This window comes from Ursus americanus, chromosome 5 (genome assembly GCF_024610735.1).
Source record: "Ursus americanus isolate L20-20 chromosome 5, mUrsAme1.1.p, whole genome shotgun sequence".
In the NCBI taxonomy this organism is placed as follows: Eukaryota; Metazoa; Chordata; class Mammalia; order Carnivora; family Ursidae; genus Ursus; species Ursus americanus.
In genome coordinates, this window is record NC_142131.1 from 88,080,767 (window position 1) to 88,152,855 (window position 72,089).

A 72,089-nucleotide genomic window follows, 5' to 3' on the forward strand; every position below is an offset into this window, starting at 1 on the left:
AACTGAGGCCATGCAGAACTCTCTGGTGGGGAGATGTGGTGTGGGCAAGGGTTTGTGTTGGTCTTATGGGGGAAGGGTTCTGCTGCACTGGGACTGAGGCAAGCTTGACTGACAAGGGCAGTCCCATCAAAGCACAGGGATGTGGGGTTTTGTGTGGGCAGGTTAGGCAGCCAGTGTCCCTAGTGCCCTGCTTCCTGCAGGTACTCTGTATTTATGCTGAGGGGCAGGGGAGGGAAATGGCTCCAGCATGCTCCTTAGTTCCTGGAGAGGATTCTCTAATAATGCAGCCCCTCAGGGAAGCACTTGGAGAAGAGGGAATAATCTGCCCCCCGTATGCCCCAGGTGCTCTTCAGATCTCTGTTTTCACCCTGTCTGCCCCTGGTTGTTTACCTGTCTTCACTCCAGCAGCAAGCCAATGCCCTCCAGGCTCTATCGCAGCCAAACCCACTGGCCTTTAAGCCCTGCGGGTTTCAGGAACTCAGGAAATTCAGCCCTTCTTGTTTTCTAAGCCAATGTCTTCAGGGAAACAGTCTCTCGGTGTGTGTGTTCCCACCTGTGCTCCCCCACCTCTCTTGCCTCTCTCTGGGATCACAGCTCCCTCCTCTCCACAGCACCCATGATCTGTTTCTCTCCCAAACCACATCTCCGCACACCCTACTTTCTTTGACGTGGCCTCTTCTCTCCCTTTAGTTGTGGAGTTTGTTCTGCCAGTCTTCCGGTCAATTTCTGGGGTATTTCAGATAATTCGATAATTCTCTTGCTGTGTTCATGGGACAAGGTGAGCCTAGGGTCCTCCTACTTGCCACCATCTTCCTGGTGCCTTCCCATTCTTTCATTTTTAACTTGTGTCCTTGGATCTAAAGCAAGCATCTTCTGGATAGCATATACATGGATCACAGTTTTGTTTTGCTTTGTTGTATGCATTCTGCCAATCTCTGTCTTTTAATAGAAAGTTTAATCAGTTTACATTTAAAATAATTACCAACAAGGAAGGATTTACATCTGCCATTTGTCACTTGTTTTCTATATTCCCGCTGTCTTCTTTGTTTCTCATTTCTTCCTTCTGGCTTCTTTTTTTGGTTGAGTTTTCCTAGCAAACCATCTTGATTCCCTTCTCATTTCCATTTCTCCTTATTTTTCAGTTATTTTCTTAATTGTTACTTTGAGGAATTAACATCTTTAACTTGTAACACTGTGATGTTAACTAATGCTGACTCAGCTTCAGTGTCTACAGAATTCCACTCCTATATGGCTCCATCCTTCTTTACATTGTCATTGTCACAAATGACAGCTTTATACCTTCTGTGCCCATTAACTTAGGTTTATAATTATTGTTTTATGCATTTATCATTTAAATCATACCAGGAAAGGAGAGGAGATACAAAACAACAATGCAATTCAATGGGCCCTGATGCTTACCATGTAGGTACTTGCATCACTGCTGCTTCTCCATACAGCTACAAGCTGCTCTCCAGCATTTCATTCATCCTGAAGGATGCCATTAGCACTTCTTGTAGGGCAGGTTTTGACATTTCCTTATTTCCTATTTCCTTTTTTTTTTCAGTCTAAACTATTTTCTAATATCCTCTTTGATTCAAAGTTTATTTAGAAGTGCATTTCTTAAATTTTAAGCACATGGGGATTTTCTGATATACCAGAAGAAAATCTAGAAAGCCTCCATGTGTTTAAAAATTAAGATTTTATCTCTTCACCAATGTATCTATTCTCTGTCCATAGTTGCTATTAGAAGCATGTCGTAGCTTCTGCTATGTCCTCCATATCTATTAACCTTTATTTTATATTTTCTCTTTAACCCATTGTTCTGCCTGCTGATGCCAGTAAATTAACTAGCCTGTCAGCAAAGCCCATTCTGCTCTTTAGCTCTGAAACAGACCCCTCCAGACCACTTACATCCTCTTGGGCTCTTTTCACGTCCATTTGTTGGACCATGGTGTGTTTGAACTCTGATCATCTACACCTGTGAGCAAGGTGACCTTGTCTTCTGGAGTCACTATGCCTGTAGAGAGTGAGAAGTTTCTGGAAGTCTGTGCCCCTTAGGGTGGACCACAGCCATTGAAGCCCAGATGCCTTTTCTCAGGTTGGGACAACCTGGAGGCATAAATGGCATCAGGTCTTCCTCTTCCCTGTCTGGCTCCTCCATTACCTGCAGGGATTCTCCTGGGAATATTTCCTCAACAAATTGCCTTACATCAAACTCCATCTCAGGGTCTGTTTCTGGGAACCTGACCCAGGACAGGTCCTTCTGTTGAATTTATTTTTACTGAGGTAGAATTCACATAACATAAAATCAATTATTAACCATTAAAAATTGTACAATCTAGTAGCATTTAGTACATTCACATAAATCATGTCTATATACACTTTGTGTCATTGTCAGATTCATAAATATTGTTTTATGCATTTGTCTTTCAAATCATATAGGAAAATAAGGAGAATTGCAAACTCAAAACAGCAATACTGGTCTTCACATTTATCTGTGTGGTTACCACAACCAGTGTTCTTTGACTCATACAGTGGAAACTACCATCCAGTATCCTTCCACTGGGTCAGAAGGCTGATCTGGGAATATCTTCATTCCTCCTTCATTGTGCAGGACAGTTTTGCTGGTCTAGAACGCTTGATTGACACTCTAGATTTTTAACTTTCAGTAATGATACATTTTTAATTTCCAAAATTAATATTTTCAGCCATCAGTGTTTATTTTAGAACATCTTGTCCTTGTATGCTGAGTGCTATTTCATCTTCTACCTCTTTGAATATATTAAATATACATACATCTCTCTCTCTCTACACACACACACACACACACACACACACACACACACACACACACACTAAGTTGGAGCTGAGTTGCTCTGTCCATTAGACTTACATTCTTTCATCTTATTTCCTTCCTGACTTTTGGCTGTGTGTGTATCTTTTTCAGACTTTTGTGTCCTGACTGCTGAGCTATGCCAAGGTCCCATTGTGGGAAGTTATTGGCTCTGGCCCATCCTGAATAGAGAGTGCCACATCCTCTTCATGTATATGGCATAGCTTGGGCCCTGCTTTTGAGTGGGTGATACCATTGTGGAGAAGGTAGATAACGTCACTCTCTCACCCCAACTTGCTCCTCTCTGCCCCACATGGGTCCTGAGACCCTGGCCTTGGTCAGCTACCCAGCTTACCACCGATGATGCCCACCTGTTCATTCATCTTGGGATCCTTTTCTATTTCGGGTCTGGTCACTTATTACTTTTCTTTTTTTAATAATATTTTTTATTATGTTATGTTAGTCACCATCCTTAGTTTTTGATGTAGTGTTCCATGAATCATTGTTTGCTTATGACCCCCAGTCTTCCATGCAATACGTGCCCTCCTTACTACCCATCACCAGCCTATTCCAATCCCCATCTTCCTCCCCTCTTAAGCCCTCAGTTTGTTTCCCAGAGTCCATAGTCTCTCGTGGTTCATTCCCACTTCTGTTTACCCCCTTCATTCTTCCCTTCCTTCTCCTACAGATCTTCCTGCTATTTCGTATGTCCCATAAATGAGTGAAACCATATGATAATTGTTTTTCTCTGCTTGACTTATTTCACTTAGCATAATCTCCTCCAGTCCCATCCATGTTGCTGCAAATGTTGGATAATCGTTCTTTCTCATTGCTGAGTAATATTCCATTGCACATATGGACCACACCTTCTTAATCCATTCGTCTGCTGAAGGGCATCTCAGCTCCTTACACAATTTAGCTACTGTGAACAAAGCTGCTGTGAACATTGGGGTGCTTTGGCCCTTCTCTTCAATACACCTGTATCTTTGGGGTAAATACCCAGTGGTGCAAATGCTGGATCATACGGGAGCTCATATTTTTAACTTTTTAAGGGACCTCCACACTGTTTTCCAGAGTGGCTATACCAACTTGCATTCCCACCAATAATGTAGGAGGGATCCCCTTTCTCCACATCCTCTCCAACAATTGTTGCTTCCTGCCTTTTCAATTTTTGCCATTCTAAATGCCATGAGGTGGTATGTCAGTGTGGTTTTGATTTGAATTTCCCTGATGGCTAATGATTTTGAACATTTTTTCATGTGTCGGCTAGCCATTCGTATGTCTTCATTGGAAAAGTGTCTGTTCATATCTTCTACCCATTTTTTTATTTGTTTATTTCTTTCTCATGTATTGAGTTTGAGAAGTTCTTTGTAGATCTTGGATACCAGTCTTTTATCTGTAGTGTCATTTGCAAATATCTTTTCCCATTCCGTGGGTTGCCTCTTAGTTTTTTTGACTGTTTCCTTGGCTGTGCAGAAGCTTTTTATCTTGATGAAGTCCCACAAGTTCATTTTTTCTTTTGTTTCTCTTGCCTTTGGAGATGTGTCATGAAAAAGGTTGCTTTGGCCAATGTCGTAGAGGTTGCCACCTATGCTCTCCTCTAGGATTTTGATGGATTCCTGTCTCACATTGAGGTCTTTCATCCATTTAGAGTTTATCTTTGTGTATGGTGTGAGAGAGTGGTCAAGTTTCATGCTTTTGCATGTAGCTGTCCAATTTTCCCAGCACCATTTATTGAAGAGACTGTCTTTTTTTCCACTGGATGTTTTTTCCTGCTTTATCGAATATTAGTTGCCCAAAGAGCCGAGGGTCCATTTCTGGGCTCTCTATTCTGTTCCATTGGTCTATGTGTCTGTTTTTGTGCCAGTACCATGCTGTCTTTGTGATCACAGCTTTGTAGTACAGCTTGAAATCCGGCATTGTGATGCCCCCAGCTTTGTTTTTCCTTTTCAACAATTCCTTGGCGATTCGGGGCCTTTTCTGGTTCACACAAATTTAAGGGCTGTTTGTTCCCGTTCTTTGAAAAATGTCATTGGTATTTTGATTGGGATAGCACTGAACGTGTAGATTGCTCTGGGTAGCATGGACATTTTAACTATGTTAATTCTTCCAATCCATGAGCATGGAATATTTTTCCATGTTTTTGTGTCTTCTTCAATGTCTTTCAAGACTGATTTGTAGTTTCTAGAATATAGATCCTTTACATCTCCAGTTAATTCCAAGGTAACGTATGATTTTTGGTGCTATTGCAAATGGGATGGATTCCCTAATTTCTCTTTCTTCAGTCTCATTTTTCGTGTATAGAAATGCAACTGATTTCTGAGCATTGATTTTGTATCCTGCCACATTACTGAATTGCTCTATAACTTCTAATAGTTTGGGAGTGGATTCTTTTGGGTTTTCCATATAGAGTATCATGTCATCTGTGAAGAGAGACAGTTTGACTTCTTTTTTGCCTATTTGGATACCTTTTATCCCTTTTTGTTGTCTGATTGCTGTTGCAAGGAATTCTAGTACTAAGTTGAATAATAGTGGCGAGAGTGGGCATCCTTGTCATGTTCCTGATCTTCAGGGAAAGGCTTCCAGCTTTTCCCCATTGAGAATGATGTTTGCTGTAGGCTTTTCATAGATGGTTTTTATGAGATTGAGGAATGTACCCTCTATCCCTACACTCTGAAGGGTTTTAATCAGGAAAGGATGCTATATTTTGTCAAATGCTTTTTCTGCATCTATTGAGAGAATCATTTGATTTTTGAAATTTTCTTTCTGGATAAAATCTAAGACACTGATAGATTTGCAAATGTTGAACCACCCTTGCATCCCAGGGATGAATCCCACTTGGTCATGATGGATAATCCTTTTAATGTACTGTTGGATTCTATTAGCCAGGATCTTGTTGAGGATTTTGGCGTCCATATTCATTAGGGAAATCAGTCTGTAATTCTCCTTTTTGATGAGGCCTTTGCCTGGTTTGGGGATCAAGGTAATATTGGCCTCATAGAATGAGTTTGGTAGCTTTCCTTCTGTTTCTATTTTTTGAAATAGCTTTAGGAGAATAGGTATTATTTCTTGTTTGAATGTTTGGTCGAATTCCCCAGGAAAACCATCCGGTCCTGGCGTTTTGTTTTTTGGAAGGTTTTTAATCACTGTTTCAATCTCTTCATAATTAATTGGTCTGTTTAAAAAATCAATTTCTTCCTGTTTCAATCTTGGTAGTTTATAGGTTTCCAGGAAGGCCTCCATCTCTTCCAGATTGCTTAATTTATTGGTATTAAGCTGTTGATAAAAGTTTCTAATAATCCTTCCTATTTCATTGGTGTTGGTTGTGACCTCTCCCTTTTCATTCATAATTTTATTAATCTGGGTCCTTTCTCTATTGTTTTGGATAAGTCTTGCCAGTGGCTTGTCAATTTTATTTATTCTTTCAAAGAACCAGCTTCTAGTTCTGTTGATCTGCTCTACTGTGCTCCTGGTTTTTTCTTTTTTTAATTTTTATTTATTTATTTATTTTGAAGTAAAGTTCGATGATTCATTAGTTGCGTATAACACCCAGTGCACCATACAATACGTGCCATCTTTACTACCCATCACCAGCCTATCCCATTCCCCCACCCTCCTCCCCTCTGAAGCCCTGAGTTTGATTCTCAGAGTCCATAGTCCCTTGTGCTTCATTCCCCCTTCTGATTACCCCCCTTTCTTTATCCCTTCCTTCTCCTACCAATCTTCCTAGTTCTTACCTTCCATAGATGAGAGAAATCATATGATAATTGTCTTTCTCTGCTTGACTTATTTCACTTAGCATTATCTCCTCCAGTGCCGTCCATGTTGCAGCAAATGTTGAGACATCATTCTTTTTCATTGATCTCTGCTCTAATCTTTTTTTTTTAAGATTTTATTAATTCAACAGAGATAGAGACAGCCAGTGAGAGAGGGAACACAAGCAGGGGGAGTGGGAGAGGAAGAAGCAGGCTCATAGCGGAAGAGCCTGATGTGGGGCTCGATCCCACAACACTGGGATCACGCCCTGAGCCGAAGGCAGACGCTCAACCGCTGTGCCACCCAGGTGCCCCCTCTGCTCTAATCTTGATCAACTGCTTTCTCCTGTTTGGATTAGGCCTGTTCCTCTGTTGCTGTTTCAGCTTCTTGAGGTGAGAATATAAAAACTGCATTTTAGATTTTTCTATTCTTTTAAGTGAGGCTTGGATGGCACTGTATTATTCTTAAAGGAAGTATTCAACAAGTGGATATGACAATTATAAATATATATGCCCCAACTGGGGAGCAGCTGAAGAAAGATCCCCTACTCTGCCATTTTTTCCCTCCCTGGATTTTCTCTGTTAACCAATTAATGTGTTTTCTGCTTCAGTAAATGGTTAAGTAGCTCCCATCAGACCAACCTTCCTGCATAACAATGTAATTTCAGACAAAACATAGCAACTAGCATTTCAAGACTTGAAAAAGGGAACAGACTTCAAAGTGCCCACCATACATGTAAATGATACTTTTTATCATACATTAGCTTCTATTTAGTTAATTTCTAATTAATTACCTTTTTTTGTTTTAGGTATGTCTCCTGTAACAGCCATGGTTTTTGTGGCTGTTTGATCTGTTTATTTTTACCTGCCTGACCAGCTTGATGTTAATTGGAATATCTGGTGCATTTACATTTAATGTAGCTGCCAATGTGTCTGGCTGTAAATATATTATCTTATTTCCTGCGGTCCATTTTCTTTCTCTTTATTTTGCTCATTTGCTCTCCTTTCCTGCTTTTTTTGGATTGACTGATTTTTTTTTAAGTTCTCCACTTCCAACTTTATTATTTAGAATTATACATTCTGTTTCTATTCTTTTCATTTTTATTCTTGAAATTGTAGTTTATGATCTTAACTAAATAAAGAATTAAGTTAACCAGAACTGTTAGTCATCCTGTCCTGGACGTCACTTCTTCCATTCCTAACTATATACTTTGTTATGTAGTACTTTAATTCCATCTTTTCTTAAACACCGCCAAATGCTATTAATATCATTGTTACCATCAGTGTTCATCTGTATTTGTAAAGTGAATCCTCATAAGGAGTAGCCTGATGGAGCTGTACATATGGATGCCTTCTTGTAACAACCATCCAGGGTAAACCCAGAACCTTCTCAGAGGCTGGAAGCTCTCCTGCTCCTTCCCAGCTCATACTTGGGGGCACCCACTTGCCTCTCCACTCTATGGAGAGAGGCCCTGCATGTGAGGGTCCCAGATATGAGCACTAGGCTGCAAAAAGGACATGGGGGAACCTTGAAAAGTGGATGAATGGGTAAAGAAGATGTGGTCTACATGCTTAGGGAAATATTGCAGCATAAGAAAAGAAAATCCTGCCACTTGCAACAACATGGATAGACCTGAAGGGCATTATGTAGAGTGAGATGTCACAAAGGCTAACTACTGTGCAATCTCATCTGAAAGTGGAATTGAAATACCCCAAGCCCATGAAAACAGGGACCAGAACAGTGGTACCAGAGGCAGGGGCAACAGTGGGAAAATGGGGAGATGTTCACCAAAGGGGACAAGCTTGTAGTTAGAAGAAAATAAATTAAGAAAGGGATTAAAGGATCAAGGAATTTTGACAAATATTAAAGGTACACAAAGCAGTTAAAAATTAAAAACAACAGGAATCCCTAACAAGAAAAGAAGACAAAAAATTAAAACAAGCAGGGGCGCCTGGGAGTCTCAGTTGCTAAGCGTCTGCCTTCGGCTCCGGGTGTGATCCCAGGGTCCTGGGATCGAGCCCCACATCGGGCTCCCTGCTCTGCTAGGAGCCTGCTTCTTCCTCTCCCACTCCCCCTGCTTGTGTTCCCTCTCTCGCTAGCTGTCTCTCTCTATCTGTCAAATAAATAAATAAAATATTTTTTTAAAAGAATTAAAACAATCATTTATTAATAAAATTTTCCTAAATTAAGAAAAGTTTCAATTTTCATGTAAAAATAACACCATATATCTACTCAGCCATGTCAACATACCAGCAAAAGACTGATGCATAAGGAGAAAAAAATCAGTTCTTACCAGACATCAAAGGCTTGGGCTATGAGAAAAAGAAGGACAGTAGGTGATATAGTCAGATGGGGGGGAAAAAAAAGCAAAGGACTTAGCCCAAAACAATGTTCTCTATACAAATATATATAGAGAGAGGATGTCTAAACAGGACACAGAGATTTGGGGGGGGGGAATAGTTTAAGAAAAACAAGTTGTGGGTATTAAGTCACTTACTTGTCAAACCAACCAGGAGAAATAACAAGACAGAATTTGGATGGTCTGGGCTTCAACCCAGTGAGAGGTAAAAGGATAGAACTTGGAGGATCTCTGTTCTAACCATATGAGTGAGAGATAAGAGCACAGAACGTGGAGGTTCTATGCCTTAACCACATGAATGCAGGTACAAATACTTTAAGATGTGATGAAGCTGATAGAGCTACCAAACCATTGGCAGTAAACATACTGAGTGGGATAATGAGTTATTTTATTTTCATAATGTTGTTTGTGTTCATGACAATGCTCTAAAATCCTTATGGGTAATCACTTTTCTTGTCCTTGAGAAATAACATTCTCAGTTTTCATTAATTATAGAGATTAAAATAAAGAGAAGGGAATGCAAAACTTTGCACCCTGATCTGAACTGGAATTTCATCCTGGCTACAGCCAATTTCTTATCCCTGGCTCTCAGGTTCTGGTCTTGAAATACAACTTTTGAGTAGGGAAACCAGGCCTTCAGGATAAATCCTGATTCCAGGTCATGGGCAGGAAGTGTATGATGAGCCTAAACTCATGCTCTGCCATATAAAAGGAAGCTAGCCAAGAGCTAGTGTGTGTTCAGGATACCAGGACCACCTGTAGTAGCAACCATGACACAAATATGTGTGATTGTGAACTTCAGTGATGATCATAAATTCAATGGAGTGAAGTTTATTAAATATGTTTAAAGCAATGGCTTAAAAGTAATATTTTAAAACTACTTGGCTCTTATTGGATGGTGAGAGGGAACCATCTCATTATCCCAAAACTTCTACAGAAATACAGCAAACATTGTCTTTTCTGTGTTAGAGCATTGCACAGGCAGGCAGATAATAGATGAGGGGTCTGACCCTTTAAAATGAATTTTAGTGACTCTGGTTTCTGGTTCAGCACATAAAGAGTTGGATGTCATCACTGCATCCTTAGAGCAAGAAAGAGATGAACAAACTGAAAATCAACAGCTTTTCCTAGGTCTTCAGAGACCTGAGGTCACAGGGAACACTGCTGCCCCAACCCTGAACTTGAGGTGAACCCAGAGACCTGGCTCCCTGCATTGGAAGACACACTGGGGCCAGCCCCACTAGCTGACATTCTGCTGGCCACTGGGCAAGTCTAATGTGGTAGATGAAGCTGTCAAGAGCCTGTGTTTACTTCTGGGAGTTCACCACGATTTCAGGGTGAAGATTAGAGAAGAGATTCCAATCCTTGTGGCAGAGCAAGGGGAAGGAGCCCATCTATGATGCAACTTAGGTTAGACTCTGACCTGATCGCCAGTCAAATAACCCCAAATCTTACACTAAAGGCCAACTGACCTCAGCTCAGCTTTGTTGATATATCATGTTCAGCTTTCAACAAAAATTACAAGGAACACTAAAGGCTAAAAACACAGTCTAAAAGATAAAACAAACATGAGAACAGACTCAGATATGGGAGAGATTTTGGAATAAAAGGACCAATGTAAAAAAAATATGATTGGGGGAAGGGTAAGATGGCAGTGAGTAGTAGGACCCCATGAACACAACTAGAAAACTATCAAATCATCCAAAATACCCTAGAAATTGACCTGAAGACTGGCCAAACAAACTCTACAACAAAAGGGAGAGAAGAGGCCATATTGAAGAAGGTAAGAATTGTGGAGATAGGGTTTGGGAGAGATATGATCATGGCTACTGTGGTGGAGAGGGAGCCATGGTCATGGAGAAGGGTGAGAGGCAGACTAACACACAAGAACAGATGGGGAAATTGAATCCCCATAGCAACTGGCTTGGAAAGACAGGGCCCAAATTTTGTGTTTTTTCAATAGTGGGGCTTAAAGCCTAGAGGTTTAAAGGTCAGTAGGCTTGGCTGAAATGGAGGCTGGAGGGCATTGCCCTGCTTCTGGAGAGAAGGCAGGCAAACAACCCAGGGGCAGACAGTGTGGAACCAGTGATCTGAAGAGCATATGGGGCACTAAGTGGGGAGGTTATTTTCTTATCCTGGAGCATGTCTCAGAGAGACAGTGTTTACAGAAAGACCCTTCCAGGAACAAAGGAACTGGTCAGTGCCACCCCCTTCACCCCCAGCATAAGCATAAGGCCACCTGTAGGAATGAGTACAGCACTGACACATACTACCTACATTGCTTACACCAAGCTCCAGCTCCCAGCACTCTGGTGGAACCCCCATACCCAATCTCCCTTGCCTCAGTCCCAGCATGCAGCCACTACCCCCAGAAGACCAGCCCAAACCCCTGCTCACACCACATCTAACCTGGCAAGTTTTGCAGAGCCTTAATTGAATGGTGGTGTTGACAGGTCTCATTTCACAAACAGACCAGAGTACGCCTAGTTTAAACACACCACATTCAGGCCAGGGATGAAACACTGCCCACAACAGGCAAAGACAGCCTCTACTGATGACTGAAATGAAGTATAAAGCAGCCAAGACAAAACAGAGCACACACAGCACACACTGGAGACACTCCTAGAAGTGCCAGGCCCTGGGAAATGGGACACTACACAGCAGGGCACTACAGGACTTCTTCTTCATGAGGCCATTACCTTCAAGAACAGGAGACATGGGTGACTTGTATAACACAGAGAAACAGGCACAGAGACTTAGACAAAATGAGAAGACAGGAATTTATCCCAATGAAAGAACAGAACAAGACCATTGCCAGAGATCTAAGAGAACCAGATATAAATAACATGCCTGACAGAAAATTTAAAGTAGTGATCACACAGATGCTTGCTGGACTTGAGAAAAGAGTGGAAGACATCCGTGAGACCCTTAACACAAGCAAGAAGTAGCATAGTAGAGATAAAGGGCTCTATAAATAAAATGAGAAACATGCTTGATGGAATGAACAGCAGGCTGGAAAATGCAGAGGAAGAAATTAGAGACCTAGAAGACAGAATAATGGAAAGTCATCAAGCTGAACAAAAGAGAGCAAAAGAATTATGTAAAATGAGGAAAACTTAGGGAATTCAGTGACTCCATCAAACATAGTAACATTTGTATTATAGCAGTCCCAGAAGAAGAAGAGAGAAAAGGGGGAAGAAATTTTATTTGAAGAAATAACAGCTGAAAACTTCCCTAATCTGAGGAGGGAAACAGAGGTCCTGACCTAGGAGGCATAGAGAACCCATAGCAAAATCACCAAAAGCAGACCCACACCAAGACATATTGTAATTAAATTAGCAAAATATAGTGATAAAAAAAGTAACAAGACAAAGGAAGACAGTTACATACAAGGGAAAACCCATAAGACTATCAGGCAATTTCTCAACAGAAACTTGACAAGTCAGAATGGAGTGGTATTATCTATTCAACATGCTGAATGGTAAAAATCTGAAGCCAAGGATATTCTGTCCAGCAAGGCTATCATTCAGAATACAAGGAGAGATAAAGAGTTTCACAAAAAACTAAAAGAATTCATTCCCATGAAACAGCCCTGCAATAAATATTAAAGAGTATTCTTTGAGTGGAAAGGAGAGACCAAAAGTGACAATATAAAGGCAGGAAACACAAAAGCAGTAAAAATATATATTTCTGTAAGTCAATCAAGGAACTCACAAAAAAGGATATAAAATATAATAACATATAACTAAAACATGGGGAGTGGAGGAGTAAAGAATGGGTTCAAACATAAATGACTGTCAACTTAATATAGACTGCTATATGCAGATGTTATACACAAACCTAATGATAACCATAATTAAAAAACCACTAATAAATATGTGAAGAATAAAGAGAAAGAAATCCAAATATATTTCTAAAGAAAACCAGCAAATTGTGAAAGAGGAAGACAAGATTAGGGAAAATCTTCAGAAACGATCACAAAACAAGAAATAAAATAGTAATAAATACATATTTATGAATAAGTACTTGGAATGTAAATGGACTAAATGCTCTAATCAAAAGACACAGGATATCAGAATGGATAAAAGAAACATGACCTATCTATATGCTGCCTACAAGAGACTCATTTGAGACCTAAAGAGACCTGCAGATTGAAAGTGAGGGGATGGAGAAACACTCATCATGCAAATGAATGTTAAAAGAAAACTGGGGTAACAATACTTATATTGGACAAAATAAAGACAGCAACAAAAGACAAAGAAGGACATTATATAATAATAAAGGGGACCATACAACAAGAATATCTAACAATTGTAAATATTTATGCTCCCAACTTGGAACCACCCACATATATAAAACAATAACAAACATAAAGGAACTCATTGATAAAAATATAAAAACAGTAGGGGACATTAACATCCCACTCACAGCAATGGATAGATCATTTAAACAGAAGATCAAAAGGAAAAAAGGGCTTTGAATGATACACAGGACCAGATGGACTCCATGGTTATATTCAGAACATTCCATCCTAAAGCAGCAGAATACACATTCTTTTCAAGTGCACATGGAATATTCTCCAGAGTAGATCATAAACTGGGTCACCAGTCAGGCCTCAACAAATACAAAAAGATTGAGATCATACCATGCATATCTTCAGACCATAACACAATGAAACTTGAAGTCAACCACAAGAAAAAATCTGGAAAGGCCACAAGTACATGGAGATTAAACAACATGCTACTAAACAATGAATGGGCTAACCAGAAATAATAATAAAAAAGAAATTAAAAAAACCACATGGAAACAAAGAACATGAAAACACAGTGGTCCAATACCTTTGGGATGCAGCAAAAGCAGTCCTAAGAGGGATATATATATCAATACAGGCTTACCTCAAGAATTGAGAAAAATCTCAAACAACCTAACTTGACACCTAAAGGAGCTGGAGAAAGAACAACAAACAAAGCCTAACGCAAGCAGAAGGAGGGAAATAATAAAGATGAGAGCAGAAATAAATGGTACAGAAACTAAAAACAAGAGCAATCGAACAGATCAATGAAACCAGAAGATGGTTCTTTGAAAAAAATCGATAGTATTAATAAACCTCTAGCCAGACACATCAAAAAGAAAAGAGAAAAGACCTAATAAGAGAGAAGAGATCACAACCAACACTACAGAAACATGATTATCAGAGAATATTATGAAAAATTATATGCCAAGGATTTGGACAATCTGGAAGAAATGGATAAATTCCTAGAAACATATATATTACCAAAACTGAAACAAGAAGAAACAGAAAATTTGAACAGACCAATAACTGGTAAAGAAATTGAATTGGTAATCAAAAAATCCCAACAAACAAAAGTCCAGGGCCAGATGGCTTCACAAGCGAATTCTACCAGACATTTAAAGAAGAGTTAATACCTAGTCTCCTCAAACTAATCCAAAACATAGAAAAGGAAGGAAAACTTCCAAATTCATTCTGAGGCCAGCATTATCCTGATACCAAAATCAGACAGACTCCAATAAATAAAGAGAACTACCAGCCAATATCCCTGATGAACACAGATACAAAAGTTCTTCATAAAATATTAACAAACCAAATCCAACAGTACATCAAAAGAATCATTCACCATGATCAAGTGAGATCTATTCCTGGGTCATAAAGGTGGCTCAACCTGTGCAAATCAATCAACAAGATACATCATATTAACAAAAGAAAGGATAAGAGCCACATGATCCTTTCAACAGATGAAGAAAAAGCATTTGACAAAGTACAACATTCACTCATGATAAAACCTCCCACAAAGTAGGGTTAGAGGGGACATACCTCAACATAATAAAGGCCATCTATGAAAAACCTAGAGCTAATATTATCTTAAATGGGCAAAAACTGAGAGCTTTCCCTCTATAGTCAGGAATGAGACAGGAATGTCCGCTCTCACCATTTATGTAACATAGTACTGGAACTTCTAGCCACAGCAGACTACAAAAAAGAAATAAAACTCATCCAAATCAACAAGTAAGAAGTAAAACTTTCACTATTTGCAAATGACATGATACTATATATAGAAAACCCAAACACTCCACCAAAAAACTGCTAGAACTGACAAATGAATTCAGTGAAGTCACAGGATACAAAATCAATCTGTAGCATTTCTATACACCAATAATGAAGCAGCAGAAAGAGAAATTAAGGACTCAATCCCATTTGCAATTACACAACACCATAAGATAGCTAGGAATAAACCTAACCAAAGAGGTAAAAGATCTGTACTCTGAGAACTATAAAACACTGATGAAAGAAATTGAAAAGGACACAAAGAAATGGAAAGACATTCCATGCTCATAGATTGGAAGAACAAATATTGTTAAAATGTCTATACTACCCAAAGTAATCTACATGTTTAATGCAATCCTTATCAAAATTCCAACAGCATTTTTCACAGAAATAGAACAAACAATCCTAAAATTTGCGTGAAACCACGAAAGAACCTGAACAGCCAAAGCAATCTTGAAAAAGAAAAGCAAAGCTGGAGGTATCGTAATTCCAGACATCAAATTGTATTTCAAAGCTGTAATGATCAAAACAGTATGGTACTAGTAAAAATATAGGCACATAGATCAATGCAACACAATAGAAAACCCAGAAATGAACCCACAACTCTATAGTCAACTAATCTTTGGCAAAGCAGGAAAGAATATCCAGTGGAAAAAAGACAGTATCTTCAAAAAATGGTGCTGGGAAAATTGGACAGCTACATGCAAAGAATGAAACTGGACCTCATTTTTACACCACACTCAAAAATAAATTCAAAAGGGACTAAAGACCTAGATGTGAGACCTGAAACCATGAAAATCCTAGTAGAGAACTCAGGCAGTAACCTCTTTGACATTGGCCATAGCAACTTCTTTCTAGATATGTGTCCTGAGGCAGCGGAAACAAAAGCAAAAATAAGCTATTGGGACTTCATCAAAGTAAAATGCTTCTGCACAGTGAAGGAAACAGTCAGCCAAACTAAAAAGCCTATGGAATGGGAGATGATATTTGCAAATGACATTTCTGATAAAGGGCTGCTATCCAAGATCTACAAAGAACTTAACAAACTCAACATCCAAAGAATGAATAATCCAATTTAAAAATGGGCAGAAAACATCAATAGACATATTTCAAATAAGACACACAGATGGCCAACAGACACATGAAAAGATGCTCAACATCACTTGGCATCAGGGAAATACAAATCAAAACTACAATGAGATACCATCTCACACCAGTCAGAATGGCTAAAATTAATAACACAGGAGACAACCATTGGTGAGCATGTGGACTGTTACACTGTTGGTGGGAATGCACCTGGTGCAGCCACTCTGGAAAACAGTATGGAGGTTCTTCAAGAGGTTAAAAACAGAACTATCCTACCATCCAGCCACTACACTACTAGGTATTTACCCAAATGATACAAAAACATGAATTCAAAGGGATACATGAACCCTGATGTTTATAGCAGAATTATCTACAAGAGCCAAATTATGGAAACAGACTGTGTCCACTGACGGATGAATGGATAAAAAAGATGTGGTACATAAGTATACAAACACTTGCATCTTTTTTTATGTTTAAATTTTAATTCCTGTTAATTAACATACAATGTACTATTAGTTTCAGGTGTGCAATATAGTGATTTAACACTGGGTACTCATCAAAACAAGTGCACTCCTTAATTCCCATCTCCTATTTAACCCATCCCTCCACCATCTCCCCTCTGGTAACCATCAGTTTGTTCTCTAGAGTTAAGAGTCTGTTTCTTGGTTTGTTTCTCTCTCTCTCTTTTCCTCCTATACTGATTTTTTGTGTTCCTTAAATTCCACATACGAGTGAAATCATATGGTGTTTGTCTTTCTCTGACAGACCTTTTTTGCTTAGCATAATCCTCTCTAGCTCCATCCACATCATTACAAAAGGCAAGATTTCATTCTTTTTTACGACTGAGTAATATTCCATTAAAGCGATGAAATAAAAAGAATTCACCAACCTGGAATTTTGCTTGCAGCAAAATTATCCTTTTAAATAAGGGATCAATAAGGACTTTCTCATATAAACAATAATTGAAGTAACCATTGCCATCACACCCACCTTGCAAGAAGTTTATAAGTTCTTCAGAGAGAAGGAAAATTATATAGGTCAGCAACTCAGATATACATAAATAAAGGAAGAACATTAGAGGAAAAATAGATGAAGGTAAAATAAGATCTTTTATTTCTCTTGTTCTAAATTGATCTAAGAGATAAAAGTTTGTTCACAATAATAGCAAAAATGTACTGGGTGATTATAGCTTATGGATGAATTAAATGGAGAGCCAAAATGTAATAAGTTTGATGGGAGAAAGGAATTGAGAATCTTCTGTTGTAAGAGATCTGTACTACCTGTGAAGAAGATTGTGTTATTTGAAAGTGTACTTAGATTAGCTGTAAAGGTGTATAGCAAACTCTAGCACAACTACTTTAAAAATCATTTAAAAAATCCTGTACTTGATATAGTAAGAGAGGAGGAAAAATGGCACCATATAAAATGCTTGTTTAAAACCAGAGAAGGCAGAAGAGTGGAGGACAAGTAGAAAACAAACAAAATGTAAAGAACAGGGCAATGAATAGAAAACAGTTACAAATATGATAGATATTAATCAAACTATATGAATAATCACCTTAAATGTGTATGGTCCAAATATACCATTTAAGACACAGGGACTATTGGATTGGATTAGAAACCAGGACCCAATTATAGACTGCCTATGGGATGTTCTCTTTCAATATAAAGACACAGATGGAAAGGATAGATTGATAGAGATAGACAGATAGATATAATATATAAAGGATAGATCAATGATAGATGATATATAGATGATAGATAGATGATAGATAGATAGATAGATGATAGATAGATAGATAGATAGATAGATAGATAGATAGATAGATACATATGAATAATAGACAGTAAAGGAATAGAAGAGACCAATTACTAGTAAGGAAATTAAATCAGTAATCAAAAACCTTGCAACACAGAAAACCCAGGACCAGATGGCTTAACTGGAGAATTCTACCAAACAATTAAAGAAGAACCAACACCAATCCTCCTCAAACTCTTCCCAAAAATTGAAGAGGAGGGAACACTCCCAAATCATTCTTGAGGCCAGCATCACCCTGATTCCAGTCCCAAAGTTTTTTTCCCCCTCAAAACTACAGAATAATACCCCCATGAACAAAATAGTAGCAAACTGAATTCAATAGCATATTAAAAGGGTTATATAACATGACCAAGAGGAATTTATTCATGGAATGCAAAAATAGTTCAGCATACAAAAATAAATCAAAGTAATAATGACATTAACAGAATGTTGGACAAAAGCCACATGATTATCTCAATTGGCGTGGAAAAGCTAGGAATAGAAGGGAACTGCATCAATAAAGGCCATGTCATAAACCCAAACAAACATCATACTTAATGGTGAAAGACTGAAAGCTGTTCATCTAAGATCAGGAACAAGAGAAAGATATCCACTTTTGCCACTTCTCTTCTAACCTTGTGCTGGAAGCCCTAGGGAAATTAGACTGGAAAGATTCCACAAAAAAACTTGTTAGAACTAATAAGTGAATCAGGAAAGTTGCAAGAGACTAAACCAACATACAAAAGCCATTCATGCTTATATACACTAATAATGAATAATCAAAAAGGAAGTTAACAAAACAATTCCATTTACAGTAGCATCAACAAGAATAAAATACTTCTTAGACTGGTGGTTGGGCCCTGTTTTAGCTATTGTTCAAATATATGTATGTATATTCTGGTGATTAATTAGAAATTAAAGGATACATGGGCACGGCTAAAAAAAGACCACCTCAAATTAACTGATACAAGGGGTGAAAAACTTGTACACTGAGAAGCACATAACATTGATGGCAGAAATTAAGTACCAATAAATGAAAAGGCATCCCATGCTCATGCACTGGATGACATAATAGGGTTAATTTGCCAATATGACCCAAAGCAATCTGCTGACTCAATGCAATCCCTATAAAAATCCCAATGATGTTTGTTACAGAAATTAAAAATTCATCCCCCAATTCATATTGAATCTCAAGTGACCGTGAAAAGCCAAAAACAATCCTGAAAAACAATAATAAAGATGGAGGTCTCACACTTCCTAAGTTCAAGACATATTATAAAGCTACAATAATCAAAAGGGTTTGGTACTACTGCAAAGATAGACAAATAGACCAATGGAATAAAATAGAGTCCAGAAACTAACACTTGTGTATTTGGTCAAGTAGTCTTCAAAAAGGGAGCCAAAACCCCTCAATGGGGAAAGGATAGTCTCTTCAACAAATGGTGCTGGGAGAATTGCATATCTGCATGCAGAAGAAGGAAGGTAGACCATTATCTTACACCATATGTAAAAATTAACTCAAAATGGAATAAAGACCTAAACATAAGACCTAAAATTATTAAAGTCCTGGAGGAACACATAGGAGAAAATCTGCTGTGATATTGCATTTGGCAATGCTTTCTTGGATATTACACTAAAAGTACATGTAACAAAAGCAAAAATAGACAAGGAGGGTCTACACCAAACTTAAAAACTGCATCAAAGGACATAATCAACAGAGTTAGCAACAAGGACATGGAAAAACACTCGACATCATTAGTTATTAGAGAAACACAGATTAAAGACAATGAGATGTCACCTCACACCCATTAGAACAGCTACTATCAAAAAACAGAAAATAATAAATGTTGGCCGTGATGTGGAGAAACTGAAACTCTCATGCACTGTTGGTGGGAATGTAAAATGGTGCAGCTGCTGTGGAGAACAGTATAGAGGCTCCTCAAAAAATCAGAAGTAGAACTACCTGAAGATCCAGTAATTCCACTTCAGTGTATATACTCCCCCCCCCAATTGAAAGCAGAGTCCTGAGGCGATGTCAGCACACTCACATTTGTAGCAGCAATATCCACAGTATTGGAGAGGTGGAAGCAACACGAATGTCCATCAGTGGATGAATGAACAGAGTGCAGTATAACCATTCAATGGAATGGTATTCAGCCTTGAAAAGGAAGGAAATCCTGACACACACTACAACATGGATGAATCTTGAGGACACTATGCTCAGTGAAAGAAGCTTGCCACAAAAGGACAAATACTGTAGGATTCCACTTAAACGAACACAGAGCAGTCATATTCATAGGAACGAACAATAGAATGGGTATTTCTAGTTGGGGAAGACGGGAATGAGGAATTACTGTTTAATTGGCACAGAGTTTCAGTTTTGCAAGATGAAAAGAGTTCTGGAGGTGGATGGAGGTGATGGCTGCATAAGAGTGTGAATATACTTAATGCCACTGAAATAAATGTACACTAAACATGGTTAAAATGTTAAGTTTTATGTTATATGTATTTTTCCACAGCAAAAAGAATAATAAAAAAGATAGGCTACAGAATGGGAAAAAATGTTTGAAAATTACATGTCTTACAATGGATTAATATCCAGAATACATAATAAACTCCTTCAACTCTACACCAAAAACTAAGTGACCAAATAAAAAATGGGCATGGGGCTTGAGTAGACATTTTCCCAAAGACATGGCCGTTAAGCACATGAAAAGATGTCAACATCACTAATCATCAGAGAAATGCAAAACATGAGATACCACTACACACATTAGAGCGGTTTTATAAAATAATCAGAAAAACAAGTTCCAGCAAGTGTGTGGAGAAATTGGACCCTTTGGGTACTGTTGCTGAGAATGTGAAATGGTCCAGCTGCCCGGGAAAACAGTTTGGTGGTTCCCCCCAAAATTAAATACAGAATTATCATGTGACCCAGTAATTGTTCTTGTGGCCGTATACACAAAAGAACCAAAAGCAGGACTCAGACAGGTATCTGAACATGAATGTGAACAGCAGCAGGACCCATAGTAGCCACATTTGGCAACAAACCAAATCCATCAGCAGATGAACAGACAAATGAGGTGTGGCATGTATGTATCCTGGAATATTATTTGCTCTTGAAAAGGAATTAGATTCTGACAGACATTACATCCATGAACCTTGGACACATTCTGCTGGGTGAAATCAGCCTGACACAAAAGGACAGACACAGAATCATCTGACTTAGAGGAGGTGGGTAGGACAGGCCCATTCATGGACACAGGACTGGAGTAGTGGTTGCCAGGGGCTGGGGGAGCACCCAACATGAGTCCTTGTTTAGTGGATAAGGGTTTCAGTGTGGGAAGGGGAAACCACCCTGGACATGAACAGCACAAAAATGTAAATGTACTTAATGCCACTGAACTAACCATGTGCTTAGAGAGGGTTAAAATGGTAAAGGTTATGTAATGTATATTTACCATGACAAAAAAAAAACACAAAACAGTTTAAGACAAAACAGTAAGTGAAAACATTAATCTTTGCTGAATGGCTACATGAGTTTTAGCAATTTTGGGGTGGAGTCTTTAGGGCTTTCCACATAAAGTATCGTGTCATCTGTGAAGACAGAGAGTTTGACTTCTTCTTTGTCAATTTGAATGCCTTTTATCCCTTTTTTGTCGTCTGATTGCTGTTGCAAGGACTTCTAGTACTATGTTGAACAATAATGGTGAGAGCGGGCATCCTTGTCGTGATCCTGATCTTAAGGGAAAGGCTCTCAGCTTTTCCCCATTGAGAATGATATTCACTGTAGGCTTTTCATAGATGGCTTTTATGATACTGAGGTATGTTCCCTCTATCCCTACAGTCTGAAGGGTTTTAATCAATAAAGGATTCTGTATTTTGTCAAATGCTTTTTCTGCATCCAGTGAGAAGATTATATGGTTCTTGTTCTTTTACTAATGTGCTCTATTGATTTGTGAATGTTGAACCATCCTTGCATCCCAGGAATAAATCCTACCTGGTCATGGCGAATAATCCTTTTAATGTACTGTTGGATCCTATTGGCCCAGAGCAATCCACACATTCAATGCTATCCCTATCAAAATACCGTCAACATTTTTCACAGAGCTGGAACAAACAATCCTAAAATTTGTATGGAACCAGAAAAGACCCCAAATTGCCAGGGTAATGCTGAAAAAAAAAAAAACAACAACAATCAAAGCAGGGCATCACAATGCCTGACTTCAAGCTATATTACAGAGCAGTGATCAGATAGCATGGTACTGCACAAAAACAAACACATAGACCAATGGAACAGAATAAAGACCCCAGAAACGGACCCTCAACTGTATGGTCCACTACTCTTCAACAAAGCAGGAAAGGATATCCAATGGAAAAAAGATAGTCTCCTCAATAAATGGTGCTGGGAAAATTAGACAGCCACGTGCAGAAGAATGAAACTGGACCATTCTCTTACATGACACACAAAGATAAACTCAAAATGGATGAAAGACCTCAATGTGAGACAGGAATCCATCAAAATCCTAGAGGAGAATACAGACAGCAACCTCTTTGACCTTGGACACAGCAACTTCTTGCAAGACATGTCTCTAAAGACAAACAGAGGGTAACAGAAGCAAAGGGGGTGGGGGGATGGCATAATTGGGTGATAGATATTAAGGAGAGCATGTGTTGTGATGAGCACTGGGTGTTATACGCCACTAATGAATTGTTGAACACTACATCAAAAACTAATGATAATAATATGTTGACTAACTGAACATAATAAAAAAAGATAAAAAATAAATTCAATAAATAAATAAAAGTCAAGGGAAACAAAAGAAAAATGAACTATTGGGACTTCACCAAAATATAAAGCGTCTGCACAACAAGGGAAACAATCAACAAAACGAAAAGGCAACCTACAGAATTGAAGATATCTGCAAATGACACTTCAGATAAAGGGCTGGTATCCAAGATCTATAAAGAACTTCTCAAACTCAACACCCAAAAAATCAAATAATCCAGTCAAGAAATGGGCAGAAGACATGAGCAGACACTTCTCCAAATGGCTAACAGACACATGAAAAAATGCTCCACATCACTAGTCATCAGGGACATGCAAATCAAAACCACAATGACATACCACCTTACACCAGTTAGAATGGCTAAAGTTAACAAAACAGGAAACAACAAATGTTGGTGCAGTTGTGGGGAAAGGGGAACCCTCTTACACTGTTGGTGGGAATGCAAGCTGGTACAGCCACTTTGGAAAACAGTATGGAGGTTCTTCAGGAAGTTAAAAAAAAAAGAGCTACTCTATGACCCAGCAATTGCAATACTAGGTATGTACCCTGAAGATACAGATGTAGTGAAAAGAATGTACCCCATATGCACCCCAATGTTCATAGCAGCATTGTCCACAATAGCTAAATTGTGGAAGGAGCCAAGATGCCCTTCAACGGATGACTGGATTAAGAAGACGTGGTCCATATATACAATGGAATATTACTCAGCCATCAGAAAGGATGAATACCCACCATTTGCATCAACATGGATGGAACTGGAGGGGATTATGTTAAGTGAAAAAAGTCAAGCAGAGAAAGATGATTATCATATGGTTTCACTCATATGTGGAACATAAGGAATAGCACAGAGAACCACAGGGGAAGGAAGGGAAAACTGAATGAGAAGAAATCAGAGAGGGAGACAAACCATGAGAGACCATGGACTCTGGGAAACAAACTGAAGGTTGCAGAAGGGAGGGAGGTGGGGAAAGATGGGGTAACTGGGTGATGGGCGTTAAGGAGGGCACGTGATGTGATGAGCACTGGGTGTTATACGTAACTAACGAATCTTGGAACATTACATCAAAAACTTATGATGTACTGTATGCTAGCTAATGGAACATAATAATAATTTTTTAAAAAGCTGGGCCACTGAAAATTCTTTTAAGTGCTGGCTGGAGAAGCTACTCCGTGTGTGTTCTGTTGGATTCTCCAAGGATGTGACTGGATGGTGCCTGGAAGACAGGTGCCCCGGCACAGGGGAGGGGCCCTGCTGCGGCCACCCTGCTGACCCATAGTCACCTCCACTCTCAGTCTTCCACCCTTGACTGGAGAATCTCGCCAGCCGCTGGGCTCTTCTGTTGTCACTTCCATCTCTCCCAATTGCTCCTGATTTCCACCGTCACAGTGTTTCGTTTCCATTGTGATGTCACCTGAAGTTTAGTCTTTTTGAAGACTTTTTGTATTTTTTTCCAGTTTGCATTTTTGGCTTGTTTTTTCTTGGTGGTTGTTTTGACTAGGTTACTCCCTGTGCATCATTATTTGAATTTTAGTGGGATCAGGAATACAGGGAAAATGCACAGATTAACCTGAAAACAAGGCATTGAGGTTGGACTCTCCTGTGTGGTGCTCTCTGACTTACTCTGTGAGGTCTGGGTGTGGGAGCTGTGTCCCTGGCTCACTCAATTCCCCAGGCAGCGTGGCTGCACCAAGCGGGAACCAGTGGCTTCACCAAGACTGGGGAGATGAGGAGCTGAGGTGGGAAGGCTGACTGACACCCTGTTCCAGACTTTGAGTCTTCTGCCCAATTAACACAGGCACTCGGGTGAGGTTGTTTTATGCAATTCTGTCTAAATGGGGACAGGTGTGTGCATGGTGTGTTCATGGCATATACACTGCAACATCAGGTGCATTCCAGGCCGCGGGGAGCGCCCACCTTGACCTAAACCCCGCTCTTGCAGCCTGGCTTCTGGCCGGCGCCTCCGAGCACCGTGCAGGCCCCAGTTGCCCAGATGGCTAGCCTGTAGCTCTTTGCAAGGGGTCGAGGGCATGTGAAAGGGCGTAGTGCGGGAGCAGGGTGGGAATGGGGCACAGCGATGCTCTGGCCCGTCTGCAGTCCCATCTCGCCAGAACGTGGCACCACTGGTGGCAGACTACTTTGCTTCCTCTTGTCACTCCTGCGCCCTAGCAAGGCTGGGGATGCAGTGGCATGCAGCAAACATTTCTCGCATGCTATGTGGGATGAATGAGATTATGTTTTGAACCAGTGAAGGAATTCTAGCGTTCAGTCATTCTTAAGTCCCTGGGATGAAGTCTACTTGGTCTGGGTGTGTACTGCATCCATGACAAACTCGATTTGGCCATGCTGAATTCATGCACACGTGCACACACACATGCATCACACACATGCACACTCAGGGACACATGCACACACGCACGAGCACACACTTGGGTTGATCTGCCCAAGAAATAGACTATGTTAACATTCGTTCAAATCTACTTTTTCTTTTTTTCCCCCAGGAGCATTTTAAAGGTTTCTTGATATGGATTTTCACATTTCTAGTTAAGGCCATAGGCATCTTCTCTCCTTTGCTGCTATCATAATAGGTGTCTTCTCTTCTGCTATATGCCTTCTAGCAGGAATATGCTCTGCTTTTGTCATGTTTTGTCAAGTGGCTTTGCTGGATGTTCTTACCACTTCTGGGAGTTTCTCACTGTTGTCTTGTTTTCCAAGATGGCTTCGAGGGCTCTGTCCTGCTTCCCTGGGTGGTTCTTTTGTGCGGCTGGGACAGCTACTTTTCTGACAGCTGTGACACAGGAACTATGTCCGGCGACCCAGCCTTAGCAGGAATGCTCTCTGCGCCTCCTCACAAGGACAGGGTGGCGTTTAGGCTGAGGCAGGAGTGTATCTTACTCTCCAGTGATTGCTATCTTTTCTCTTTTTTTTTTTGAAAGTGTGTTTTGAATTTGTTAAAAGCCTCTTCATTAATATTACTCTCCTTAGTGAATTAACTACTGTGTGAATTGTATCCATGGGTTTCCTCACGTTACTGGAATAGTGCCTACTTGCTTACGGCGTGCCATCCTAAAACAGAGTTGGATTCTGTCTGCTAGTCCTTCACCAGGGTTTCTGAGCTATAAGCTGCTTGTGTGTGGTCAGATGTGTTCCTGCACACGGCACTAGTGTGAGTCTGGAAGGCCCTCCCTCGGCTGCGTGTGGGCTGCATGGGAAGCACAGGGATGGCCCTGCAGCTGAAGGTTTGACGGGTTCCCAGGGAAACCATCTGAACCGAGGGCTTCTACTGGGAGGGGAGGTTCTTTCTGAAAAATCTCCATTTCTCCTCTGGACTCTGGCCTATATACACCTTCCATCTCTATGCGGGTTAGCTTTGATAAGTTACTGTTTTCCTAAAAAGTGCAACTTCTCATTTTACATTTATTTACATAGGATTATACAATATCTCTTATGATTTCTGAAATTGCCTGTGTTTAATAAATATTTTTCCCTTGCCATCTCTTGTTTTGTGTGTTTTTGGTCTCATCTTATATCTTTATTAGGTTAGTGATTTCTTAGTTTCTAATTAAAAAAAAAAAACCAGACTTTTAGAATGTTAGTCTCTTCCTGTGTTTGGCCCACTGATTTCTGCTTTTATATTTTTGCTCCTTCTGTGTGCCTACTCTCAGCTCACATCTTCCAATTTTCATACTGGAATTTTAGGTATTTAAAAACTCTGATATTGACGGGTCTGAGCATGTAAATCAATGACCCTCCCTCTGCCTGGCTTTGGTTGCACCTGGACCCTGATGCTTGTGTGGCTGTCCTTTCTAGATGGCTGGGTCTGTGCTTCTCACCCTGCCGCCCGTCACCCTGACAAGGCCACTGAGCACCAGCTAGTGGACACACTCCGTCTTCGTGAGGGAGCCTGTGCTCTGGGTGGACAGATGACGCAGGACTTCTGGGATGCTCACTTGGTAAACATTTAATATCTTACCAAATCTCAGCCCAGAGCACTGAGCCAAGGTGGTCTGCACTTCTGTGGTGAGACTTGGCCCCACATCTGGGCCTGGCTGGTGGCCCTCACCTTGCTCAGATATGAGGAGACCTGAGGGGCTGAGGCAGACAGGGACAGACGCATGCAGCATGAGGAGGCCAAGATGGGGGCCTCAGCCCTCACCACATTGACAGGACAGCCAGTATGGTCACAGGGATGCTGATGGTGGCCCCCAGCACGAGGGAGAGGGCAGGGAGCGGCTGAGAAGGCAGAGGTGTGTGCTCTATGTAATAATGGATCCATTTTGAGAAATAGGAGACCCGTGCATAAACTGCAGGATACAAAGGGTATGTGCAACCACGGCCCCAGCTCACTACTCCAACCTGCAACCAGGTATGGTTGAATTCACAGACGAGCGGACCCCCAGAGTCACCCTGGAAGAGAAGAGGGGTTTCCCATGAGTGGGGAGTTCAGAGCCTCAGCCTCCTGCACAAGAGGGGCCCTGGGCACCGCCTCACATCCGGCCCCACCTCGCCAGTGCTGAGGCTCTGCACCCGGTGGGTGGCACAGGGTGACAGCAGCAGGCAAGGCCCTCGGGCAGACGTGGAATCCTGGGCTGTTCCAGCAGCACTGGGGCCCATGGTGCTCTGGGCATGGACTGTGGTCGCATAAGCCACCCCAGGCTCTCCCACCCAGCTGAAGGCCACATGGTGATGTGCTTCCGAGGCCTGCAGGGGATGGCCATCCAGGACTACCACCCACCCAGAAGTGCCCCCTGGCTTAACGCAAATAAACATCTGAAAGGCCTAGGCTTGGCCACTGCCCCTCAGTGGGATGCACCTCGCACACGGTCCTCATGTTCCTGATGTCCCCGGCACACAGCATGTCCAGCATAATGTATGACAGGTGTCCGTAGAGCAGCTGGCACAGGGGTAATGAGATCAGAGGTATTTGTGCCTCCTGCAGCTTGTCTGGGATGTGGCCTGTTGGAAAGGAGTGCAGGCCCAGTGAGAGGCCCAGCAGGCTCACCCTGAGGCTCCTTCTCTTGTCCCTGCCCCCCACCTGGCTCCCTCTCCCTCTCTGCAGGGGGACCTCAGACTTTGGTCAGTGGGTGTCAGTGTGACTCTCAGCGGGTGTCAGTGTGACACATGACACGAATGTCATGTGACTCTCCCCAAAGGAGCTGGAGGAGCCATTCCCTCCCACTGCAGCAGGTCTGGGGAGAGAAGCCTCTGTGAGCCTCGTCCCTGAATGAGGGGCTGACAGTGCACGCAAGAAAGAGTCTGGGCCTGGGTTTTGCATGTCACCCCGTGTGCCCAGGTCTACCCTGATGGGCACAGTAATTGGTCCCAGAAACCTGTGCTCTCCTGGCCAGTGTGCGAGTGGTCTCATGGTTCTGGTCTTGCTTCAGCTGGAGAGGAGCTGTTTGCACCGGTTGCAGACCCACATGACCCTGGTGTCAAAGGGGTGTGGGGTGCTTGTTTGGGGAAAGGCAAGGAGTACCTGGGGAGTCAGTTTTGGAGCTAACTAATGTGTATCTGGAGGGAAGACGACAGAAAGCACAAGTTAGGTGTGTTTGTGGCTACTGCTGGCTGCACTGGCAGGGTAGTGTCCAGAGACATGCCATGCAACAGGCAGACAGTGCAGACGGAAACTCAGAGCAAAAGAGTTTACAAACCCAGGGTCTGCGGTGCTGGAAGAGGCTGCTGGGTAAAGTGCTTCAGGAAATCCTGTGGCCCACCTGCCCGGGGCCTCCACCGTGGCCACCCAGCGTAACGGAGAGTGTGCTTCCCTCCTGCCAGAAGTACTGCTGACATGGGTGCACAAGGGGCTACTGTTTTCTTACTGGGCACCAGGCAGGTGGGGCTGTGGGCCCAGGAACGCACAACACGTGACGTGAGATCTGGGGGACCCCATTCCCCCGCAGAAGCACTTCCCAGGCTGCAACAGGACGGGGCCCACAGACAACTGGAACCACAAGGTAGACACCAGAAGATGGGCATTCCAGAAAGGAGGTGGCCCAGGGGGCAGAGAGGGCCCTGAGCCATGCATGCAGAGGGTACAGGGAGCGCGGGGCTGGCAGAGGGTGGCAGCATGGACTCCGCAGCCCCCAGAGTTCACAGGGGCCTGGGATGCCGAGTTCTAGCCAGTGCTGAGTGGACAGTCCTGCCGACCACCCAGGACAATGGTGGAGTCAGAGGACAGGAGGTGTGATCTACCCATCATGCTCACATGGCCGACAGGGTCCCATGGAGCCAGGCGGACGGAGGAACAGAGTGATGAGCCTGCATCAGAGCACAAAAGACGAGGTGGAGCGTACAAGTGGGTGGGAAGAGGTCAGCCATGATTTCAAGGACTTCCTTAGGAGCGGACTGGGAAACCAGATGGAGGTTTGCATTCACGGGTAGGTCTGTCCCCTGAGTCTCGACTGGGAGCCCACGAGGCAATAGTGGAGGCAGGGCAGGGGTAGGAGAGAGAACCCCTCATTGAGGGGCTCAATGCAGGTGTTCAGTGGATGGCCAGCTGTCCCCGGAGAGCTGCAAGAACACAGCTTGCTTCCTTTCTCCCACAGAGCGTGAGCCTTCCACCAGTTGCTAGGGGCAACAGATACTCCTGCCCCAGGCACTCCTGCCCCAGAGTGGAGCGTAGCTGCCCCAGATGCAGCAGCAGAGTGCAGAGGCCCATTTCTAGTGGGGCTTACAGCATGCCCTGAGACCAAGGTTGGACCAGGGGAAGTCAGGGCTCCTGCCCCCCCAACACCAGCCTAGCAACGAGTGTCAGGGCAGGCAAGAATATGCCATGGGTGTGCAGAGATGCTGAGGGGAAAGCTGTAGCAGGAACACAGAAACACCCCAAGCCCTTCAGCCAGCAGCCCCCCACGGGGGGACCTGAGCCTCTGGTGCACAGACACAGCCACAGCAACAGCAGGGCCCACAACCCAGCTCAAGTTTTCACCAGGCTGCCTCATCCCACCTCAGGTCTATTTGGGGTGCAGAGACTTCAGTCCTAAATGTTCTCTTGTAATGTCTGGCATTCAACAAAAATGTAAAAGACACACAGGCATGCACACACTCACACCTGAACTCACACACACATGGCTAACATACAAATGGCTAACAGACACATGAAAAAATGTTCAAAATCATTAGCCATCAAGGAAATTCAAATCAAAACCACACTGAGATACCACCTTATGCCAGTTAGAATGGCAAAAATAGACAAGGCAAGAAACAACAATTGTTGGAGAGGATGTGGAGAAAGGGGATCCCTCCTACATTGTTGGTGGGAATGCAAGTTGGTACAGCCACTCTGGAAAACAGTGTGGAGGTCCCTTAAAAAGTTAAAAATTGAGCTACCCTATGATCCAGCCATTGCACTACTGGGTGTTTACCCCAAAGATACAGACGTAGTGAAGAGAAGGGCCATATGCACCCCAATGTTCATAGCAGCAATGTGCACAATAGCTAAATTGTGGAAGGAGCTGAGATGCCCTTCAACAGATGACTGGATTAAGAAGTTGTGGTCCATATATACAATGGAATATTACTCAGCTATCAGAAAGAACGAGTTCTCAACATTTGCTACAACATGGATGGCACTGGAGGAGATAATGCTAAGTGAAATAAGTCAAGCAGAGAAAGACAACTATCATATGATTTCTCTCATCTATGGAACATAAGAACTAGAATGATCAGTAGGGGAAAAAAGGGATAAAGAAAGGGGGGGTAATCAGAAGGGGAATGAAACATGAGAGACTATGGACTATGAGAAACAAACTGAGGGCTACAGAGGGGAGGGGGGTGGGGGAATGGGATAGGCTGGTGATGGGTAGTAAGGAGGGCACATATTGCATGGTGCACTGGGTGTTATACACAACTAATGAATCATCGAGCTTTACATTGAAAACCGGGGATGTACTGTATGGTGACTAACATAATATAATAAAAAATCATTAAAAAAAAAAAGACACACAGGCATGCACACACTCACACCTGAACTCACACACACATGTGTGCACACCCACCACCTACACGCATGTGCACACGTGCACACTCACTACCACCTGCCCCACACGTGTGCACACTTACCCCCACAAACATGCATGTTATACACACACATACAACACTCATGTGCACACACATATGTACATGCACACCTACCAGCCCACATGTGTGTGCACACACGTACTTGTGTACTCACACACATATGGTCACAGCCACCCCCCACCCTCCATGCGCACACACACCCATGCTCACACATGTCTTTGTGCTAGAATCACATTGTTTTGATTACTGTAACTTCACAGTATGTTTTGAAAGTGGTTAGCATGAGTCTGTCCAGCTTTGGTCTTCTTTTTTGGCTATTCCGGGTCCCTTCCAATTCCATGTAACTGGAGGGTCAGCTTTTCCATTTCTGCAGAAAGCCACTGGAACTCTGATGGAGATTGCCCTGGACATGCAGGTCACTTTGGCTGGTGTTGACCTGCTAGCATTGGTAAGTCTCCCAGCCTACAAACACGGGCTGTATGTATATTTATTTAGGTCTTTCAAAATCTGTCTCGGCAATATTTTGTAGTGTTTGGTATACAGGTCTTTCACCTCCTTGGATTAATTTACTCAAAGGTAGCTTTTCTTTTGGATGATGTAGGATAGCTTCCTTAATGTCCTCTTGTGATTGTTCACTGAAAGTACACAGAAACCCAGCTGATCTGTGTGTGTGTTGATCTTGTACCCTGCAACTTTGCTGAAATTGTTTGTCTGTAGTAGTTAGTTTTGTGTATTTGTTTTTAGGCTTCCTTGGAATTTTCCATATGTATGATTATGTCATCTGTGAAGAGAGAGTTTCTATTTCATTTCCTTTTTTAATAATAATTTTTTATTATGTTATGTTAGTCACCATACAGTATATCCTTAGTTTTTGATGTAGTGTTCCATGATTCATTAGTTGCATATAACACCCAGTGCTCCATGCAATACGTGCCCTCCTTACTACACATCACCAGCCTATCCCAGTCCCCCCTCCCCCTCCCCTCTGAAGCCCTCAGTTTGTTTCCCAGAGTCCATAGTCTCTTGTGGTTCATTCCCCCTTCTGTTTACCCCCCCTTCATTCTTCCCTTCCGTCTCCTACCAATCTTCCTGGTATTTCTTATGTTCCATAAATGAGTGAAACCATATGATAATTGCCTTTCTCTGCTTGACTTATTTCACTTAGCATTATCTCCTTCAGTCCCGTCCATGTTGCTGCAAACGTTGGATAATCGTTCTTTCTGATGGCTGAGTAATATTCCATTGTATATATGGACCACATCTTCTTAATCCAGTCATCTGTTGAAGGGCATCTCGGCATCTTCTGCTATTTAGCTATTGTGGACATTGCTGCTATGAACATTGGGGTGCATATGGCCCTTCTCTTCATTACGTTTGTATCTTTGGGGTAAATACCCAGTAGTGCAATGGCTGGATCATAGAGTAGCTCAATTTTTAACTTTTTAAGGTACCTCCACACTGTTTTCCAAAGTGGCTATACCAACTTGCATTCCCACCAACAGTGTAGGAGGGTTCCCCTTTCTCCACATCATCTCCAACATTTGTTGCTTCCTGCCTTGTCAAATTTTGCCATTCTAACTGCCATGAGGTGGTATGTCAATGTGGTTTTGATTTGAATTTCCCTGATGGCTAATGATTTTGAACATTTTTTCATGCATCTGTTAGCCATTCATATGTCTTCATTGGAAAAGTGTCTGTTCATATCTTCTGCCCATTTTTTGATTTGATTATTTGTTTCTCGTGTATTGAGTTTGAGAAGCTCTTTGTAGATCCTGGATATCAGTCTTTTATCTGTAGTGTCATTTGCAAGTATCTTCTCCCATTCCATGGGCTGCCTCTTAGTTTTTTTGACTGTTTCCTTGGCTGTGCAGAAGCTTTTTATCTTGACGAAGTCCCACAAGTTCATTTTTTCTTCTGTTTCTCTTGCCTTTGGAGATGTGTCATGAAAAAGGTTGCTGTGGCCGATGTCAAAGAAGTTACAGCCTATGTTCTCCTATATGATTTTGATGGATTCCTGTCTCACATCGAGGTCTTTCAACCATTTGGAGTTTATCTCTGTGTATGGTGTGAGAGAGTGGTCAAGTTTCATGCTTTTGCATATAGCTGTTCAATTTTCCCAGCACCATCCTTACTTATCTTCTGTCTGGTTGTTCAGTCCATTGTTGAGAGAGGCATATTGAAGTCCCCAACCACTATTGTAGACCTGCTTATTTCTCTCTTCAGTTCTGCCATTTGTTGCTTCACAATTTTGATGGTTTGTCATTAGGTGTGTAAGTGTTTATAATTTTTGTATCTTCTTGCTATATTGAACCTTTTATTAATCTGTACTGTCCTTTTTTGTCTCTTGTAGACCTTTTTTTTGTTTCAGGGTCTATTTTATCTGATATTATTAGTATAGCTACTCTGTTCTCTTTTGGTCACTATTCGCATGGATATCTTTTTCTGCCCTTTAATTTTCAACTTGTTTGTGCCTTTGGAGCTCAAGTGAGTCTCAAAAGACAGCATAGAATTGGATCATGTATTTTTATCCATTCTTCCAATCTGTCTTTCAATTGGAGAGTTTAATCCATTTACATTTAAAGCAATCACTGATAAGGAGAGACTTACTTCCATCATGGTGCTCTTTTTCTTTATGCTCTGTAGCTTTTTGTCCCTCATTTCCTGCATTTCTATCTTCTTTGGTGTTTAAAAGATTTTTTTTTTTGTAGTGAAATGTTTACATTCCTTCTTCATTTCCTTTTGTGTATATTCTATAGCTATTTTCTTTGTTACCACAGGATTACTTTGGACATCCTAAAGTTATAGCTTTCTAATTTGAATTTATAGCACCCTAACCTCAATAAATTTCTTTAATTAAATAAATCAGACATTAAACTTTCTTAACCTGGTATAAGATATCAAGCTAAAGTCTCCAGGACAGGCCACAAGCTTATAGTAAATCATGAGAAGCATTTTCATTAAAATAAAAAACAGGAAAAGGAGACCTAGGATCATTTCTAATTGGAGGTTCAACCATTGCAATAAGATCAAAAAAAATATATATATATATATTCCTGGCACGCGACACCAGGAACACGTGAGGGCATCAAGGTGTGAAAGCCCCCAGGCACTCAATGGCGACAGCACCTAAGAGCACGTGAGGGAACCCTGACCACATATTTGGGCAACTATATATATATATATATATATATATATATATATATATATATATATATATAAAGGATAAAATATGGGAAAAGAAGTGATGAAACAGTTTTTTATTTGAAGGAAATATGATTTTTTAAATCAAGTAATCCACTGACAAGCTATTAAAAGGTGGCTGGAAAGGTCAATGTGTAAAAATTAACAACTGTGACTGATCAGCAAATACAATAAAAAAGAATGTTTTCAATAGCTATAAATATTCTAAGGTACGAGGTATAAACCTAGAAAGAAAATATGAGGTCATTATGGAGAAAACCAGAATAACTAATAGATTTTTTAGATATGCTTAAAAAGATGGTTTCCCAGTTGGATTTAGAATCTTAAAGAAAACTTTTGAAGTTTGTGTTCTCAGTACACTAAATATTAATTCCACAGAGTAGACGTAACTGCTTCTCTGTATACAACAAAGACAGCCAGGTGCATACTGACAAAGAAACAGAGTGACTGATGGGTGCAGATGCCGACCTCCAGATACCTGCACCCCCATAACTGACAGAATTCTTTCTTTCCTGTAGTGACACAGAGCTGTTGTCCTATGCAAGCTCCAATAAAGGAACTGACCCCTTAGTTCTCTTACCTTGTGGAGAGATGAGTCCCCATCCTGTAGACCAGCAAGTAACATTATGAAGGTTCACATCTGGGGGTGCGATGCAGACAGGGAGCACAGAGTCAGAAAACACAATGCGAGATTTCAGCTGAACCAGGGCGATGTCACCTCCAACAGGGTGGTACACTTCATATGTAGGGTGCACGATCACCTTGTTCACCTCAAACCACTGGGTGTGACTGCCTGCAAACCTGAGGTCCACCAGGCCCACATATATATCAAAAGCTTCAATGCTCTTGTCCCTGTGGGGACAGAGAACAAAGGCACAGTGACTTGAGCATCTTGCACCTGGGAAGCAAGGGGACTCTCCGTTCACAGGCCCAGGGAGGCCTGGAGCATGGTGGCCTCAGTCTCCAGGCTCTCAGCCAGGATATGGAAAAGCAAGTTTCTGGCACACTGAGAACCTGGCTGTCTGGCAGAATTTCCCCCAAAGAAACCCCAACCCGGGCTAATTGAGGATTCAGGGACTCATCATGACCTGCTGGTCACCAACAGCCCAGGACGGTGGACTTGTCAGATGTACAGTGAGCCGCCTGTGAAGGTAGTTCTTTCCTCACCTCTCTTCCTGTGATATGTCTCCACACCTATCTCAAAGAACCAATGGCCCTAAGGAGCCCTCAGCCCCGTGCAAGGAGAAGCTGCTGTGGGTGGAGCTGTGTGCTGGGCCCCACCCTCCCCCATCCCTGAGAATTCCCAGCCGGATGCAGCCCCCTGGTCAGTCCAGCGGCTCTGGACCTCCAAGGGAATGGCTTCTGGCACTGCCCACTCACCTATCGAAGCAGTGGGCTGCCGACAGGATCCAGTACTCATTGATGATGGACCCTCCACAGACGTGGAAGCCTCTATACTGCACGCTGACTTGCCATGGCCACTTCCTCTCCAGGGCATCCATGCCCCCCACAATCTTCCCCTGTATGTAACGATGGCCACAGGCTGAGGAGAAAGGGACAGAGCCTACAAGTAGCAGCAGTGGCAGAGTGGGCTGGGTGCAGACATGGAGTGGTTAGGAGGTCTTGGGAAGGGGAGGGTCAGAAAGGGCAGGAGGGGGAAAAGGAAGGGAGGGTAGGGGAAGGGGAGGCCAGGGGAAGGGATAGGAAGGGGGAAGGGGAAGAAGGGAAGGGAGAGCAGGGGAAAGTTGGGGAGGGCTGGGGAATGGAGGGGGAGTGGAAGGGAAGGGTGGAGAGGAGAATGAAGGAGAGGGCCAGAAAGGGCAGGGGAGGGAAAAGGAAAGTAGGGCAGGGGAGGGGAGAAGCAGGGAAGGGGAGGGTCAGAAAGGGCAAGGAAGGGAAGGGGAGTGAAAGCTGGTGAGGGAAGGGGAGGGCTGGGGAAGGGCAGGGAAGGGGAGGGGAGGGCAGGTCTCCACCCCAGGAAAAAGCTCCGGACTCGCCACTAGGACTACAGTCAACCTGGGCCCTGAAGGGTCCTACCCACGTCGGAGTTCAAAGCTCTGCCCTCGCTCCGGGGGCGTCTGTGGGCCACGGCTGCAGCCTGGGCGGGGAGCAGGAGGAGCAGGAGCAGGAGCAGGCAGGGGGCCGCAGGCGGTGGCGCTCCAAGCACCACGCGTGGGCCAGACAGCAGGGCGGCCATGAGGTGGGAGGTCCTGTGGAGCGAGCCCACCGGCCTTGTGCCCCTGTGTGGCTACGCAATGTGTGACGGCACCAAAGTGCGGCACCAGGAACACGCGACGGCACCAAGGTGCGACAGCGCAGGGCACGCGACACCAGGAACACGTGAGGGCATCAACGCGCGACAGCGCAGGGCACGCAACACCAGGAACACGTGAGTGCATCAATGCGCGACTGCGCAGGGCACGCGACACCAGGAACACGTGAGGGCATCAACGCGCGACTGCGCAGGGCACGCGACACCAGGAACACGTGAGGGAATCAACGCACGACTGCGCAGGGCACGCGACACCAGGAATACGTGAGGGCATCAACGCGTGACTGCGCAGGGCCCGCGACACCAGGAACAAGTGAGGGCATCAAGGTGTGAAAGCCCCCAGGCACTCAATGGCGACAGCACCTAAGAGCACGTGAGGGAACCCTGACCACATATTTGGGCAACTACATCTGAGACACGTGGCAGTGCCCCCCTGTCCCTCTGTCCCACTATGTGGGACCCCCCCACCCCTGGCAGTTTGCAGGCTCCTTGTTCCCCATCAAAGAGCTGGCTCTGGGGGGTCTCCTGGTGGCCTCTGGCCCCTGGCAGTGGTCTTCCCTCCCGACAGCCTCTCTGGGCGCCCTTCCCTCCTTGAGCACCTGCTCTTGGTGGTCTCTCAGAATGCAAGTCCTGGGTCATCTGGGTGGGCTGTTGTTCCCTCCCCAGGGCTATTCTGATCTGTCCACTTGCATGTTTCCCAGATGACAGGACTCCACCTTGGCCTCCTTGGTGCAGACTTGTGATGGGGAGGAGTGCTGCCTCATACTGCAGATGGGGAGACAGAAGGGCCTCATCATGTGTCCAGCTTTCCAAGGGTCCTTCCTGCAGGAGGGGTGTGGGAGACATCACCTGGATTCTCAGCCAGGAGTGACATTCCCGCGGACACTTGGTCATGTCTGGATACATTGTGGATGATCAAAATTGGGGGCCTGTGATACTGGCATCTAGTGGGTTGTTCAGGGGTGTGGCTAAACATCCTGTAATGCACAGAATGCTCTCTGAGAACAAAGAATTTTCCAGGCCCAAATGTCAGTAATGCTGAGGTTGAGACGTCTTGGCCAACAGGCTCCACAGGGATCACATTACTGTGGGGAAAGGGGCTGAAAGTTGGCCTTCAAGGGATGCACTCCGCTTCTGCACCCACCTCCGTCTGTTGGGGGACAGAATGGTGCAGCTTTTCTCATGTTTGCCTTAATAGGCAGGATGGTTAGAACGTTTCCATCATGTTGGGCCACCCTTTTCTGTGGCTTTAGTTAGGGCTATTTGTGTGTGTGTGTGTGTGTGTGTGTGTGTGTGTGTGTGTGTGTGTGTGTGTTGGGCCACCCTTTTCTGTGGCTTTAGTTAGGGCTATTTGTGTGTGTGTGTGTGTGTGTGTGTGTGTGTGTGTGTGTGTGTGTTGGCATTGCAGGCTTCTACACCCAAGTTGGACACAAGGGAGGAATGAAAAACCCCAGGGAACTCCCCACGGAGTTGTTCTTCAAATCCTGTGGCCCCTATCTAGTATCTACCCTTCACAATCTTCTGATGTGTGACTTGTATTGTGACTAGCGGAGGAACAAATGGAATGTGTTCATCATTCTTGTCTAAACCTGAAGGAACTTCTCCCAGCTGAGTTAGTTTCTTCCAAACTGCTATTTTCACTTGATTGATTTGGTGTTTGATTTCTGTGTTAGAGGCTTTCCTTTGATGTCTGCTATTCTTTTGTCTTGCATTTGAAATTAAGACTGCTGGAATGAAAAGTGATTGGAAACTCTGGGGTGTGGACAGTGTTGGTTGAATCATGGGGAGCTACCGATGTCACTACCTGTAAGCCTGTCAGCTTCTCCAGATGACCCCAAACTCCTTCCTGAATGGCAGGGATCTTATTGCACGTTCTGGAAACTCAGGTAGAAGGTGGTTGTGTCTTAACATTCTGCATTAAGTATATATACTATCTCCTAACCTAATTTTGGCACCCACAGCCCTCAATTATGGATAGCCTGTGTTACTCTCAAAGAAAACAGAACCCCAGATTTCTGCGGGGTCCATTAGCCCAGAGGTATGGAGTGTGGGTATGACTTAGGGGTATGACTGCTTCTCAGTTTCTGCCCAACATTCCTGGGTGACCATTCCTTCCCACAGTCATATCTAGATACATTGGTTCTTGTTGAGGGTTCCTTCTTGTAGATCAGGGTGTTTTCCACTTTCTCCATGGCATACTCAATTCTGTTAGGTCAGTTACTACTTATACATCTGCCATCCACCTGATCAAAACTGTTCTTATTAGGGTATCACTTATACACAGTAAATTTATCCAATCATGCCAGTTTTGACAAATGCTTGCAGTCATGTTACCACCACAATCAAGCTATAGAAGAGTCCACTGCCTTCCCAGTTCCTTTGAGCCCCTTTAGAGTCCTTCTGCCCATAATCCCTTGAAATAACGAATCTAGATTTCCATCCACACATTTTGTCTTTCCCCGAATGTCATAGATACAGTCTTTTAAGTCTAACTTCCCTTACTTAGCATAATACATTTGAGATCTATCCATGTGATGGCCAGTAAAACAAACTGGGCCTCAAAATTTCTGTTCCGAGGGTTTTAAACTATGAATGTAAGATCTGTAATACTTATGGAACTGTTTAAGCTTTTGGTTTCTTTTTAAGGGAGTTTTGGTACTTTGTACCTTTCAAAGAAATTGTCCATTTCATTTGAGTTGTTGAATTTATGGCTGTAAGGTTGTTAGAAAACATTCCCTTCTTGGGGCGCCTGGGTAGCACAGTTGTTAAGCGTCTGCCTTTGGCTCAGGGCGTGATCCTGGAGTTCCGGGATCGAGTCCCACATCGGGCTCCTCTGCTGGGAGCCTGCTTCTTCCTCTCCCCTGTTGTGTTCCCTTTCTCTCTGGCTGTCTCTCTGTCACATAAATAAATAAAATCTTTAAAAAAAAAAGAAAAAAAGAAAACATTCCCTTCTTATCATTTCAGTGCCTGTAGTAATGACCCTCTTCTGTTTCTGATACTGGTAACTTCTAACTAGCTACAGTTTTATTTATGAAGGCCATTGTCTCTTTGTATGCTACTTCACTGAATTTTCTTCCATTTGTGCTGGTTTCACAGTGATTCTTTTTTAGTAATTGAGTTATAAGAGCTCTTTATTTATTCCTGATACAGGTATCATCAGATCAATGATTTGCAAATACTTTCTCACAGTAGGTAGATTGTCTTTGCATCTTTTTGAATGTGTTCGATGACACACAAAAATTTTTAACTTTAAAGAAGTCCAATGTATCTATTTGCTTTTGACATTTGCACTTTTGGTGTCAAGAGATCATTGCTTAATCCAAGGTCATGAAACGTTACTCCTACATTTTCTTCTAACTGTTTTGTAATTTTAGCTCTTATATATAGGCCTATAATCCATTTTGAGTTAAATTTCAGTATGGTGTGAGGTGGGGGTCCAGATTCATTCTTTTGCTTGTGGGTATACAGTTCTCTCAGCACCATTTGTTGAAAAGACTAATTTTTTCATTGATTGTCTTGGAACCCTGTCAAAAAGCAATTGGCCATAAAAGTAAGGGTTTATTACTGGGCTCTTGATTCTATTCTACTGATGTGTATTTCTATTCTTAAGCAAATTCCACACTGCTTCAATTACTGTAGTTTTGTAGTAAGTTTGTCCTCACAAAATTAAACCCTCCAACTTTGTTTTTCTTTTCCAAGATTGTTTTGTCTATTCTGAGCCCTTTTTCTTCTTTATTATTATATTATGTTAGTCACCATACAGTACATTATTAGTTTTTGACGTAGTGTTCCATGATTCATTATTTGCAATAACACCAGTAGAGCCCTTTTTCACATGAATTTTAAGGTCAGCTTGTAAATTTCTAAGGAGACCCAGCTGGAATTTTGATAAAGACTGCAATGTATCTGTAGATCGACTTGGAGAGTATTACCATCCTTTGTGGTTTGAATTGCGTCCGCCCAACAGATATGTTGAGGTCCTACTCCCAGTACCTCAGAATGTGACTTTATTTGGAAATAGGGTCATTGCAGATGTAATTAAAGTTAAAATGAGGTCAAACTGGAGAATCCTTGATCCAAAATAACTGGTGTCTTTGAGAGGAGAAGTTAAGATGGTGGAGGAGTAGGGTTCCCCTTTTTCAGCTGGTCCCCTGAGTCGAGCTGGATAGGTACCAGACCATCCGAAACATCCATGGAATCAGCCTGAGATGCAGGAAGATACATCTGGATCTCTACAAATGAACATCTCCAGCGATGAGTATTGAGGTACAAAGCAGGGAGCCGTGAAACAGTGCACAGATATCAGAAGATAAACGGAAGGGGGAGGGAGCCGCTGCATTCGGGCGCTGGGAAGCGGTAGCCACCTGCACGGGGGCGGGGGGGGAGCGGGCAGACTCACGGAGCAGCACCTGCGACAGGGCAGACTGAGACCATGAGCCAGGGAATCTGCGGGACCAGAATGAAAAGGATTTCCGGTGCACTCACTGGAACCAGACTGAGACCAGGAGCTCCGGAGAGTGCCAGGGCGGCTGGTGGCTGGTGGCTGGCAGTGTTAGAAACACAAAGGACAGAGACACACCAGCTCTGGAAGTGATGGCTGGGATGCAGGCTGTGGGGCACACATCCCGGGACACTGTAGGGTTTAGCAGCACCAACAGAAGCAGAGTTAAAGTGGCCAGAACATCAGTGGAGAACGGTCTGTGATCCCTCTGTTCTGAGACAGAGGCTGAGATTCGGCCACTGCTGCTCTGACTCTCAGAAGAGGCACAGCAAACCTCTAGGGAAAGCCGCCAGAGAGCAAAAGCCTGGAAATACTGGCTCACAGTGTGCCCATCACCATCCCCCCTCCCAGAGGACACGGAAAATCTACCCAAACAGGGTTGCCTGAGTATCAGCACGGTAGGCCTCTCTCCCAGAAGGCAGGCTGAAAAATCAAGCAGCCTACATCTCTAAGGTCCCTATAAAACAAGTGCGCACTGCCTGGGTCCTGGTCAATAATTTGAGCTCTGGACAACCCCACAACCTCTCCTCATCAGAATGACGAGAAGGAGAAATCTCCACCCCCCCCCAGCAAAGAAAAGACAATGAGTCTGTGGCCTCTGCCACAGAACTAATGGATATGGATATAACCAAATTATCAGAAATGGAGTTCAGAGTAACAATGGTCAAGATGATGTGTAGACTTGAAAAAAGTATTAACAAAAATGTTAATGAGAATATAGAATCTCTAAGGGTGGAAATGAGAGTGAATCTGGCAGAAATTAAAAGTTCTATGAATCAAATGCAGTCAAAACTAGAGGCTCTAACAGCCAGGGTGAATGAGGCAGAAGAATGTATCAGCGAATTGGAGGATGGGTTAGTAGAAGAGAAAGCTAAAATAGAAACTTGGCTCAAAAAAAACCAATCTCAAGAATGTAGGTTATGGGAGATTACTGACTCAATGAAACGTTCCAATGTCAGAATCATCAACATCCCCGAGGGGGTGGAGAAAAACTGAGGTCTAGAAGAGATATTTGAACAAATTGTAGCTGAAAACTTCCCTAAGGGAAACAAGCTTTCATGTCCAAGAGGCAGAGAGGACCCCTCCCAAGCTCAACCATGACAAACCTACGCCACGTCATGTCATAGTGCATTTGCAAATATTAGATCCAAGGATACAGCATTGAAAGCAGCCAGGGCAAAGAAATTTCTCACGTACCAACGCAAAGTTATCAGAATTATGTCAGACCTATCTACACAGACCTGGAATGAGAGAAAGGGTTGGGGGGCTTTTTTAAAGCTCTTTCAAGAAAAACATGCAGCCAAGGATCCTTTATCCAGCAAGGCTGTCATTCAGAATTGATGGAGAGATAAAGACCTTCCAGAATCGCCAGTCATTGACCAATTTCATAACCACGAAACCAGCCCTACAGGAGATATTAAGGGGGGTTCTATAAAAGTAAAAAGTCCCAAGAGTGATAAAGAACAGAAAGTCACAATCTATAGAAACAAAGACTTTACAGGCAACATGGCATCATTAAAATCATATCTCTCAATAATCAGTCTCAATGTAAATGGCCTAAATGCTCCCATAAAGTGCCACAGGTTTGCAGATTGGATAAACAGACATGACCCATCCATTTGTTGTCTACAAGAGACTCATTTTGAAACTAAAGATACATTCAGACTGAATGTAAAAGGATGGAATACCATCTTTCATGCCAATGGACCTCAAAAGAAAGCTGGGGTAGCAACTCAAATATCAGACAGATTGGATTTTAAACTAAAGACTATAGTTAGAGATACAGAAGGGCACTATCAGATACAGAAGGGCACTATCATATTCTTAAAGGATGTATCCAACAAGTAGATATGACAATTATAAATATATGTGCCCCCAACAGGGGAGCAGCAAGATACACAAGCAAACTCTTAACCAGAATATATATACACATATAGATAAAAATACGTTAATAATAATATAATAAAAAATCATTATAAAAAATACATTAATAGTAGGGGACCTCAACACTCCACTATCAGAAATAGACAGAGGACCCAAGAGGAAAATCAGCAAAGAAACAAGGGCTTTAAATGCCATACTCGACGAGTTGGACCTCATAGATCTATATAGAACACTACACCCCAGAACCAACGAATACTCATTCTATTCTAATGCCCATGGAACATCCTGAAGAATAGACCATGTTCTGGGTCACAAAACAGGTCTCAACTGATACCAAAAGACTGAAATTATTCCCTGCATATTCTCAGACTACAACGCTTCAAAATTGGAACTCAACCACAAGGAAAAATTTGGAAGAAACTCAAACACTTGGAGACTAAGAACCATCCTGCTTAAGAATGATTCGATAAACCAGGAAATCAAAAATCAATTTAAACAATTTATGGAGACCAATGAGAACGAAAACACAACAGTTCAAAACCTATGGGATACTGCAAAGGCAGACCTAAGGGGAAATACATAGCCATCCAAGCCTCACTCAAAAGAATAGAAAAATCTAAAATGCACTTTTTATATTCTCACCTCAAGAAGCTGGAACGGCAACAGAGGAAAAGGCCTAATCCACGCACGAGAAAGCAGTTGACCAAGATTGGAGCAGAGATCAATGAATTAGAAACCAGGAGCACAGTAGAGCAGATCAACAGAACTAGAAGCTGGTTCTTTGAAAGAGTGAATAAAACTGACAAACCACTGGCAAGACTTGTCCAAAAGAATAGAGAAAGGACCCAAATTAATAAAATTATGAATGAAAAGGGAGAGGTCACAACCAACACCAATGAAATTGGAAGGATTATTAGAAACTTTTATCAACAGCTTTATGCCAATAAACTAAGCAATCTGGAAGAGATGGAGGCCTTCCTGGAAACCTATAAACTACCAAGACTGAAACAGGAAGAAATTGATTTTTTAAACAGGCCAATTAATTATGAAGAGATTGAGTCTGTGATAAACAACCTTCCAAAAAACAAAACACCAGGACCGGATGGATTTCCCGGAGAATTCAACCAAACATTCAAAGAAAAAATAATAGCTATTCTCCTAAAGCTATTTCAATAAATAGAAACAGAAGGAAAGCCACCAAACTCATTCTATGAGGCCAATATTATCTCGATCCCCAAACCAAGCAAAGACCCCAGCAAAAAGGAGAATTACAGACCAATTTCCCTGATGAATATGGACACCAAAATTCTCAACAAGACCCTGGCTAATAGAATCCAACAGTACATTAAAAGGATTATCCATCGTGACCAAGTGGGATTCATCCCTGGGATGCAAGGGTGGTTCAACATTCACAAATCTATCAGTTTCATAGACTTTATCAGCAAAAAAAGCACCAAAAATCAAATGATTCTCTCAATAGATGCAGAAAAAACATTTGACAAAATACAGCATCCTTTCCTGATTAAAACCCTTCAGAGTGTAGGGATAGAGGGTACATTCCTCAATCTCATAAAAACCATCTATGAAAAGCCTACAGCAAATATCATTCTCAATGGGGAAAAGCTGGAAGCCTTTCCCTTAAGATCAGGAACACAACAAGGATGCCCACTCTCGCCATTATTATTCAACATAGTACTAGAAGTCTTTGCAACAGGAGTCAGACAACAAAAAGGGATAAATGGTATCCAAATAGGCAAGAAGTCAAACTGTCTCTCTTCACAGATGACATGATACGCTACATGGAAAACCCAAAAGAGTCCACTCCTAAAGTACTAGAAGTTATAGAGCAATTCAATAATGTGGTGGGATACAAAATCAATGCTCAGAAATCAGTTGCATTTCTATACACGAACAATGGGACTGAAGAAAGAGAAATTAGGGAATCCATCCCATTTACAAGAGCACCAAAAATCATAAGTTACCTTGGAATTAACTTAACCGGAGACATAAAGGATCTATATTCTAGAAACTACAAATCACCCTTGAAAGACATTGAAGAAGACACAAAAAGATGGAAAAATATTCCATGCTCATGGATTGGAAGAATTAACGTAGTTAAAATGTCCATGCTACCCAGAGCAATTTACACTTTCAATGCTAAACCGATCAAAATACCAATGACATTTTTCAAAGAACTGGAACAAACAGTCCTTAAATTTGTGTGGAACCAGAAAAGGCCCCGAATCGCTAAGGAATTGTTGAAAAGGAAAAACAAAGCTGGGGCATCACAATGCCAGATTTCAAGCTGTACTACAAAGCTGTGATCACAAAGACAGCATGGTACTGGCACAAAAACAGACACATAGACCAATGAACAGAATAGAGAATCCAAAAACGGACCCTCAGCTCTTTGGGCAACTAATCTTTGATAAAGCAGGAAAAAACATCCAGTGGGAAAAAGACAGTCTCTTCAATAAATGGTGCTGGGAAAATTGGACAGCTACATGCAAAAGAATGAAATATGACCACTCTCATACACCACACACAAAGATAAACTCCAAATGGATGAAAGACCTCGATGTGAGACAGGAATCCATCAAAATCCTAGAGGAGAACATAGGCAGCAACCTCTATGACATCGGCCACAGCAACCTTTTTATGACACATCTCCAAAGGCAAGAGAAACAAAAGATAAAATGAACTTGTGGGACTTCATCAAGATAAAAAGCTTCTGCACAGCCAAGGAAACAGTCAAAAAACCTAAAAGGCAGCCCACAGAATGGGAGAATATTTTTGCAAATGACACTACAGATAAAAGACTGGTATCCAAGATCTACAAAGAACTTCTCAAACTCAATACATGAGAAACAAATAAACAAATCAAAAAAATGGGCAGAAGATATGAACAGACACTTTTCCAATGAAGACATACAAATGGCTAACAGACACATGAAAAAATGTTCAAAATCATTAGCCATCAGGGAAATTCAAATCAAAACCACACTAAAATACCACCTTACACCAGTTAAATGGCAAAAATTGACAAGGCAAGAAACAACAATTGCTGGAGAGGATGTAGAGAAAGGGGATCCCTCCTACATTGTTGGTGGGAATGCCAGTTGGTACAATCACTCTGGAAAACAGTGTGGAGGTCCCTTTAAAAGTTAAAAATTGAGCTACCCTATGACCCAGCCATTGCACTACTGGGTATTTACCCCAAAGATACAGACGTAGTGAAGAGAAGGGCCATATGCACCCCAATGTTCATAACCGCTCTGTCCACAATAGGTAAATCATGGAAGGAACCAAGATGCCCTTCAACAGATGACTGGATTAAGAAGTTGTGGTCCATATATACAATGGAATATTACTCATCTATCAAAAAGAATGATTTCTCAACATTTGCTGCCACGTGGACGGCACTGGAGGATATAATGCTAAGTGAAATAAGTCAAGCAGAGAAAGACAATTATCATATGATTTCTCTCATCTATGGAACATAAGAACTAGGAAGATCGGTAGGAGAGGAAAGGGATAAAGAACAGGGTAGTCAGAGGGGGGAATGAAGCATGAGAGACTATGGACCTGGGAAACAAACTGAGGGCTTCGGAGGGGAGGGTGGTGGGGGAATGGGATAGGCTGGTGATGGGTAGTAAGGAGGGCACGTATTGCATGATGCACTGGGTGTTATATGCAACTAATGAATCATCGAACTTTACATAAAAAACCAGGGATGTACTGTATGGTGACTAACATAATATAATAAAAAATATTAAAAAAACACAAAATAACTGGTGTCTTATAAGAAGAAGCGAGAGAGGCATACAGGGAGCAGGTGGCCATGCAAAGGTGCTGAGACACAATCTCTGGAGGCACAGATTGGAGAGGGTGATGCATGTACAACCAAAGGAATGCCAAAGATTGCCAGCAGCCACAAGAAACCAGGACATGGAGCTGTACTCCCTCAGAACCCTCAGACACAATGCGCCCCACCGACACCTTGATTTTGGACTTCTGGGCTCCAAAACTGTGAAAGAATAAATTTCTATTGCTTTAAGTCAGACATATGCTATTTGGTTATGGCAGCCCCAGGAAACTAATACAGATTTTGGTACCAGGACTGGGGTCTGACAAGTTCGAAAGCCTCAAGACTCGAGCAAGTGTTGATGTTAAGGTCCTGAGTCTGAAATCTGCAGGGCAGGTTTTCAGGCTGGAAATGCAGGCGGGATTTGTATGTGGGAGTCTTTTTTTTTTTTTTTAAGATTTTATTTATTTATTTATTTATTTATTTATTTATTTATTTTAGAGAAAGAGAACAAGCAGTGGGAGGGTCAGAGGGAGAGAGAGAGAGAAAAGCAGACTCCCCACTTAACAGGGAGCCCGATGTGGGACTTGATCCTGGGACCCAGAGATCATGAGCTGAGGTGAAGGCAGAAGCCTAGCCGACTGAGCCACTTGGATGCCTCATGTGTGTGGCAGTCCTAAGTCAGAACTCCTCCAGGATACCTCGAGGTTTTGCTGTGAAGTCCATCAAGTGACTGGATGATGCCCACTCACATATCAAGGGTAATCTCCTTTACTTAGACTGTAAATATTCATCACATTTCCAAATACCTTTACTGCAACATCTAGAGAACATCTGAGCAAACAACTGGACACCATAGCCTAGCCCAGTTGACACATAAAATTCACTATGACAATCCTTTCCTTGTCAATTTCACACCCATACACATCTTTTTAATCCATTTTGAAATGGATTTGAATCCATAATTGAAAATGCACTAACCCTTTTCTCAGGAGAGGACGAAAAGTCTATGGGTAATGCTCGCTCTTCTCCATAACACCCTATAACCCCCCCCACACACATCCTTAATAAAATGAGGAAAAAATACTCGTAACAAGTAGTTTCTGTAAATGGTCATGTGGTCCTTGCTGGTATCTACAGTACTCTGCTCCACTCCTCATTCCATATCCCCTTTGCCCTCAGCAAACACCTGTGGCTCTTGCCCTGGTGGGATGGCCCAAGTGTTCCTTCCTGCGGGACCTGTGCCATTAGTCCCACCTGAATTGTGTTTTTTGTTTTCCATTGATTTAATCACAGGGCATGGTCATGCTAGAGATACCCTGAGAAGCCTCCTGTATTCCAGACACACTCTTCCTTACCTCCATTGTGGACAGGCAGTTGGTTTCCCTTTGGTGTAGTTGTTCTTGGTTTTACTCATACTCCTTTTTATTTTGTTAGGGTTGCTAATGATGGCTCCACTTTCTTTCCTGAGTTTGCTTGCCTTGGTCAGTTTAGCTAAATTACACTGATTCTTTAGGGTTGACCATGTATTTGGTGTTATACCAATACATGAATAATGTATCATGGAAATAATGTATCATGTATCATGCCATGTATCATGCCATGTATCATGGCAAATAATGAATCATGGAACATTGCATCAAAAACTGGGGATGTACTGTATGGTGACTAATATAACAAAATAAAAATTATTAAAAAAATAAATTATCAAGAAGGGACAGTTTTATTTTATTTATTTATTTATTTATTTATTTATTTATTTATTTATTTATTTATAATTTTTTAAAATGTTTTTTTATTACATTATGTTAGTCACCATACAAGAAGGGACAGTTTTAAACCAGCCTTTGTCAATTCCTCAGGTTATGTTCTTCTGTCGAATAATTTCAATACCGAGCACAGTGGCTTAGTTGCTTCATGGGCAATGCATCTGGGAAGAATTGTGATCTGTGGCTGCAGCATGTGTATATCTATTCATCATGAATATTATGTATGCATAAACTCTTATTTTTGAGGATTTCTATGAGAAATGCCAGTGTGATGCACTGAGTGTGTAACATGGGTCTCTGTTGCCCTTACTCCCACACTGATGCAATTTTGGTTGGTGTTTCTTCTTTCACAGCTTCCCCGGTTCCCCTTGTCAAACCAGGAGGGATGTCTGTGCTACCATTCTGTGACAATCGTCGCCTCATCTAAAAGCCTTATGCATAGTTCCCCACTCTTAAGTTCCATGTTTCCATTCTCACGGGGTTTCTGGGGCTGCTAGTACAGACTCTGTTTACTTGTGCAAAGGAACCAGAGTCCTGGTGGCACAAGGCCACATGCAGAAACCCTCACATGGATCGTCTCATCTCCTAAGCTTCCAAGGAATCTGTCAATATCTCAGAGGTAATTACCATTCAGTGAAGACGTTCTCTTGCATCTGATCCCTGGAAATCTTCCCATTCGTTGTCCTTTAGGACCACTGTCCTTCAAGGCCCTTCACATCAGTACCCTTCCTTCAGGGGGTCTGACACCCTTAACTCTCCCTCAGCTCACCCCACACCTCAGACTGGAGCCCTGCCCCTTGGACCTTCTATGCAGTTGGCAGAAGGTTAAGAGCACTTGGAGGAGAAAGCCACCCAATTTGAAAAGGCAAAACATGGGTGGGGGATAGGGAAGTGGCCTGGGAGGAAGGTCTTGAGGAAGGGGATGAGCCTTTCAGCTCACGGTGAAGGGAAGGTCATGGTGGTCAGGTGTGGGATGTGCCCATAGGGCAGAAGCCTGCATTCCTCTTGTGTTGGCTGCAAGAAGTGGGTGGGCAACAGCTCTCCAGAGGCACACTGACCCATTCCGTGTGGCTAGCAACACTGATGAAACATACCAACAGCATGTTTTCATTTATTCTGAGGCAGTTTAGGACAGATCATCATTCCAATTTGTGGATGTAAGTACAGAACCCTGGGAGGAAAGAAGTTTGCTCTGAGTTGGCAAAGAGCTGGATTTTCCTGTCTCCTATAGTCACAGCTTGGTCCCCAGGTGTGCAGTGGCTATGCTAGACACAACCAAAGTCTGGGTCTGTACAGCTTCTGCAGGTGTGGTTGCACTGTGCTTGCCACTCCCAGACCCTCTGCCCTGGAGACAGGTCCTGGCCCTGCTCACAGAATGCTCACAGTCCAGAGGTAATGCTGCAGGGGTCACCAGCACTGTCCTGCAGAGCCAGAAGCTCCAAAGGACAAAGGAGAGTTGATAAGAGAGGACACATGGATTCCCACCTGCCTACGCCCCAGCAGGCCATGGGTGCCCATGGCCGCATTCCCTCTTCCTTTATGCCATCCTGATCTAACAAACTTGTGGTCCTGGGCTGCTCTCAGCACCGTTGGGCACCCCTGGCTGAGAGGGGCTGCTGCCTTTCCTGCCTGCCTTTCCTTGCTCTGGGTGAGTCTCTGTGTCCTCATCATCCAGGCCAGAGTGTGCAGTGTTCCATACTTGGACTCCAGTGCAGACACCTGTTGGAGAAAACAGTCTCCTAAAAGCTAAAGCATTTCAGACCCATTAGCTTTCCCTTCTCATTTCTGCCACAACACCCACACTCATGGCAGCACTGCTTCACCAGACACCTTTGTTCTGTCTTCTTCGCACATGGAGTGTCATCTTGAACTCTTCCAGAGGAAGACTATAAAATGAGCACCAGAACACACGTGCATATCAGTCTCCTGTGGAAACTCTGACTTTAAGCCTGCTGGAGGAAGAGCTTAGGGCTAATAGCTAAAGGAGCACCTCTGTTCTCTCATCAAGACCCAAGGAAACTATCAGGTGTGAACAACAAGCCAGGAAAATGACTTATGGACAGGGAAAGGATGTAAAGCCTGCTATGGCAGCATGCAGCATGGAGCAGGGCTTTGTCATGCACCTGCTCTTCGTGGAGAAACTCAAGGAGCTTGCCTTCTCACTTCTGCATATGAGGGCACCAGGATGCATGGAAATGGTCAGGGCTGAGGTAGACAGGGAACAGTGCTCACCCAGAAAGCTGGAAACACATATCAATAGAACAGGATCAACAAGAACAATTAAGCTACTTTTCCTAGTCCAGGTTGTATAGGAATGCCCCTAGGTTCTCCCCAGGATCATACAGAACAGTGATAACACCTGTCCTAGTCCTGAGTGAACAGTGATTGGCCCTAGATTCTCCCTCCCCAGGGTCATACAGAACAGTGATAGCAGCTGTCCTGGTCCTGAGTGTACAGGGATTGACCCTAGGCTCTCACCAGGGTCATGTAGAACAGTTATGACACCCCTTTTAGTACTGATTATACAGTGAATACCCCTAGGTTTTCTTCACTTATGGTAATGTTTTCCATGTCTTTCTTTTCAGGATTTTTTTCAATTTATTTGACAGAGAGAGAGAGAGAGAGAGAGAGAGAGAGAGAGAGAGCACAAGCAGGTGGAGCAGCAGACAGAGGGAGAGGGAAAAGCAGGCTTTCTACTGAGAAGAGAGCCCGACATACGGCTTAATCCCAGGACCCTGAGATCACGACCCAAGCCAAAGGCAGATGCTTAACCAACTGAGCCACCCAAGTACCCCTGTTTTCAGTTTTTTAAATGTTTTTTTAAATTTTATTATATTAGTCACCATACAGTACATCCCTGGTTTTTGATGTAAAGTTCCATGATTCATTACTTGCGTATAACACCAGTGCACCATGCAATACGTGCCCTCCTTAATACCCATCACCAGTCTATCCCATTCCCCCACCCACCTCCCCTCTGAAACCCTCAGTTTGTTTCTCAGAGTCCATAGTCTCTCATGCTTCATTCTCCCTTCTGATTACCCCCCTTTCTTTATCCCTTTCTTCCCCCACTGATCTTCCTAGTTCTTATGTTCCATAGATGAGAGAAACCATATGATAATTGTCTTTCTCTGCTTGACTTATTTCACTTAGCATTATATCCTCCAGTGTCGTCCACGTGGCAGCAAATGTTGAGAAATCATTCTTTTTGATAGATGAGTAATATTCCATTGTATAAATGGACCACAACTTCTTAATCTAGTCATCTGTTGAAGGGCATCTCGGCTCCTTCCATGATTTAGCTATTGTGGACATTGCTGCTATGAACATTGGGGTGCATATGGCCCTTCTCTTCACTACGTCTGTATCTTTGGGGTAAACACCCAGTAGTGCAATGGCTGGGTCATAGGGTAGCTCAATTTTTAACTTTTAAAGGGACCTCCACACTGTTTTCCAGAGTGATTGTACCAACTGGCATTCCCACCAACAATGTAGGAGGGATCCCCTTTCTCTACATCCTCTCCAACAATTGTTGTTTCTTGCCTTGTCAATTTTTGCCATTCTAACTGGTGTAAGGAGGTATCTCAGTGTGGTTTTGATTTGAATTTCCCTGATGGCTAATGATTTTGAACACTTTTTCATCTGTCTGTTAGCCATTTGTATGTCTTCATTGGAAAAGTGTCTGTTCATATCTTCTGCCCATTTTATGATTTGTTTATTTGTTTCTCATGTATTGAGTTTGAGAAGTTCTTTGTAGATCTTGGATACCAGTCTTTTATCAGTAGTATCATTTGCAAAAATATTCTCCCATTCTGTGGGCTGCCTTTTAGTTTTTTTGACTGTATCCTTGGCTGTGCAGAAGCTTTTTATGTTGATGAAGCCCCACAAATTCATTTTATCTTTTGTTTCTCTTGCCTTTAGAGATGTGTCATAAAAAAGTTGCTGTGGCCGATGTCGTAGAGGTTGCCGCCTATGCTCTCCTCTAGGATTTTGATGGACTCCTGTCTCACATGGAGGTCTTTAATCCATTTAGAGTTTATCTTTGTGTGTGGTGTGAGAGAGTGGTCGTTTCATGCTTTTGCATGTAGCTGTCCAATTTTCCCAGCACCATTTATTGAAGAGACTGCCTTTTTTCCACTGGATGCTTTTTCCTGCTCTGTCAAAAACTAGTTGCCCAAAGAGCTGAGGGTCCATTTCTGGGTTCTCTATTCTGTTCCATTGGTCTATGTGTCTGTTTTTGTGCCAGTACCATGCTGTCTTGGTGATCACAGCTTTGTAGTACAGCTCGAAATCCGGCATTGTGATGCCCCCAGCTTTGTTTTTCCTTTTCAACAATTCCTTGGTGATTCAGGGCCTTTTCTGATTCCATACAAATTTAAGGGCTGTTTGTTCCAGTTCTTTGAAAAATGTCATTGGTATTTTGATCGGGATAGCACTGAACGTGTAGATTGCTCTGGGTAGCATGGACATTTTAACTATGTTAATTCTTCCAATCCGTGAGCATGGAATATTTTTCCATCTTTTTGTGTCTTCTTCAATGTCTTTCAAGGGTGATTTGTAGTTTCTAGAATATAGATCCTTTACGTCTCCGGTTAAGTTAATTCCAAGGTAACGTATGGTTTTTGGTGCTATTGTAAATGGGATGGATTCCCTAATTTCTCTTTCTTCAGTCCCATTGTTCGTGTATAGAAATGCAACTGATTTCTGAGCATTGATTTTGTATCCCACCACATTACTGAATTGCTCTATAACTTCTAATAGTTTGGGAGTGGATTCTTTTGGGTTTTCCATATAGAGTATCATGTCAACTGCGAAGAGAGACAGTTTGACTTCTTCTTTGCCGATTTGGATACCTTTTATCCCTTTTTGTTGTCTGATTGCTGTTGCAAGGACTTCTAGTACTATGTTGAATAATAATGACGAGAGTGGGCATCCTTGTTGTGTTCCTGATCTTCAGGGAAAGGCTTCCAGCTTTTCCCCATTGAGAATGATGTTTGCTGTAGGCTTTTCATAGATGGTTTTTATGAGATTGAGGAATGTACCCTCTATCCCTACACTCTGAAGGGTTTTAATCAGGAAAGGATGCTATATTTTGTCAAATGCTTTTTCTGCATCTATTGAGAGAATCATTTGATTTTTGGCTTTTTCCTTGCTGATAAAATCTACGATACTGATAGATTTGCGAATGTTGACCCACCCTTGCATCCCAGGGAAGAATCCCACTTGGTCACGATGGATAATCCTTTTAATGTACTGTTGGATCCTATTAGCAAGGATCTTGTTGAGAATTTTGGTGCCCATATTCATCAGGGAAATCTGTCTGTAATTCTCCTTTTTGATGGGGTCTTTGCCTGGTTTGGGGATCGAGGTAATATTGGCCTCATAGAATGAGATGGGAGCTTTCCTTCTGTTTCTATTTTTTGAAATAGCTTTAGAAGAATAGGTATTATTTCTTCTTTGAATGTTTGGCAGAATTCCCTGGGAAAACCATCCGGTCCTGGAGTTTTGTTATTTGGAAGGTTGTTTATCACAGACTCAATCTCTTCATAATTAATTGGCCTGTTTAAAAAATCAATTTCTTCCTGTTTCAGTCTTGGTAGTTTATAGGTTTTCAGGGAGGCCTCCATCTCTTCCAGATTGCTTAGTTTATTGGCATAAAGCTGTTGATAAAAGTTTCTAATAATCCTTCCAATTTCATTGGTGTTGGTTGTGACCTCTCCCTTTTCATTCATAATTTTATTAATTTGGGTCCTTTCTCTATTCTTTTGGACAAGTCTTGCCAGTGGTTTGTCAGTTTTATTCACTCTTTCAAAGAACCAGCTTCTAGTTCTGTTGATCTGCTCTACTGTGCTCCTGGTTTCTAATTCATTGATTTCTGCTGTAATCTTGGTCAACTGCTTCCTCGTGAGTGGATTAGGCCTGTCCCTCTGTTGCTGTTCCAGCTTCTTGAGGTGAGAATATAAAAAGTGCATTTTAGATTTTTCTATTCTTTTGAGTGAGTCTTGGATGGCTATGTATTTCCCCTTAGGTCTGCCTTTGCAGTATCCCCTAGGTTTTGAACCGTTATGTTTTCATTCTCGTTGGTCTCCATAAATTGTTTAAATTGATTTTTGATTTCCTGGTTTATTGAATCATTCTTGAGCAGGATGGTTCTTAGTCTCCAAGTGTTTGAGTTTCTTCCAAATTTTTCCTTGTGGTTGAGTTCCAGTTTCAAAGCGTTGTGGTCTGAGAATATGCACCCCTGTTGTCAGTTTTTCAAGCATCTCTTCTTCAAGTAAGGGAAGTTTTGTCATTTAGCCTTAGTAATATTTTAATCATGTATTTTTAATGGCCATTATTAAATGCCTTCCTACTCTCTTGAAATGAGCTTGTCTTTTTTAATTGTGTTAATGTAAATTTTATCCATATGTGTTAATATTATTGATTCATTACATTCCTGCATTATGAAAAAAGAAAATCAAATGCTGGTAGTGGAAGAGTGGAAATGAATATGTCGTACAAATGATCTGGTTGTCTACGTGGATAATTCAGAAGAATTTACAAATTAATCTAGTAGTAGGAGAATTTAGCAAGTTTCTTAGTTTTTAGATCAAATACAAGCCATCATATGTGTATATGTAAGCAACAAAATCTGGGATACATGCTTAAAAATTGACAACATTTACATACAACCAAATGTTTATGTATTTAGGATTATCTAACAAAGGATCAGAAAAAATATAAATGCTTATTGAGGTGTTAAAGTCAAATGAATAGAGAGATAGCCAATGTTCATGTCATAAATGTACCTGTCTCTAAATCAATCTATAAGCCTAATGTGAATCTAGTTAAAATATGACATAGCAATTACTTGAGTGGCATGGCAGACAGAAATGGGTCCCCAAAGTTGTCAACATCCTCATCCCCATGTCCTGTGAAAATGTACCTCCAATGGTAAAAGGGACTTTGCAGGTGTGATTAAGCATTGAGATGGGGAGATTTTCCTGTATTATCCATATTGACGCTATGTGAAAACGCAAGGGTGCTTATACAAGATAGGCAGGAGGGTTCAAGTAAGAGAAAGCAATGTAACCATGAAGTAGAGGTTGAGTGATGTGATCATCATCCAAGGCATTTGGCAGCCTCTGGAAGTTGTAAGCAGCAAGGAAGGGGTTCTCTTTCAAAAAGAACCAGCCCTGCAGACACAATTGCTGATTATGACCTCATCAGACTCACTTCAGACCCCTGACCCCAGAACTGTCAAAGAATAAACATGTGTTGTTTTAAGACACAGACACACACACGCATATGCAAGTCTGGGGTAGTTTTTAAATGTACACTAAAGACTGGTCTTAAAAGTTATAATTCACCATACAGTACATCCCTGGTTTTTGATGTAAAGTTCGATGATTCATTAGTTGCTTATAACACCCAGTGTATGTATGGTGACTAACATAATATAATAAAAATAAATAAATAAAAAAGTTATAATTCATGTGGAAGGGTGAGATCCAATAAGAATAAGACATAAATTTTCCCTTCAAATACCAAATCTTATTATGATGCGTAGTAATTAAAACCCATGGTGCTGATACAGGCATAGGAGCTGGCTGGTGTTGGACAACTGGTGGTGGAATCGAGTGCAGGATTGGATCCTTCTTTGTGTGAAGTTTGACACGTAACCGAGTGGCATGGAAGTTCAGTGGGAGAGGAGGAGGTATTTGGTAAAAGGTTCTTGTAAAAGTAGCTACCACCGGGGGGGGGGGGCGGGAAGGAACTAAGAATGTTACTACACGGACAGTTTTCTGATCATGGCAAATGATGTTTAAGGGCCTTCCCATGATGACAACACATAGACGTCATCCTCATGGAGGCAGGAAACATCTAAATCATGGTGATGAATCACCAGACCCAGGGGAGCAAAGAGGTAAAGGAGGTGATTCAAGCAGTCAAGGCTGCTCCTGCTTTTTCAGAAACAGCAGCTTTGTGGCTGTGTCACTTTTGGCAGTCTTTCGGGTTAGGGAAACTACAGTAGGAGGCCAGGGTTTGCCAAGGGTGTGGACCACAGTAAACCACACCTGCCCTGGGCTGTAGACAAGATGGGATACCTCCTAGGAGGGAGTGGTAAGTGAGCCAACTCTCCCATGCACTGCAGCCCAGCCTTGAATCACATGGGTGTCTTGGAAAATCTCAAACCTGAGCTTGGTATAAGGGAGCTCCAGATTGCTAGTGCACCCTGCCCCCAGAGAAGCAAGCAGAAATCTTCTTAGGATAACAGTCACATCACCCTGGGCCTGAGATTATTTCTAAAAATGACATTTAAATATCATTTCAGCATACAAACAAAGATGAAAAGAAACATGAGATGATATGCCATGACTGAGAACCAGCAGAAAAACAGATCTGAAGAAACCCAGATACTTGAGTTATAAGCCAGAAACTGTAAAACAAATGTGCTTACTATATTCAAGGGGATAAAACCAGGCCTGTAAACTTCTGTAACAACTGGAAACTATAAATTTGACAGAGTAGGTTTGAAAAGGAACCAAATAGAACTTCCAGAAATGAAAACCACAAAAATCAAGATTCAGAACTCATTGAATGGAATTAATAACAGCTTAGACCCAGGTGAAGAGGGACTCTGTGGACCAGAATGTGAGTTGGAAGAAACCACCCAGAATGGGAAGGGAAAAGGGAAATTCAGAAAAGAAGCATGAATGTATTTCAGAGCTATTGGTGTGTATATTTTTTAAGGAAAATGTGTGATTTTTGTTTTGATTTTGGTTCGAATAAAATAATAAATTCTGATTCTGGCCAAGATGGAGTAACTGGGACAGACTTACCTTCCATCCGAAACCACCAAGAACTACAAAAAGAATAAATACAGGAAACTGATTTTTCAGGACGTGGACATCAGGCAGTGCATGATTGTAATCCCTGAGAGATGGGAAAAAATTGGAAGTAGCCCTGGGATTGTCTCAGCTTCCAGGCAACAGCACAGGAAGAAGGATCCTGGATGAGGCCTGAAAAGAACCTCCCTGAGTTACAGTGTGCCATGGTGGCCCAAGGTCTCCGCACAGAGAACCAGAGGTATGAGAGCTGCACAGAGGTGAAGTGTGGACAATTGAAGAGGACTCCCTGTGGGTGCTCAGCTGAGAGCTGATCAGCACAAATGCACGCAAAAACTGCCTGAAGCCAGGTAAAGAATCCCAGAAGAATGAGAGGGAACAGTACCCAGTGCTCACATAGGGCTGGGAATAATGGTCCTACTGGCCTGCCATGAAGAGTTCATAAATCACAAAGCACAGGATAGAGTGCTCCTTGAGTTCTCACTGCAGAAATGTGGAATAATTAGCCCCAGACTGAGCACCACACAGACCCACCTAACAATCCCCAAAGCAAGACCTGAAAGACCTGTCTATTCAAGTAACTTCAGTGCATCCCAGATCAGAGCTGAGAAAGTTGTGTGGGAACACAAAAACATCCTGCACCAACAAGGTAAAAATCACAGTATCTGGCATCCACTCAAAAAACACTGGGCATGCAAAGAAGTGAGAAAACACAACTCACAATGAGGAGAATTTGAAAAAAATCAAAGCAGAAACTAAGAAGTGTTGGTGCAGATGTGGAAAGATTGGAACCCTCATAACTGTCAGTGGGAATATAAAATGCTGCAGCCATTTTTTTCTTAAAAAATGACGCATAGAATTACCACTGCTAGGTACATACCCCAAAGAACTGAAAGCATGATACTGAAGAGATGTTTGTACACCTATATTCATAGCAGTGTTATTCACAATAGTTAAAATATGGAAGCAACACAGGTGTCCATCAGTGGATGAACAGACTACCAAAACATGGTCTATACATAGAATGGAATGTTATTCTGCCTTAAAAAGGAAAGTACTTCTTTTTTTTGGAATATTTATTTATTTATTATTATTATAATATTTTTTATTATATTATGTTAGTCACCATATGGTACATCCCTGGTTTTTGATGTAAAGTTTGATGATTCATTAGTTGCGTATAACACCCAGTGTACCATGCAATACGTGCCCTCCTTAATACCCATCACCAGCCTATCCCATTCCCCCACCCCTCTCCCCCTGAAGCCCTCAGTTTGTTTCTCAGAGTCCATAGTCTCTCATGCTTCATTCCCCCTTCTGATTACCCGCCCTTTCTTTATCCCTTTCTTCTCCTACCGATCTTCCTAGTTCTTATGTTCCATAGATGAGAGAAATCATATGATAATTGTCTTTCTCTGCTTGACTTATTTCACTTAGCATTATCTCCTCCAGTGCCATCCGTGTTGCAGCAAATGTTGAGAAATCGTTCTTTTTGATAGCTGAGTAATATTCCATTGTATATATGGACCACATCTTCTTAATCCAGTCATCTGTTGAAGGGCATCTTGGCTCCTTCCACGATTTAGCTATTATGGACAGAGCGGCTATGAACATTAGGGTGCATATGGCCCTTCTCTTCACTACGTCTGTATCAAAAAGGAAAGTACTTCTGACACATGGTACAACCTAGATGAACCTTGTAGACATTGTGCTATGTGAAATAAGCCAGTCACAAAATGACAAATACTGTAGGATTCCACTTACGTGAGGACCTCAGAGCAGTCAAATTGACACAAAAAGTGCAGTGGTGGTTGCTAGGGGCTGGGGATGGGAGGATGGGAAGATATTATTTAATGGGTAAAAAGTCTTAATTTTGCAAGATGACAAGTTTCATGGTGGTGATGGTTGCACAATAATGAGAATGGAATTAATGCCACTGAACTGTACACTTTAAAATGGTTAGGGTGGTAAATTTTATATGTATTTTACTATAATAAAATAATTAGGGATGCCATAGGAATTCTGTCCTCAGGCCCATAGTTGTAGCAAATAGTGAACACAGCCAGACAAATGAAGCCTCACACTAAAGGCCCTTATCCGCACATCATGTCAGCTTTGACAAGGCATGCTGAGGGACCAAACACAGTTTGAAGAGAAAAAGCAGCAACAGAAACAGACCTGGAGGTGACAAAGGTGCTGGAGTTACCAGACCAGGAATGTAAACTATGACTCATACACCAAGGGCTCTGGGGGATAAAGCAGACAGCATCAGAAACCGATGGTCAATGTGCTTAGGGAGAAGGGAGTGCTAAGGAGGGGGGGATTAAAAGGAAATGTTAGAAATCAAAATACTGTCACAGAAATGAAGACTGCTTTTGCTGGGCTTATCAGCAGACTGGACACAGCCAAGGGGACAGTCACAGATGCTAAAGATGTGTCCAAACCAACAGGCAAAGAGAAAAAAAAATGAAAAAGAACAGAATGCCCCCAAACTATGGGACAATCACAACAAATGTGACACACACATAATGGGAATATCAGGAGGGGAAGAAAGAAAGAAAAGAATAGGAAAAATATTCAAAGCCATAATGACTAAGAATTTCTCCAAACTAATGATAGACACCAAACCACAGATCCAGGAACCTCAAAGAATATCAAATAGGATGAATACCAAAAAATATACACCTAGACATATCATATTCAATGCAACAGAAAATTAAAGACAGAGGAAATCTTGAAAGACATCAGAGAGAAAATTCTTGCTGGTAGAGGAGCAATGTCAAGAACAACATCCGACTCTACCTCAGAAAGTATGCATGCAAGAAGAGACTGTGGTGGGATATTTAAAATGTTGAGAAAGGAAAATCCCCATGGACCTAGAATTCTGTATTTAGTGAAATTATACTTCAAAAATGAAATGGAAGTAAATATTTCCTCAGGAGGCACCTGGATGGCTTGGCCGGTGGAGCATGCAATTCTTGATCTTGGGGTCGTGAGTTCAAGCCCCACATTGGGTGTAGAGATGGCTTTAAAAAAACCCCAAAATCTTAAAAAAAAAAAAAGAAGAAGTGAAGATTGCCTCAGACAAAACCAATCGAGGCATTTCATCACATACTGTATTTTTAAACAGTATTCACAATGCAACAATGGTAGCCAGAAGGCAGGAAATAATATACTCAAGGTGCTGGTGAGGAAAAAAAACTATCAACCAAGAATTTTATATCCAGAAAAACTACCTTTAAAAAATGAAGGTGTAATAAAAACATTCCCAGATAAACTAGAGCTGAGAGAATTTGGTGTTAGCAGACCTGCTTCACAAGATTTATTACGGAAAATTCTTTGTGTTGAAAGCATGTGACAAGAGATGGCAATTAGGGTGCCCATGAAGAAATGAAGCACTCTGGGACAGGTACTTATATAGCTCACCATAAAATACCACATAATGGGGGTGCCTGGGTGGTGCAGTTAAGGGTCTGATTCTTGGTTTCAGCTCAGGTTGAGATCTCAGGGTTGTGAGATTGAGCCCCATGTCAGGCTCTGTGCTCAGCACGGAGTCTGCATGAGATTCTCTCTCCCTCTTCCTCTGCCTCTCCTGCTAGCATTCTCTTTCTCTTTCTCAAATAAATAAATAAATAAATCTTTGTTGGGGGGAGAGAGTATATAATGCTTATATCTTCCCTTATGTCCCTTTAATTTGTTTAAAAATCAGTTGCATAAGGCAATACATACCTACTTGTATTTGGGGTCAGTAACAAAGGAATGTAATATTTCTGATAACAGCACAGAGGATGTGGTGGGTAAGGAAATCACACAGGAAGAGGTGCACAAACCACCACATTGATGTGACTGAGTACTACTGTAGTGTAAAGGGGACACTGCTGATAAAACAGCAGCATGGAGGGGAATTTCCCAAATCATCATGCTCTGGGAGTTTTTGTTCAACAGATCTTCCCTCTGGTTATGTTTCCTCTTTCATTTTCCCTGTAAGAGCAAGAAGAAATCCAACCTCCCTGTGAAACAAGCTTTGCTAAGCCTTCTCCCACTATACCCCTAGGAGCCTCCTTCCCCCAGTTCCCAACAGCACCCTCATCTGTAGCATCTCCAGCATCCACATTCCCACTGCACTCCCATCACCCCAATCTAGGCTTTCCCTATCACATCCCCAGAGTCCTTTCAGCCACCACCCTCTGCCTGATTCCAAAGCCACCACACACTTAGGCATATGTTAAGGCAACAGCTCACACTTGGTACTAAAATCCTTATTCATTTCCTATTGGTGCATAACAGATGATCACAAACCTATCAGCTTGCATAAAAACAGGTATTTATCATCTCACGCTTCTGTAGGTCAGAAGTCTAGAATGGTGTGGCTGGATTTCCTGCTCAGGGCATCACAAGAGCTTCAAAACAAAAGATATTACTAGACGTAAAAAATGACATTTTCAGTATAAAAGGGTCAATTCATCATGAATTTTGTCATGTATCATAAAGATGCAAAAATTATAAATATATAAACATTTAACAACAGAGTCCCAAAATTCATGGTGCAAGAACTGACAGAACTGAAGGGAGAAACAAACAAACAATAACAAGCTGGATACTTTAACAGCCCACCTTCAATAGTGGATAAAATGACTAAGCTGAAGATCAGCCATGATGAACAAGCCTGGAACAATGCCATAAGCCAATAAGCCATGTCATCTGCGAAGGGAGAGAGTTCATCTCTTATGCTTTCACATGCTGTGATGTTGGGCTTTCATTTTAATTTATTCAAAATATTTTCTTTTTTTATAATAATTTTTTATTATATTATGTTAGTCACCATACAGTACATACCTAGTTTTTGATGTAAAGTTCCATGATTCATTACTTGCGTATGACACCCAGTGCACCATGCAATATGTGCCCTCCTTAATACCCATCACCAGCCTATCCCATTCCCCCACCGCCCTCCCCTCTGAAGCCCTAAGTTTGTTTCCCAGAGTCCATAGTCTCTTGTGGTTCATTCCCCCTTCTGTTTACCCCCCCTTCATTCTTCCCTTCCTTCTCCTACCAATCTTCCTGGTATTTCTTATGTTCCATAAATGAGTGAAACCATATGATAATTGTCTTTCTCTGCTTGACTTATTTCACTTAGCATTATCTCCTTCAGTCCCGTCCACGTTGCTGCAAACGTTGGATAATCGTTCTTTCTGATGGCTGAGTAATATTCCATTGTATATATGGACCACAACTTCTTAATCCAGTCATCTGTTGAAGGGCATCTCGGCTCCTTCCATGATTTAGCTATTGTGGACATTGCTGCTATGAACATTGGGGCGCATATGGCCCTTCTCTTTACTACGTCTGTATCTTTGGGGTAAACACCCAGTAGTGCAATGGCTGGATCATACGGTAGCTCAATTTTTAACTTTCTAAGGGACCTCCACACTGTTTTCCAGAGTGGCTGCACCAACCTGCATTCCCACCAACAATGTCGGAGGGATCCCCTTTCTCCACATCCTCTCCAACAATTGTTGTTTCCTGCCTTGTCTATTTTTGCCATTCTAACTGGCGTAAGGTGGTATCTCAGTGTGGTTTTGATTTGAATTTCCTTGATGGCTAATGATTTTGAACATTTTTTCATGTGTCTGTTAGCCATTTGTATGTCTTCATTGGAAAAGTGTCTGTTCATATCTTCTGCCCATTTTTTGATTTATTTGTTTCTCGTGTATTGAGTTTGAGAAGTTCTTTGTAGATCTTGGATACCAGTCCTTTATCTGTAGTGTCATTTGCAAATATATTCTCCCATTTCGTGGGCTGCCTCTTAGTTTTTCTTGGCTGTGCAGAAACTTTTAATCTTGATGAAGTCCCATAAATTCATTTTATCTTTTGTTTCTCTTGCCTTTGGGGATGTGTCATGAAAAAGGTTGCTTTGGCCGATGTCGTAGAGGTTGCTGCCTATGTTCTCCTCTAGAATTTTGATGGATTCCTGTCTCACATCGAGGTCTTTCATCCATTTGGAGTTTATTTTTGTGTATGGTGTGAGAGAGTGGTCAAGTTTCATGCTTTTGCATGTAGCTGTCCAATTTTCCCAGCACCATTTATTGAAGAGACTTTTTCCCACCGGATGTTTTTTCCTGCTTTATCAAATATTAGTTGCCCAAAGAGCCGAGGGTCCATTTCTGGGCTCTCTATTCTGTTCCATTGGTCTATGTGTCTGTTTTTGTGCCAGTACCATGCTGTTTTTGTGATCACAGCTTTGTAGTACAGCTCGAAATCTGGCATTGTGATGCCCCCAGCTCTGTTTTTCCTTTTCAACAGCTCCTTGGAGATTCAGGGCCTTATCTGTTTCCATACAAATTTAAGGACTATTTGTTCCAGTTCTTTGAAAAATGTCCTCGGTATTTTGATCAGGATAGCATTGAAAGTGTAGATTGCTCTGGGTAGCATGGACATTTTAACTATGTTAATTCTTCTGATCCATGAGCATGGAATATCTTTCCATCTTTTTGTGTCTTCCTCAATGTCTTTCAAGAGTGATTTATAGTTTCTAGAATATAGGTCCTTTACGTCTCTCGTTAAGTTAATTCCAAGGTAACGTATGGTTTTTGGTGCTATTGTAAATGGGATGGATTCCCTAGTTTCTCTTTCTTTGGTCTCGTTATTCGTGTATAGAAATGCAACGGATTTCTGAGCATTGATTTTGTATCCTGCCACACTACTGAATTGCTCTATAACTTCTAATAGTTTGGGAGTGGATTCTTTTGGGTTTTCCATATAGAGTATCATGTCATCTGTGAAGAGAGACATTTTGAATTCTTCTTTGCCGATTTGAATACCTTTGATCCCTTTTTGTTGTCTGATTGCTGTTGCAAGGACTTCTAGTACTATGTTGAATAATAGTGGCGAGAGTGGGCATCCTTGTCGAGTTCCTGATCTTAAGGGAAAGGCTTCCAGCTTTTCCCCATTGAGAATAATATTTGCAGTAGGCTTTTCATAGATGTTTTTATGAGATTGAGAAATGTACCTTCTATTCCAACACTCTGAAGGGTTTTAATCAGGAAAGGATGCTGTATTTTGTCAAATGCTTTTTCGGCATCGATTGAGAGGATGATATGGTTCCTGAGCCTTTCTTGTTGATATGATGTATCACGCTGATTGATTTGTGAATATTGAACCACGCTTGCATCTCAGATATGAATCCCACTTGATTGTGATGGATAATCCTTTTAATGTACTGTTCGATTCTATTAGCAAGTATCTTGTTGAGTATTTTGGCATCCATATTCATTAGGGTAATCGGTCTGTAATTCTCCTTTTTTAGGGGGTCTTTGCCTGGTTTGGGGATCAAGGTAATATTGGCCTCATAGAATGAGTTTGGTAGCTTTCCTTCTGTTTCTATTTTTTGAAATAGCTTTAGGAGAATAGGTATTATTTCTTCTTTGAATGTTTGGTAGATTTCCCCAGGAAAACCATCCAGGCCTGGAGTTTTGTTATTTGGAAGGTTGTTTATCACTGACTCAATTTCTTCATAATTAATTGGCCTGTTTAAGAAATCAATTTCTTCCGGTTTCAATCTTGGTAGTTTATAGGTTTCCAGGAAGGATTCCATCTCTTCCAGATTGCTTAGTTTATTGGCATATAGCTGTTGATAAAAATTTCTAATAATGCTTCCAATTTCAATGGTGTTCATCGTGACCTCTGCTTTTTCATTCATAATTTTAATAATCTGGGTCCTTTCTCTTTTCTTTTGGATAAGTCTTGACAGTGGTCTGTCAATTTTATTGATTCTCTCAAAGAAGCAGCTTCTAGTCCTGTTGATCTGCTCTACTGTACTTCTGGTTTCTGATTGATTGATTTCTGCTCTAATTTTGGTCAACTGCTTTCTCGTGCATGGATTAGGCCTGTCCCTCTGTTGCTGTTCCAGCTTCTTGAGGTGAGAATATAAAAAGTGCATTTTAGATTTTTCTATTCTTTTGAGTGAGGCTTGGATGGCTATGTATTTCCCCCTTAGGACTGCCTTTGCAGTATCCCATAGGTTTTGGATTGTTTTGTTTTCATTCTCATTAGTCTCCATAAATTGTTTAATTTGATTTTTGATTTCCTGGTTTATCGAGTCATTCCTGAGCAGGATGGTTCTTAGTCTCCAAGTGTTTGAGTTTCTTCCAAATTTTTCCTTGTGGTTGAGTTCCAGTTTCAGAGCGTGGTGGTCTGAGAATATGCAGGGGATAATTTCAATCTTTTGGTATTGGCTGAGACCTGTTTTGTGTCCCAGGACATGGTCTTTTCTTGAGAATGTTCCATGGGCATTAGAATAGAATGAGTATTCTTTGGTTCTGGGGTGTAGTGTTCTATATGTATCTATGAGGTCCAACTCGTCGAGTATGGCATTCAAAGCCTTTGATTCTTTGCTTAGTTTTTGCCAGGGTGTTCTGTCTATTTCTGATGGTGGAGTGTTGAGGTCCCCTACTATTAATGTATTTTTATTTATATGTCTCCTTTTTTTGGTTAAGAGTTGGCTTGTGTATCTTGCTGCTCCCCTGTTGGGGGCATATATATTTATAATTGTCATATCCACTTGTTGAATGCTTCCTTTAAGAATAATATAGTGCCCTTCTGCATCTCTAACTATAGTCTGTAGTTTAAAATCCAATTTATCTGATATGAGAATTGCTACCTCAGCTTGCTTTTGAGGTCCATTTGCATGAAATATGGTACTCCATCCCCTTACTCTCAGTCTGAATGCATCTTTGGGTTCGAAATGAGTCTCTTGTAGACAGCAAATCGATGCATCATTTCTTTTTATCCAATCTGCAACCCTGTGGCATTTTATTGGAGCATTCAAACCATTCACATTAGCGCTAAGAACTGAGAGATATGATTTTAATGATGCCTTGTTGCCAGTAAAGTCTTTGTTTGTATTGGCTGTGACTTTCTGTTCTGTATTACTCTTGGGGCCTTTTTACCTTTATAGAACCCCCCGTAATATCTCCTGTAGGGCTGGTTTCATGGTTACGAACTTGGTTAGTGACTGGCGATTCTGAAATGTCTTTATTTCTCCATCAATTCTGAATGACAGCCTTGCTGGACAAAGGATCCTTGGCTGCATGTTTTTCTCTGAAAGAGCTTTAAATATGCTCCCCCAACCCTTTCTCTCATTCCAGGTCTGTGTAGACAGGTCTGACGTAATTCTGATGCCTTTGCCTTGGTACGTGAGAAATTTCTTTGCCCTGGCCACTTTTAATACTATATCCTTGGATCTAATATTTGCGAATTGCACTATGATGTGACGTGGCATAGGTTTGTCGTGGTTGAGCTTGGGAGGGGTCCTCTCTGCCTCTTGGACACGAATGTTTGTTTCCCTTGCTAGATTAGGGAAGTTTTCAGCTACAATTTGTTCACATATCTCTTCTAGACCTCTGTTTTTCTCCACCCCCTCGGGGATGCCGATGATTCTAACATTGGATCGTTTCATTGAGTCAGTAATCTCCCGTAACCTACATTCGTGGGCGTGGATTTCTTTGAGCAGCTTCTATTTTGGTTTTTTCCTCTATTAACCCATCCTCCAATTCACTAACCCGTTCCTCTGCTTCTGTGACCCTGGCCATCAGAGCCTCTAGTTTTGCCTGCATTTGGCTCATAGAATTTTTAATTTCTGTCAGATTCGCTCTCATTTCTGTCCTTAGGGATTCTATATTCTCAGTAACCTTTTCGTTAATACTTTTTTAATTCTACTCATCATTTTGACCGTCGTTACTCTGAATTCCATTTCTGATAACTTGGTTACATCCATATCCATTAGTTCTGTGGCAGAGGCCACAGACTCACTGTCTTTTCTTTGCTGGGGGCGGGGGGATTCTCCTTCTTGTCATTCTGATGAGGAGAGGTTGCGGGGTTGTCCAGAGCCCAAATTATTGACTGGGTCCCAGGCCGTGCCCCTTGTTTTATAGGGATCTTAGGGATGTGGGCTTCTTCTTTAAAGATTTCATTTATTTATTTATCTGAGAGAGAGAGACAGACAGTCAGAAGAACGGGAACAGAAGCAGGGAAGTGGGAGAGGAAGAAGCAGGCTCCCAGCGGAGGAGCCCGATGAGGGACTCCTTTCCGGAATGCCGGGATCATGCCCTAAGCCGGAGACAGGCGCTCAATGACTGCGCCACCCAGGCGCCCCGGGTTGTGGGCTTCTTGATTTTTCAGCCTGCCTTCTGTGTTCTGGGGGAGGGGCCTGCCGCGCTGATACTCAGGCAGCCCTGTTTGGGTAGAGTCTCCGTGTCCCCTGCGAGGGGGGATGGGGATGGGCACCCTGTGAGCCGGTATTTCCAGGCTTTTGTTCTCTGGCAGCTTTCCCTGGCGTTCTGTTATGCCTCTTCTGAGAGTCAGAGCAGTAGAGGCTGAATTGTCACAGAACAGAGGGTTTGCGGCCCGTTCTCCACTGATGTTCTGGCCACTTTAACTCTGTTACTGTTGGTGCTGCTCAACCCTGCAGTGTCCCGGGATGTGCGCCGCACACCCGGCGTCCCTGCCCTCACTTCCAGGGCCAGCACGTCTCTGTCCTTTGTGTTTCTAATGCCGCCAGCCGCCAGCTGCCCCGCGCGCTCCCGGATCTCCCGGTCTCAGTCTATGCCCGGTGAGCACACCGGGATTCCGGAGTTCCGCGAGATGCCTGGTGGTGCACGCTCCCGGCTCACCGGTCTCAGTCCACTCTCTCACGGGTGCCGTCCGTGAGTCCGCCCGCTTCCCCGTGCAGGTGGCTGCTGCTTCCCGGCGCCCGAACGCAGTGGCTCCCTCCCCCTTCCGTTTATCTTCCGATATCTGTGCGCGGTTTCACGGCTCCCCTCTTCGTACCTCCCTACTCAGCACTGGAGATGTTCATTTGTAGAGATCCAGATGCATCTTCCTGCATCTCAGGCTGATTCCGTGGTTATTTAGGCTGGTCTGGTACCTATCCAGCTCGACTCAGGGGACCGGCTGAAAAAGGGGTCCCCTACTCCTCCGCCATCTTAACTCTCTCTCCTGGTTGCATTTCTTTACACTAACAATGAGACTGAAGAAAGAGAAATTAGGGAATTGATTCCATTTACAATAGCATCAAAAATCGTAAGATATATCAGAATAAACTTAACCAGAGAAGTAAAGGGTCTATACTCTAGAAACTACAGAACACTGATGCAAACATTGAAGAAGAGACAAAAAGATGAAAAAACATTCCATGCTCATGGATCAGAAGAATAAACATAGTTAAAATGTCCATGCTACCCAGAGCAATCTATACTTTCAATGCCATCCCGATCAAAATACCAATGACATGATTCAAAGAGCTGGAACAAACAATCCTAAAATTCATGTGGAATCAGAAAAGACCCCGAATCACCAAGGAAATGTTGAAAAAGAAAAACAAAGCTGGGGGCATCACGTTGCCAGATTTCAAGCTGTACTACAAAGCTGTGATCACAAAGACAGCATGGTACTGGCACAAAAACAGACACATAGACCAATGGAACAGAACAGAGAACCCAGAAATAGACCCTCAACTCTATAGTCAACTAATCTTTGCCAAAGCAGGAAAAAGCATCCAGTGGAAAAAAGACAGTCTCTTCAATAAATGGTGCTGGGAATATGGACAGCTATATACAGAAGAATGAAACTTGACCACTCTCTCACACCAGACACAAAGATAAACTCCAAATGGATGAAAAACCTCGATGTGAGACAGGAATCCATCAAAATCATAGAGGAGCACATAGGCTGTAACCTCGTTGACATCGGCCACAGCAACTTCTTTCATGACACATCTCCAAAGGCAAGAGAAACAAATGCAAAAATGAACTTTTGGGGGTTCATCAAGATAGAAAGCTTCTGCACAGCAAAGGAAACAGTCAGCAAAACAAAGAGACAACCCACGGAATGGGAGAAGATCTTTGCAAATGACACTACAGATAAAAGACTGGTATCCAAGATCCATAAAGTACTTCTCAAACTCAATACGCGAGAAACAAATAATCACATCAAAAAAGGGGCAGAAGATATGAACAGACACTTTTCCAATGATGACATACAAATGGCTAACAGACACATGAAAAAGTATTCAACATCATTAGCCATCAGGGAAATTCAAATCAAAAGCACATTGATATACCACCTTACACCAGTTAGAATGGCAAAAATGGACAAGGCAAGAAACAACAAATGTTGGAGAGGATGTGGAGAAAGGGGAACACTCTTACACTGTTGGTGGGAATGCAGATTGGTACAGCACGTTGGAAAACAGTGTGGAGGTTCCTCAAAAAGTTAGAAATAGAGCTACCCTATGACCCAGCAATTGTCCTACTGGATATTTACCCTGAATATACAGATGTAGTGAAAAGAAGGGCCACATGCACCCCAATGTTCATAGCAGCAATGTCCACAATAGCCAAACTGTGGAAGGAGCCGAGATGTCCTTCAACGGATGACTGGATTAAGAAGATGTGGTCCATATATACAATGGAATATTACTCAGCCATCAGAAAGGATGAATACCCACCATTTGCATCAACATGGATGGAACCGGAGGACATCATGCTAAGTAAAATATGTCAAGCAGAGAAAGACAATTATCATATGGTTTCAGTTATTTGTGGAACACAAGGAATAGCAGAGAGATCATTAGGAGAAGAGAGGGAAAAATGAAGGGGGAAAACAGAGGGTGAGGCGAACCATGAGAGACTATGGACTCCGGGAAACAAACTGAGGGCTTTAGAGGGGAGGGGGTGGGGGAATGGGCTAGCTTGGCTAAGGGTATTAAGGGGGGTACATATTGCATGGAGCACTGGGTGTTACATGCAAACAACGAATCAAGGAACACTACCTCAAAAACTGATGATGTACTGATGGTGACTAACGTATCACAATAATTTTTAAAAAAACATAAAGTATATTAAAAAAAGAGAGATGTAGCTCAAACATCTCTTAAAAATAAGTCTAGCTTTAAATGCCCACATGAAAAACAAGAGAGTTCTCAAACCAATACCTAACCTTCCACCCTAAGTAACAAGAAGAAGCAGAAAAAAACCCCACAGCAAACAAATGTAAGGGGATAATAAAGATGAGAGCAAATCAATGAAATGCAAAATAAAATAGAGAAAAGTCAATAAAGCCAAAGCTCTTTGACAAGATCAACAAAACTGACAAAACTTTAGCTAGACTGACAAAGAAAAAAAGAAGACTCGGTAGTAATTTACAAAAAAAAAAGTTTGTGAAGGAATACTATTGACAAATGTTGCCAATGAATGAGAAATTTGAGATGAAATGGACAGATTCCTAGAAAGGTGCGAACTATCTAAACTGACCCCAGTAGAAATAGAATGTCTGAATTGACCTATTACAAGAGATTGAATTAGTAATTTTAAGACATTCAGAAAGAAAAACCTAAGACCAGATGCTTTGGGGGGTGAATTCTACAAAACATTTAAAGAAGTAATACTCATTCACAAATTCGTCCAAAGATAGAAAAAAAGGGAGTGCTTTCAATTCATTCCTTAAGGCTAGTATTTCCGAGACCACACAAAGACACCACAGAACAGAGACCTACAGACCACTATGTCTTATGATATAGAAACAAAAGTCCTCAATAAGATGCTATCCAACTGAATCCAGCGATAGAATAAAAGCATTATACACCATGAACAAACGGTATTTGTGCTAAGAATGGAAGGTTGGGTTAAGATGCAAACATCAGTGTAATAAACTTTATTAAATAGACTAAGGACAAAATCCACATGATCATCTCAATATGTGCAGTAAAAGCATCTGAAAAAATCAACACCCTTTTACAATAAAATACTCAATGGACTAGGAATGGGAGGAACTTCCTTGACCCGATAAAGAGGATCTACAAAAACCCCACAGCTAATATCATACTCAATGGTGAAAGACTGTGCTTTTTCTGTAAGATGAGGAACAAGACAAGGATGCGTGACCTCACCAGGTCTATTCTACTCCACATTGTGCTGGAGACTCCAGCCAGAGAAATTAGATGAGAGAATAAATAAAAGGCATCCAGACTGAAAAGTAAGAAGTCAGATTATCTCTACCCGCAGATGACATGATCTTGTGTACAGAAAACCCTCAGGAATTCCACTAAAAATGGTTAGAATTTGTAATAGTTGTGGGATACAACATCGATATGTAGAAATTAATAAATTTCTGTCTACTAGCAATGAACAATTTGAAAATAAAATTAATAAACAATTCCATTTACAATAATACCAAAAAGAATAAGATATTTAGGAATAAATCAAACAGAAGATGTGGAAGCTTTGTACACTAAGAACTATAAAGCATTGTGGAAAGAATTAAAGAATATCTAAAAAATAGAAAGACGTTCAATGTGCATGGATCAGAGACTTAATATTGTTAAGATGGCAAGTTGATCTGCAGAGTCAATGAAATCCCTATAAAAATGCAAGCTGCCCCTCTTTGCAGAAATAAACAAACTGACCCTAAAATTCATATGGAAATTCGAGGAATCCAGAACTGCCAAACCAATCTTGAGAAAGAACAAGGAAGACTTGTATTCCTGATTTCAAAGCTACTAAATTACACCATGACAGTGTGGTGTTGGCTTAAGGATATACATAAAGACCGATGGATAACAATTAAGAAACCAGAAACAAACCCAATTATTTGTGGTCAGGACAGTTCAGTGGGAACAGAATAATCTTTTCAATAAATGGTCCTGGGACACTGAATCCACCTGGAAAAGATGAATTGGACCCCTACCTCATACCATGCTTAAAAATTAATTCATGGATCATAGGGGTGCCTGGCTGGCTCAGTTGGTAGAGCGAGCGACTCTTGATCTCAGGGTCGTGAGTTCAAGCCCCACATTGGGTGTACAGATTACTTAAATAAATAAACTTTAAAAAGTGGATCATAAACCCAAATGTAAGAGCTAAAACTATAAAACTCTTAGAAGAAAATATAAGGGTAAATCTTTATGATTTGAGATTAGGCAATGTTTTCTTAGATATGATATAAATCCCACTTCACCATGGTATATAATCCTTTTCATCTTTCTCTTTATTAAATGTTCCTTGGATGCAAACTGGTGTAGCCACTGTGGAAAACAGTACAGAGGTTCCTCAAAAAGTTAAAAATAGCGCT

At 41.9% G+C, this 72,089-nt stretch overlaps 1 protein-coding gene across 1 annotated transcript; it reads right to left on the minus strand.

Annotated features, from left to right (window-relative positions):
- Nucleotides 1-26,836: 26,836 nt before the first annotated feature.
- PRSS38 (serine protease 38) lies at nt 26,837-36,101 on the minus strand. The gene is made up of 5 exons (XM_087862482.1): nt 35,942-36,101; nt 35,285-35,447; nt 34,485-34,756; nt 27,498-27,640; nt 26,837-27,091 (listed from the first exon to the last, which is right to left on the minus strand). Exons 1-5 carry the CDS (start codon nt 36,099-36,101, stop codon nt 26,837-26,839), a joined length of 993 nt encoding a protein of 330 aa, XP_087718608.1.
- Nucleotides 36,102-72,089: the final 35,988 nt, after the last annotated feature.

Coding starts and splice junctions, on each gene's coding strand:
- PRSS38 (XM_087862482.1), bottom strand. CDS start 36,101: ATGGCCGCCCTGCTGTCTGGCCCACGCGTGGTGCTTGGAGCGCCACCG. Junction 35,448..35,941: donor AGCTTTGAACTCCGACGTGG/GTAGGACCCTTC, acceptor CTTTCTCCTCAG/CCTGTGGCCATCGTTACATA. Junction 34,757..35,284: donor GCAGCCCACTGCTTCGATAG/GTGAGTGGGCAG, acceptor CTGTCCCCACAG/GGACAAGAGCATTGAAGCTT.